Source organism: Solanum verrucosum, unplaced genomic scaffold, assembly GCF_900185275.1.
Source record: "Solanum verrucosum unplaced genomic scaffold, falcon-dt-bn FXZP01000144.1, whole genome shotgun sequence".
NCBI classification, from domain to species: domain Eukaryota; kingdom Viridiplantae; phylum Streptophyta; class Magnoliopsida; order Solanales; family Solanaceae; genus Solanum; species Solanum verrucosum.
In genome coordinates, this window is record NW_026020773.1 from 1,266,218 (window position 1) to 1,333,741 (window position 67,524).

At 35.4% G+C, this 67,524-nt stretch overlaps 3 protein-coding genes and 3 pseudogenes across 3 annotated transcripts; 4 read left to right on the top strand and 2 right to left on the bottom strand.

Moving 5' to 3' along the window:
• The first annotated feature begins 1,271 nt into the window (after positions 1–1,271).
• LOC125812976 (putative late blight resistance protein homolog R1A-3) lies at positions 1,272–5,354 on the top strand (annotated as a pseudogene).
• Positions 5,355–16,251: 10,897 nt separating this feature from the next.
• On the top strand, positions 16,252–20,414 carry LOC125812857 (putative late blight resistance protein homolog R1A-3). Its single transcript, XM_049492313.1, has 3 exons — positions 16,252–16,290; positions 16,940–17,013; positions 17,097–20,414. The coding sequence occupies exons 2-3, from the start codon at positions 16,972–16,974 to the stop codon at positions 20,412–20,414; spliced, it is 3,360 nt and encodes a 1,119-aa protein (XP_049348270.1). The 5' UTR covers positions 16,252–16,290; positions 16,940–16,971.
• A 1,023-nt stretch (positions 20,415–21,437) lies between these two features.
• LOC125812858 (protein TRANSPORT INHIBITOR RESPONSE 1-like) lies at positions 21,438–47,280 on the bottom strand (annotated as a pseudogene).
• On the top strand, positions 39,720–43,621 carry LOC125812975 (putative late blight resistance protein homolog R1A-3). Its single transcript, XM_049492457.1, has 2 exons — positions 39,720–39,761; positions 39,848–43,621. Exons 1-2 carry the CDS (start codon positions 39,720–39,722, stop codon positions 43,619–43,621), a joined length of 3,816 nt encoding a protein of 1,271 aa, XP_049348414.1.
• Positions 47,281–49,158: 1,878 nt separating the features above from the next.
• On the top strand, positions 49,159–53,383 carry LOC125812977 (putative late blight resistance protein homolog R1A-3; annotated as a pseudogene).
• Positions 53,384–54,371: 988 nt separating this feature from the next.
• Positions 54,372–59,281, bottom strand: LOC125812981 (protein TRANSPORT INHIBITOR RESPONSE 1-like). The gene is made up of 3 exons (XM_049492460.1): positions 58,681–59,281; positions 55,728–56,229; positions 54,372–55,231 (listed from the first exon to the last, which is right to left on the bottom strand). The coding sequence occupies exons 1-3, from the start codon at positions 59,166–59,168 to the stop codon at positions 54,407–54,409; spliced, it is 1,815 nt and encodes a 604-aa protein (XP_049348417.1). The 5' UTR covers positions 59,169–59,281; the 3' UTR covers positions 54,372–54,406.
• Between the last annotated feature and the right edge of the window lie 8,243 nt (positions 59,282–67,524).

Sequence of the window (67,524 nt, forward strand, 5' to 3'; positions counted from 1 at the left end):
AAAAAAATCATGACAATTCTCTATATTTTAGAAAAAGATATTCAGAAGCATATATTGGAACATTACATACTAATGTATATATTAAGCAAAAAAAAAATTAATGTATCAACAAAATTATTTTCCTCAAGTACTCGAGGTTATGGAATATACCCTCTTAGGATATAATGATTTACTTCATCAGAATAGTGGTACCTCATATTCCGCTAAACTTCAAACTCACTCAACGACAATAAATCACACAAAATTTTAAAATGCAAGAAGAAGAAGAGTAGAAGATTAAAAAAAATTGTGGTTGAAAAATGAGAGGAAGCTCCTCTATTTATATTCATCAAAGGTTAGTATGAACAAGTGTTTTTTGTGTCTTATCTGAAAAGTCATGACATTTTCGAAAAGTCTCAACCCTTTGGAAAAGTTACAACTTATCGGAAAAGTCACATCTCATGGAAAAAGTCACAACCTAAGTTAAGGATATTATAGTAATTTAACATTCTAGTTAGGAGTTCATGCTTTTAAGGTAATATAATATATATATATATATATATATATATATAAAATTAATGTAGTGAAAGAGAGAGCTGAGACAGAGAAAAATATAATATTCTAAGTCTTCAGCTATATTCACTATATAAAAGAGAGTAATTATATGTTGACGGAAGATGTTCTTTTTGTGGAGCTTTGGACTTTTCAACTAATCTGGAATTGTTTGAGTTGTACGACGTTGTTGGATTGTTGTATCTTGGAGGGCAGAGACGTATGCAGAGAAGGGTCACCGGGTTCACGTGAACCCATGCTCCCCTCTCAAGATCCTACATAGTAGTGTCAAATACAACAAAACGGAGGAAGTGATATAAAGTGAGCAGATTATTGAAAGTTTGATTAATTTTCTCATCTTTTTCCTTTGTGGCAGACAAGTGAGGAGGGCCCATTGTAATTGATTCATGCTTTTGCTTTCTTACTTTTTTGAAATAATACTATGCATCATATTTGGTCTTAATTATTCCATTGTTTATTTCCAGAATTTTGATCAAATAACAAAGCAAGCAGAGGATATATAGTTTCATCAACTAAAAAGGTTAGTCAACTCATCTAATAATTTGCTACTTCCATCTCTATTGAAGTAAAATTATGGAATTGGGCTAAATACTTACTCACACTAGCAGTTGTTTACAACAAATCAATAGATGCATGACCTTATCCAGTGCGGGTGAATTCTTACCTGATAAAGTTTTTATGTACTTTTTATGCATCAGGTCTTGAGAACTTGAAAGGAAAATTGGAATCATGGAAAAACGAAAAAATAATGAAGGAGAAATAGAGAAAGAAGAAGCAAACAACTCATTGGTATGTTATTTGATAGAGTAATTAAACTGTAAAGTATTATATTGTAGATATGTGGCTTTGAATATTTGATATGACATTTCATCTTTTGGCAGGTGTTATTTTCTGCTCTTCGCAAGGACATTGCCGATCTTCGGGATTTCCTAGAGTTATTAAAGAATGATGAAAATAAAAAAGCTCTTGATGTGGATCTGGCATTTATTTGTACATATGTCCAGCTTTCTTATTCCGGTTTGGAGCAGTTTGAAGATGTAATGACTGCCAAAGGACAGCAGGTTGAGAATCTGCTTCGATCAATTTTATATGATGTTGGCAACAACGGCCCGTGTAAATACAACATGCATCATGTCCTTGCTAGCCTCAGGGATAATATCGATCATTATATCAGCTCAGATCATCGTTCTACATCAAGCGCCACCATGACTGAGGAGCAGTTGAACTTCCTCCTCCTGAATCTCCATCATCTATCCAAGCATCGTGCTGAAAAGATGTTTCCTGGAGTGACTGAATATGAGGTTCTTCAGAATGTATGTGGCAATGTAAGAGATTTCCATGGGTTGATAGTGAATGGTTTCATTATGCATGAGATGGTTGAGAATGTCTTACCTCTGTTTCGTCTCATGGCTGAGAGAGTAGGATACTTCCTTTGGGAGGATCAGACTGATGAAGACTCTCAACTCTCCGAGCTAGATGAGGATGATCAAACTGATGAAGATTCTCAACTCGCCGAGCTAGATGAGGATGATCAAACTGATGAAGACTCTCAAATCTCCGATCTAGATGAGGATGATCAGACTGATGAAAATGCTCAACTCTCCGAGCTAGATGAGGATGATCAGACTAAAGAAAATGCTCAACTCTCCGAGCTAGATGAGGATGATCAAACTGATGAAGACTCTCGACTCTTCAAGCTAGCACATCTACTCTTGAAGATTGTTCCAACTGAACTGGAGGTTATGCACATATGTTATACAAATTTGAAAGCTTCAACTTCAGCAGAAGTTGGACGCTTCATTAAGAAGCTTCTGGAAACCTCTCCGGACATTCTCAGAGAATATTTGATTCATCTACAAGAGCATATGGTAACTGTTATTACCCCTAGCACTTCAGGGGCTCGAAACATTCATGTCATGATGGAATTCCTATTGATTATTCTTTCTGATATGCCCAAGGATTTTATTCATCATGACAAACTTTTTGATCTCTTGGCTCATGTTGGAGCACTTACCGGGGAGGTATCAACTCTTGTACGCGACTTGGAAGAGAAATTAAGGAATAAAGAGGGTACCGATGAGACAAACCGTGCAACTCTAGACTTGCTGGAAAATATTGAACTCCTCAAGAAAGACCTCAAACATGTTTATATGAAAGCCCCGGATTCATCTCAATGTTGCTTCCCCATGAGTGATGGACCGCTTTTCATGCATCTGTTACAGAGACACTTAAATGATTTATTAGATTCCAATGCTTATTCAATTGCTTTGATAAGGGAAGAAATTGAGCTGGTGAAGCAAGACCTAGAATTCATAAGTTCGTTCTTGGTGAATGTTGAACAAGAAATGTATAAAGATCTTTGGGCACGTGGTTTAGATGTGGCATATGAGGTAAAAGATGTCATTGATTCAATTATTGTTAGAGAAAATGGTCTCTTACATCTTATTTTCTCACTTCCCATTACCATAAAGAAGATGAAGCTTATCAAAGAAGAGGTCACTGATTTAAATGAGAAGATTCCCAAGAACAGAGGTCTCACTGTTGTGAAGTCTCCCAAGAAACCAGTTGAGAGAAAGTCATTGACAACTGATAAAATAATTGTAGGTTTTGAGGAGGAGACAAACTTGATACTTAGAAAGCTCACCAGTGGACCGGCAGATCTAGATGTCATTTCGATCACTGGTATGCCGGGTTCAGGTAAAACTACTTTGGCGTACAAAGTATACAATGATAAATCAGTTTCTAGCCATTTCGACCTTCGTGCATGGTGCATGGTCGACCAAGGATATGACGAGAAGAAGTTGTTCGATAAAATTTTCAATCAAGTTAGTGACACAGATTCAAAATTAAGTGAGAATATTGATGTTGCTGATAAGCTACGGAAACAACTGTATGGAAAGAGGTATCTTATTGTCTTAGATGATGTGTGGGATATTACTACATGGGATGAGTTAACATGACCTTTTCCAGAAGTTGAGAAAGGAAGTAGAATTATTTTGACAACTCGAAAAAAGGAAGTGGCTTTGCATGGGAAGCTCTACACTGCTCCTCTTAATCTTCGATTGCTAAGATCAGAAGAAAGTTGGGAGTTATTAGAGAAAAGGGCATTTGGAAACAAGAGTTGCCCTGATGAACTATTGGATGTTGGTAAAGAAATAGCCGAAAATTGTAAAGGGCTTCCTTTGGTGGCTGATCTGATTGCTGGAGTCATTGCTGGGAGGGAAAAGAAAAAGAGTGTGTGGCTTGAATTTCTAAATAATTTGCATTCCTTTATTTTGAAGAATGAAGTGGAAGTGATGAAAGTTATAGAAATAAGTTATGACCACTTACCTGATCACCTCAAGCCATGCTTGCTGTACTTTACTAGTTTGCCAAAGGACAGTGCAATGCCAATCTATGAGTTGAAAGCTATATGGGTTGCTGAAGGGTTTGTGGAAAAGACGGAAATGAAGAGTATGGAAGAAGTGGTGAAGATTTATTTGGATGATTTAATTTCCAGTAGCTTGGTAATTTATTTCAATGAGATAGGTGATGAACCGAGTTGCCAACTTCATGATCTTGTGCATGACTTTTGTTTGATAAAAGCAAGAAAGGAAAAGTTCTTTGATTTGATAAGTTCAAGTGCTCCATCAGATTTGTTGTCACGTCAAATTACCATTGATGATGATGAGGAGCACTTTGGGCTTAATTTTGTGCTGTTCAGTTCAACTAAGAAAAGGCATTCTGGTAAACACCTCTTTTCTTTGAGGATAAATGGAGACAAGCTGGACGATTGTCTCTCTGATACATTTCACCTAAGACACTTGAGGCTTCTTAGAGTGTTGTTCCTGGATATCAATGTGAAAGATTCTTTGCTGAATGAAATATGCATGTTGAATCATTTGAGGTTCTTAAGAATTGGGACACAAGTTAAATCTCTGCCTTTGTCTTTCTCAAACCTCTGGAATCTAGAAATCCTGTGGGTGGATAACGAAGAATCAACCTTGATACTATTACCGAGAATTTGGCATCTTGTAAAGTTGTGACTGCTGATCACGACTGCTTGTTCTTTCTTTGATATGGATGCAGATGAGCCAATACTGATAGCAGAGGACACAGAGTTAGAGAACTTGAGATATATACACAAACTCGTGCTTTTGTATTGAAAGATACAGAGGATATTTTCAAAAGGCTTCCCAATCTTCAAGTGCTTCAGATTGAACTCAAGGAATCATGGGATTATTCAACAGAGCAATACTGGTTCCCGAAATTGGATTGCCTAACTGAACTAGAAGACCTTACTGTAGGTTTTAAAAGTTCAAACACAGATGACAGTGGGTCCTCTGCAGCCATAAATCGGCCATGGGATTTTCACTTCCCTTCGAGTTTGAAAAAATTGAGGTTGGGTGACTTTCGTCTGACATCCGATTCACTATCAAAATTAGTGAGACTGCCCAACCTTGAAGAGTTGTCCCTTTATCGTACAATCATCCATGGGGAAGAATGGAACATGGGGGAGGAAGACACCTTTGAGAATCTCACATTATTGAAGTTGTATCAAGTGACTCTTTCCAAGTGGGAGGTTGGAGAGGAATCCTTTCCTGCACTTGAGAAATTAAAACTGGAGGGATATTGTAAGCTTGAGGAGATTCCGCCTAGTTTTGGGGATATTTGGTCACTCAAAATTATCAAACTTGTAAAGAGCCCTCAACTTGAAGATTCCTCTATGAAGATTAAGGAATATGCTGAAGATATGAGGGGAGGAGATGAGCTTCAAGTCGTTGGCCGGAAGAATATCCCGTTATTTGAGTAGCATTATATGTGAACAGGTTCTTCTCCATTCTTTTGCTGTTCTGATTCTTGTTAAAAGATGTGTACAATGTGTTTGATGAAAGACTCAACTGAACTGTCTGTTTGTGAATACTAAGTAGAAATATTTGAGAAATATATTTGAAGAGTTTAACAGTACTAAATTTTTCCAACAAAAGCGTCGACATAGAGCTTTCAAAATTCAAATCAACGTATCCATTTGCTAATTGAAATATTGCATAATATGATATAAATAACCTTTTATGTTTGTTAAAGAAAAGGTTGAATACATCAACCAGCCCAGCCCGTTCACATAATAAAGTGTTTCTATTACTAAACACTTTCGAGTCAAATGGCAAGCATTTATTTTAAAGAGAACATACTTTTAAGAAATACCATCAATTTAAAGTCAGACAAAAGGTTGGCCACCTCTGTACCATATGCAAGTTATCCTATACCTCAATTTTTTCAAGTTTCTTGTAAATCTTTTAAGAAATACCATCATCACAAACATGTGAAAACTCTCAGGTAATAAAGTTACCGAGAAATTCCAATGCAGCAAAGAGTTTGAATTGTGTTGCAGCATGGTGGAATTCACATGCACCAAGAATCAGCCATCGATAAACATTTGGAGTTGAAGGCTGCTGTATGTTATGATCAAGATGTTCAAATAGGTTCTTCTATACAACATTCTTCATCCTAGTTAATTCTTTTTGAATTTTGGATAGACTCTCATTTTAATCACTAATATTCTTCTAACCATGGCTTCTTTTCTGAAGGTGGCAACTTTAAGTCCATTAAGTATAGGATTGATGAGCTTTGGTAGAAAAACTCAAAAAAATAACTTAATGAGGTGAAGTTTGAGCAGTCACCAGATGGTGGTTCCAACTCTAAGGTGACAAGCACATACTATGCGGAGGGAGATTTCAAGATCAATGTAGAAAGTATAGTAGAAGCCTGATGCATATGGTTAGTGTTCTGAGAAATGCTATCTGTCCTTTGTTGTGCTGTTTCGGAAGTGTCAATAAGTATCATGTGTAAGTATGTTATTGCTCAGTGACTTTGACCAATAAATGATCAACCTTGAATGGTTGTCCCTTGAGAACACAATCATTCGGGGGGAGTAGGGGGGGAGGGGGGGAGAATGGAACATGGGGGAGGAAGGGACCTTTGAGAATATCAATTTTTTGGAGTTGGATGATGTGACACTTTTTCAAGTGGTAGGTTGGAGAGGAATCCTTTCCCGTGCTTGAGAACACCTCAACATTTTATTGCTGTTTCCCTCCTTGTTCTTTTATTCTGTTGCAGTGAACAAGTATTGCTATTATTCAACCCTCTGCTATGATGGAAAATAAAACAAAAGGTTCTGTATGAAAGTTATCTTATATCTGTGTTTATGTAAATCTCTCAAGAAATACCATCATCAAAAACATGTGAAAACTCTTCAGGCAATGAAGTTATCGAGACGTGGGAAATTCACGTGCAATGAGTTTGAATTGTGATGCATAATGCACGTGCATGAAGAATCACCATCGATAAGCATTTGGAGTTGAGAGGTTGCTCTATCTAATGATCAAGATGTTCAAATAGGTTTGGCCTTGTTTGGAACAGTAAGTGGTTTTAAAAATCCTCTGTGAATGTAGGATGTGCTATCTCAACTTTGTTGTAGGTTAAATCATGCATCCCTTGGTGCTAGATTTCCATTTAAATCGCGACTTTGTTTCTGCGGAAGTTATGTTGTTTCCAAGTTTTGGGTTCCGTTTATACATCTGGTCCACCATAGACTCACGTATTTGAATGCGACTGCAGGTGCTAGATTATATTGAAGATATCAGTCTTGAGGAGATGGCCAACTATTGTAAGGACCTTACCTTGAAGAGCATAATTAGGGAATTTCCTTATGTGCAAGAACTGAATGTATCCTTGACAGAGAGAGGACTTGTTGCTATCTCAGCTGGGTCCACTCGGTTCTATACTTCGGCTGCCAAATGACAAATGCTGCCTTGGTTGCTATTGCAAGGAACCGTCCTAACTTGATCCGATTTCGTTCAAGCCTCAAACTTCTGATTACCTAACCCCTGAAAAGCTCAATGCTGGTTTTGGGGCCATCGTCCATCACTGCAAGGGATTGCGGCCACTTTCCCTTTCTGGCTTCCTTATGGATCACATGTTTCATCACATGGGGGCCCATGCTAAAAAGCTAGAGATGCTCTCCATAGCTTTTGTGGGGAATGTGATCTAGGCCTCCACTCTGGTTTTGAAAGCCTTTGTAAGTTGGAGACCAGAGACTTCCCCTTCGGCAATGACAAGGCTCTGTTGGTCAATGCTGCAAGGCTGGAGACGATGCGATATCTTGGATGTCTTCTTGTTCAGTAAGTTATGGAGCATGTGAGCTGCAAGATGAGAGCGGTCATCTGGATATGAGGCTAGAAAGTTGCCCTGTCGAGAAACTCTACATATACAGGACAGTGGCAGGATGGAGGTTCGACATGCCTGATGTTGTTTGGACCGTGGACGGAGATTCATCAGAATCAACGTCATATAGAACAGGGAATTGCTCCATGGCCTCTGTATAGGAAAAACTGCAGGTATCAGTTCTACATTGATCTTCCTCCACACTTTTTTGCTCGTGCCCCTTGCGTAGTTTTAGCGTGCTGGTTCTAGTCGATGGAACATGGGAGCTAAAGGCTATTGGAGATGGCATTTGAAGCTCATACACCATCAATTTCTCCCTTGACCGAGGGATTAGTAGTACAAATACTATTATGTTTTGGATGGGTAATATTATGAGCATGTTCAATTTGCTCCTCTGATGAAAATGGTGTTGTCATGTACTCTTTTTGAAGACTAATTACATTATGCAATTGGAATTCAGTCTGTTGGAACTTTCTAGCAATAAACAAGCACAATATATTGAAATTTGAAAAAAAAGATGTATTTGGGAAAAAGTTGAAAAATGTTACTCCTGTAATATCCGGTAATTTGAAATATCTATGAAGAGGCTTAAAAATCGGAAATAGTCATTTTTGGAATAAAATTGAAAATCTGGAAATTTGGCTAAGTGTGGAAATCAGTGAGTTTTTGGCCAACTTTGAGCGGTCATAACTCCTAGCTCAGGATGGTTTAGGAGTAGTTCCACTATGTTTGGAAATTCCTTGGAACGATCTTTCCAACGCCACCGAGTTTGCTCAATTCCGAGTTCGTATGAGCGAGTTATGCCCTTGGAAAGTTGGGCAGTTGGCAGGGAATCCGTCCGGAAATTTTAAGGGCATTTTGGTCTTTTCCCTAGCCATTTCTTTTGGGATTATATTGTTGTGTTAGGCTGATATTTGGATCATTTGGTCCCATTTTAAAGAGTGAAAGCTAGGGCTTGAGAGAGGAAGAAGAGAAGAAGAGGAGAAGAAGAGGAGGAAGAGAAGATCAAGCAAGGAGTTTCCGTCAAGGATCCTCGTGGATATTGTCGGGGGTGATCCCTATCAAGGTATGTGAGTTCTTTGTGTGGGTTGATCCTTTCCCCCACACACCAAGCTCATTTTTATGATTTGAGAAAAGATTGGATTTGTTGTTGAAGTTGTTGGAGTTGTTGAAGTTGTTAGTTGTTGTTGTTGAAATTATTGTTGGTTGTGGGACATGATTGGGTTGTGTATTTGTGTTGTAATCTAGTGTATGTTGAGATATTGATGATCCTTAGTGTTTGGGGTTAAATCCATTGGAGTAAGGATGGTTTAGAGTTGAAGAAAAGGGGGAGAAAAGTCGAGTTTTCTGGGGAAGGGGCTGGCGCGTCGCACCTGCCAGCGCGCCCCAAAGGGGACTTTGAAGTCCAGCCCTTGCGGCGGCGCGCCTCTCAGAGCGCCAGCAGGTGCCTTCTGAGCTTCAAGGTCTGGCGCTCTGCGCCTTGCAGAGAGCCAAGGACGCCATGTTCCCTCATTCTTTCCATGCTTTCTCATGCATGTTCCTAGGTATTATGTCACACCCCGAGCCTACACCCTGGGCGGGACCGGCACTCGGAGACCATTGCTGGCCCCAAGTGAACCCTTGGCCTGGCTTTCTTAACTCAGCGGAAACCTAACTCAATGAAATAACTTCATGCAAAGCAAAATCATAAGACAACTTAACTGATACAAATCTGGCCATAAAGGCACCTCGGGTCTCAAATTAGAGTATTTACATATATACATAGATAAGAGACTCAAAACTAGCTGACTGACTGCCTGTCTATGAAGCCTCTAAAATACTGAGATGGATGTTGGGACAGACCCCGCAACATCCTAATAAAACAAAGAAAACTAAGAACACAAAATAATTGAGTCCTCCGGAATGCAAGGAGGCTCACCACTGACTTTGGAGTGCTCAGCTGGATCAACGACGTGCAGGATGCTGATCCGGGGTACCTGAATCTGCATCATCAAACGATGCAGGCCAACTGGCATCAGTACATGGAATGTACGAGTATGCGAGCTGGAAAACTAAGCAACAAAGGCTAGAATGAAATCTGGAAGAAACTGAATAGCTTACCTGGCTCAACTCCACCCAACCTGACTGACTTCTTTCAATATAAGGCAATTTAAAACAAGTGCGATATAAAGAAAGACTGTTTAAAACATGCTACAAACTCTGTGTGTATACAAGGATACAATAAGCCTGAAATGTATATAGAAATACAATGAACTGATGTATATAAAAATACAATAATTTCTATGTATAAAATACAATAACTGCTGTGGGAGTTTCTCTAACCGACAACCATCACATAAGAGCTATAGTGATGATACAGCGATCGACCTCACGCTGCCAGAGCATCTTATACCCGGCCAAAGGTATAAGACCTGAACTGCCTAATGGATCCACTAGTCTAATCTGGAAAGGATTCATCTAAAAAGTATGATCCCTTTCTACCCATGGTGGCTAACATGGTTCTATGGGGGCTGTGGGTTCTTTGAACGCTCCCCCAATTCGGTGCTCGATACTATTCCCAAAAATGTACTGGCTCTTATGTTTTTAAAACACATTTCTTCCTGCTGATATGAGATAATTACTCAAAAACTAGCCCGAAGGCTCTTTTGGAAATCTTAGTTTCCAACCTTGTTTAAATGTAAAAACATTTCTTTAAAACTTCTTTGGGAATACTTAGTTCCCTAATAACTCTGAGAAAAGAACTCAACTTTAAACTCTCTACTTGACTTGCAACTTTTGGCTTGAAACTCAATACTTAACTTGGAACTTGAGCCTTGAAATGAAGTTAAAACGTTCAATGAAAACTCTTGGAAGACCTTAAAGACTTGCTTTGACTTACTTACTTCTAAGCTTGACTTCACTTGACTTGGAAACTAACTTCACTTGAATTGGGAACTATCTTTCCTTGAAAACGGAATAATGAATTCAAGGTGTTCGATCACATGTTATGGAGGGATTCTTGAATGCTTAGACGTACTTTGGAGTGCCGGAACAACTATACAACATAGGTATAATACTTGAGAACATGCATGAGAAAGTGAGAAAAGAATGGGGAAAACTTGGCTGAGACTTCACATTTCTGGTGACACAGATGGCATCTACGGACCGTATATGGACTTACGGTCCGTCCTGCAGGTCCGTAGTTCACGTCAGAGATTTCCCCAGGATTTCATTTTTAAAAAAAAGATTAAGTGTTGACCTACGGTCTGGACTTACGGTCCGTAGATCAGGTTACGGACCGTAGGTCGTGCCCGTAGATCGATGCCCCAAAAAGCCCAACTTCTGTCCCAATTGACGGTTGACCAGTACGGACCGTCAATCGATCTACGGTCCGTAGGTCACGTCCGTCGATGGGAATCGAGAGCGAAAATTTCCTGAAAATTTCTGGTGAATCAACTTCAATAGGGTCATAACTCTTAGGATCATAATTCCATCAAACATACAATAGATTTCAACAAAATACACAACCCAATCATGTCTCACAACGAACAATAACTTCAACAACAAATTCCAATCTTTTCTCAAAGCATAGAATAAGCTTGGGGTGTATGGGGGGAAAGGATCAACCCACACAAAGAACTCACATACCTTGATAGGGATCACCCCCGACGAAAATCCACAAAGATCTTGTTAATCTCCTTTCTCCTCTTCCTCTCTTCTTCTTCTCTTCTTCTCTTCTTCACTCTCAAGAACCCTAGCTCTTTCTCTTTCAAAATGGGACAAAAAGATCCAAAATCAGCCTAACACACAATGTAAATCTCAAAAGAAAAAATAATTTGTGAAAAGACCAAAATGCCCTTAATTTCCGAACGGATTTCCCTTCCAAGTGCCCAACTTCTAAAGGGCATAACTCCCTCATACGAACTCGGAATCGAGCAAACTCGGTGGCGTTGAAAAGGTTATTCCACGAGCTTCGCAACCATAACTGGAACTACTCCTAAATCATCCTGAGCTAGAAGTTAAGACTACTCAAAGTTGGCCAAAAACTCACTTTTTCCCATACTTAACCAAATTTCCAGATTCTAAATTTTTCCAAAAAAGACTACTTTCCAATTTCAAGCTCCCTCAAGGCCACTTCAAATTGTCGGATGTTACATATTATACCTATGGTTCCTAGTTGTTTCTAACACTCTAAGGTACATTTAGACATCCCGAATTCATCCGTAAACATGTGATCATATACCTTAAATCCGTAATTCAATTCAAGGCAGGTTAGGATCGAAGTTAAGGTGAAGTTAGAGCCAAGTCAAGTAAAGTTAAGAAGTAAGTCCAAGCAAGTCTTTAAAGCTTTTCAAGAGTCGTTATTGAACGTTATAATGTTGTTTTAAGGTTCAAGTTGCAAGTCAAACAAAGAGTATAGATTTTCAAGTTGAGTAAGAGTCTCAAGTTTCAAGTCGAGCAAGAGTCTTGGGTTTCAAGTTAAGTCAAGAGTTTAAAGTTGAGTCCATTTTCTCAAAAGCTATTAGGGAACTAAGTATTCCCAAGGAAGTTTATAAATGTTTTTACATTTGAGTAAGGAAGGAACCATGTTTTCCAAAAGAGCCTTTGGGTTAAGTTTTGAGTATTATCTCAATTAAAGAAAGATGTCTTTAAAGCACTTATGAGCCAAAGTATTTTGGGAGTAGAATTGAGCGCCGAATTGGGGATGTGAGTTCACATTAACCCAACTCTCCATAAGAACCATGCGCCAACATGGGACTTGACGTATCATTCTTTTTAGATGATCATGTAAGATTAGGCTAGTGGATCCACTAAGCAAAAGTAAGGTCCTATATCATGGCAAGGTATAGGATGGTCCTTGAGCAACGTGAGGTAAAACGTTGTACCACCACTAGGGCTCATAGTGGTGGTTGTCGGTTAAAGAATCTCCCACTAAAGTTATACTACCTTTATATAAATAGAGTTGAGTTGTTATTGCTTCAATCATTAACGAACTAAGTTGTTTGCAATGTTTTAAAAGCTTTATATATCGCATGTGTCTTATTGCCTTATTTATATATATATATATATATATATATATATATATATTGAGTTCAGTTAAGTTATTCTTGAGTCGTACAGGGCCAAGGTAAGTGTTCTCCTGTATTTCCTTTCAAGCTTAAGTCGTGGTTTAGCTTTCCAGCTCGCATACTCGTACATTCCATGTACTGATGCCAGTTGGCCTGCATCTTATTATGATGCAGATATAGGTACCCCGGATCAGCATCCTGCACGTCGTTGATCCAACTGAGCACTCCAGAGTCAGTGGTGAGCCTCCTTGCATTCCGGAGGACTCAATTATTTTTGTGTACTTAGTTTTGTTCTATTAGAATGTTGCGGGGTCTGTCCCAACATCCATCTCAGTATATTAGAGGCTTCATAGACAATCAATCAGTTAGTTTTGAGTCTCTCCTCTATGTATATATGTAAATATCTATTTTGAGACTCGAGTTGCCCTTTTGGGCCAGATTTTTATCAGTTAAGTTGTTTTATGACTTTGCATGGCATTGAGTTATTCTGTTGAGTCAGGTTTCCGCTGAGTTAAGAAAGCCAGGCCAAGGGTTCGCTTGGGGCCAACAATGGTCTCCGGGTGCTGGTCCCGCCCAGGGTGTAGGCTCGGGGAGTGACAACTCCCTCCGTTTCAAAAAGAATGGCCTAGTTTGACTTGACACGGAGTTTAAGAAAATAAAGAAGACTTTTGAATCTTGTGGTCCTAAATTAAAGTTATGTTAAATGTACAAAATTGCCCTTTAATCTTGTGGCCTTAAACATGCCACGTGAAAAGTTAAAGTTAAAATGTTGCCAAAAAAGGAAAGGGACCATTCTTTTTGAAACAGACTTAAAAGGAAATAGGATCATTCTTTTTTAAACGGAGGGAGTATTTGAATATTGGAGTGATATTTGGAAATGAATATAACTTCAGGGTGTGTCTTGTTGGTCAATGAAGTGGTTGAGAAATAAGAACCATATGTTCAGATCTCAACAGAGAAATATTGATTTTTTGTGAGAGATTCCAAGTGAAAAACAAGTATTTGGAGTTTTCTGAATTTTGGAATATTCTAGTTAAATTTGGGCGGAGAATTGTAACAATTCATGTCCATATATGATGTCAGAATACAACTCCAAAAAATCAAGTGAAAATTACACTGTTCTTCATACATTACATATAAGTGTTATAATTCAGGCATATATTGAGATAAGCAAAATTCAGCCCCAAAAACAACTTTTTATAATATTCTGGAGAAAAAGTAAATCAAATTGATGATGGAAAAATTATCAAAGTCCTAACTGAACTATTTGTGATCCTTTTACTACATTATACTTGTATAAAAATTGGCTAGATTCCTTCCAACTCTGCTCCTAACTTTCAACTTTTGATGTATACAAGTAGACGCTTAAATTTGTATAAAATTAAACAAGTAGACACATACATGTCAATCCGCATCCTACGTGGCGTACTACATGATCCAAATTTAAGTGTCAACTTATGCATATCAAAAGTTGGAGGGCAAAAATATATCTACAATCTGTTCAACAAAAGTCTCAACTGAACTGTTTAGGGGTTGCTTTTTATTTTTTAACCCTCTCCGATGAACTCTCACCTTTTTTTAAGATTGAATGTAGAAGGTACTTACCATCTAAGTAACCACTCTTTAGTAGATGAACTCTCACCTTTGTTGTTGTTGTGTTTTCTAGTGAAAATTGCCAATGTCTATAATGTGTTTGATGAAAGTCACAAATGAACTTTTATAAAATTGCAACCATTTTTTTTTTCTTCTTTCATTTTCAACAATTGGCTCTGCTTGTATTAGATTACAATTTACAGGTCAAGACAAGAGACTGCAAATAACTGATTAAAAAAGACTATGAATTGTATTTTAATATATCATTCTTCATACCCATGAGCATCTAAAAGCATTCAGACAAAGCAGCAGAATTGTATATTATTAATAATCTTGGAATTGCCTTTACATTAAAAATATGTATAACTTTCCAAGATGTAGATCCAGCTTCTTTCTATTGTTGAGCTTTACACTTAGCAAAATCATTTTGCTCCCATACTCACCTTGTCACTCTTCAACATTATTTCTCAAACAACGTACGGATTCTAATATTGCTAAACTTCAGACTGTGATAAGGTAAGATCTATCTTCAAAGTCTCAAGTTTCTACCAGGGATTTCATTTTTCATTACGACTCTAAAGATATAACAGAAAATTTTTTCTCTTCTTTTGATCATGTTCTTATACAATTTTGCTGCAGAGAAACCAAATATACTGTTCAATATTCTGATTCTTGTAGTGGAAATGGATCTACACTCAATGTTATATAAAATGGCAACCACTTGTTTTTTTTTTTCAACAGATTCCATCCAGCTCTCAATTTTTGCGTTTGGTGATGTCGATGAATTCCATCCAACACTGAGCACTTTAGGTATTTGAAAGACCTGAGAAGTCGATGAATTATATTTTAATAATCTTGGAATTTCTAAATCTAGATCTAGCTATTTGATTCATCTTTCAACCTATTACTTCAACCTGTCCAACAAAAATATGTCAAAAAGTATGATTATGCTTAAAGTCTCTTAATAAGAGGTCTCGGGGTGTGGTGGGATGAATGAGAATTCGGACTTTAATTTGAGTTTGGTGATTGAATGCAATGGTTCTCCTAGCGGGTTGTGGCTTGCTAGGTGTTAGTCCTAGCTTTGGAATTTGGGTAGTGACATGATCCCCACCATAGTCGTTAGGTCAATAATATGCAACCGCGGTAGACACAAAAGATTTGGAGTGTTTAGAATCCTTCATTCTTAATCAGAGGTGCATTTGCCACTGTAGAATTCACATAATAAGATATGCAATGTTACTCCACCCTGTTAATTAAATCGTAGGACACCATCATCTAGATTCACAAGCTAACATTAATCTCCACAATTCTAAATGAGCTTGTAATATGAATATTAGGTATGTTATTCTAACCAAACGACATATTAATTTTATACATGAATAACTTTTTTATGATCCACCTACCAAACATCGTATTAATTATATACATGAATAAATTTTTTCTTATCCACCTACCAAACGTCGTATAAGTCATACCGACTCTAATACCTTGTTTTATACAACTACCAAATGACCATTAATTATAGCATATTGGATTTTGCTTCTAGCATGGTTGCCTCTTTATGTTTTTTGAAACATGCAATATAAGAGCCTTTACCTAAGAAATTATTAGAATATCCAACAAACAAAATAGTGTCAAATAAAATAAAACAGAGGAAGTGATATAAAGTGAGCAGAATATTGAAAGTTTGATTAATTTTCTTATCTTTTTCCTTTGTGGCAGACAAGTGAGTCCCCATTGTAATTCAATCATGCTTTTGCTTTCTTACTTTTTTGGAATAATACTATGCATCATATTTGGTCTTAATTATTCCTCTGTTTATTTCCAGAATTTTGAGCTCTATACATCTAATAACAAAGCAAGCAGAGGATATATAGTTTCATCAACTAAAAAGGTTAGTCAACTCATCTAATATTTGCTACTCTCATATCTATTGAAGTAAAATTATGGAAAAGTAAAAGTGATGTAAGAAAAATGAAAGAACTTTGGTAGGTTAGTTGGATCGCACAAAGAGAGAGGTAAACAAAATGCAGGAGAAAGAGAGAGGGCTAAATACTTACTCACACCACCGATTTACAACAAATCAATAGATGCACGACATTATCACTTAATTGTGGTTAGTTAATGTATACTTTCACGTCATTAAATTATTACTTACCCATGATAAGTTGTATTAGTTTGGTATTAATATCCAGTGCGGGTGAATTCTTACCGGGTGAGAGGGAGGGGGTTGGAGAGTGCGGAGTGAATAGAAGCAGATCTTTTAGATTTTTTCTAAGATGACGAAAGATTCCCTTCACTAATGAAAATATATTACTATACACTATTAGAGATAGAAAGGTTCGGTACCAATTGGTCTCGTTTCTGGATGAGCCCCATTTTTACAAGTCATTTTCTTCAATTCAAATCGCAAGTGTACCTTTATCATCTTCCACTAATTAAGTCCTCCTCTTAAGTTCGTGTGAAAATAGTGAAATTATTGATTATTCTTGTCATTTCATCTTCTTTCTCCTGATAAAGTTTTATGTACTTTTATGCATCAGGTCTTGAGAACTTGGAAAGGAAAAGTAGAATCATGGAAAAACGAAAAGATAATGAAGAAGCAAACAACTCATTGGTATGTTATTTGATAGAGTGAACTGTAAAGTGTTGAATTGTAGCTATGTGGCTTTAAAATTTTGATATGTATTATTTTGGCAGGTGTCATTTTCTGCTCTTCGCAAGGACGTTGCCAATGTTCTGGATTTCATGGAGAGATTAAAGAATGAAGAAGATCAAAAGGCTGTTGATGTGGATCTAATTGAAAGCCTGAAATTGAAGCTGACATTTATTTGTACATATGTCCAGCTTTCTTATTCCGATTTGGAGCAGTTTGAAGATATAATGACTAGAAAAAGACAAGAGGTTGAGAATCTGCTTCAACCAATTTTGGATGATGATGGCAAAGACATCGGGTGTTATACAAATTTGAAAGCTTCAACTTCAGTAGAAATTGGACTCTTCATTAAGCAGCTCCTGGAAACCTCTCCAGACATTCTTCGGGAATATCTTATTCATCTACAGGAGCACATGGTAACTGTTATTACCCCTAGCACTTTAGGGGCTCGAAACATTCATGTCATGATTGAGTTCCTATTAATTATTCTTTCTGATATGCCCAAGGGCTTTATTCATCATGACAAATTATTTGATCTATTGGCACTTGTTGGAGCACTTATCAAGGAAGTATCAACTCTTGTTCGCGACTTAGAAGAGAAATTAAGGAATAAGGAGAGTACCGATGAGACAAATCGTGCAACCCTGAAGTTGCTGGAAAATATTGATCTCCTCAAGGAAGATCTCAAACATGTTTATCTAAAAGTCCCGGATTCATCTCAATGTTGCTTCCCCATGAGTGATGGACCGCTCTTCATGCATCTACTACACATACATTTGAATGATTTACTGGATTCCAATGCTTATTCAATTGCTTTGATAAAGGAAGAAATTGAGTTGGTGAGACAAGACCTGGAATTCATAAGATCGTTCTTTGAGAATGTTGAGCAAGGATTGTATAAAGATCTCTGGGAACGTGTTCTAGATGTGGCTTATGAGGCAAAAGTTGTCATAGATTCAATTATTGTTCGAGATAATGGTCTCTTACATCTTATTTTCTCACTTCCCATTACCATAAAGAAGATGAAGCTTATCAAAGAAGAGGTCTCTGATTTACATGAGAACATTTCCAAGAACAGAGGTCTCATCGTTGTGAACTCTCCCAAGAAACCAGTTGAGAGCAAGTCATTGGCAACTGATAAAATAATTGTAGGTTTTGAGGAGGAGACAAACTTGATACTTAGAAAGCTCACCAGTGGACCGGCAGATCTAGATGTCATTTCGATCACTGGTATGCCGGGTTCAGGTAAAACTACTTTAGCGTACAAAGTATACAATGATAAATCCGTTTCTAGCCATTTCGACCTTCGTGCATGGTGCACGGTTGACCAAGGATATGACGAGAAGAAGTTGTTGGATAAAATTTTCAATCAAGTTAGTGACTCAGATTCAAAATTGAGTGAGAATATTGATGTTGCTGATAAACTACGGAAACAACTGTATGGAAAGAGGTATCTTATTGTCTTAGATGACGTGTGGGATACTACTACATGGGATGAGTTAACAAGACCTTTTCCAGAAGTTGTGAAAGGAAGTAGAATTATTTTGACAACTCGACAAAAGGAAGTGGCTTTGCATGGAAAGCTCTACACTGCTCCTCTTAACCTTCGATTGCTAAGATCAGAAGAAAGTTGGGAGTTATTAGAGAAAAGGGCATTTGGAAACGAGAGTTGCCCTGATGAACTATTGGATGTTGGTAAAGAAATAGCCGAAAATTGTAAAGGGCTTCCTTTGGTGGCTGATCTGATTGCTGGAGTCATTGCAGGTTTGGAAAAGAAAAAGACAGTGTGGCTTGAAGTTCGAAATAATTTGAGTTCCTTTATTTTGAACGGTGAAGTGGAAGTGATGAAGGTTATAGAATTAAGTTATGACCATTTGCCACATCACATCAAGCCATGCTTTCTTTACCTTGCAAGCTTTCCGAAGGACACTGCAATCTTAATCTTTGTGTTGAATGGTTTATGGCATGCTGAAGGACTTGTGGAACAGACAGAGATGAAGAGTGTGAAAGAAGTGATGAAGGTTTATTTGGATAACTTAATTTCCAGTAGCTTGGTATTTGCTTTCAATGAGATAGGTGATGACCCTTCTTACCAACTTCATGATCTTGTGCATGAATTTTGTTTGATAAAAGCAAGAGAGGAAAAGTTGTTTGACCATATAAGTTCAAGTACACCATCTTCTTCTTCAGATTTGATGCCACGTATAGTGGCCATTCATTATAACAGCGAGTTATTGGGGCTTAACAATTTTGTCCTGTTTGATTCAAATAAGAAAAGGCATTCTCGTAAACACCTCTATTCTTTGACCATAGATGGAGACAAGCTGGCCGATAGTGCTTCTGTTACATTTCATCTAAGACACTTGAGGCTTCTTAGAGCCTTGGAACTGCATACCTCTTTTATCACGGTGGAAGATTCTTTGCTGAAAGAAATATGCATGTTGAATCATTTGAGGTACTTAAGCATTGGGACACAAGTTAAATATCTGCCTTTGTCTTTCTCAAACCTCTGGAATCTTGAAATCCTGTTGGTGTTTAACGAAGGATCAACCTTGGTACTATTACCAAGAATTGGTGATCTTGTAAAGTTGCAAGGTCTGTCCGTGAGTGCTTGTTCTTTCTTTGATTTGGATGCAGATGAATCAATACTGATAGCAGAGGACACAAAGTTAGAGAACTTGAGAATATTAGGGAAACCCATGCTTTCCTATTCGAAAGATACAGAGGATATTTTCAAAAGGCTTCCCAATCTTCAAGTGCTTAAGTTTGATCTCAAGGAATCATGGGATTATTCAGCAGAGCAACATTGGTTCCCGAAATTGGATTTCCTAACTGAACTAGAAGAACTCAATGTGTATTTTGCAAGTTCAAACATAAATGACAGTGGGTCCCCTGCAGCCATAAATCGGCAATGGGATTTTCACTTCCCTTCGAATTTGAAAATATTGTTGTTGGATGAGTTTCCTCTGACATCCAATTCACTATCAACAATAGCGAGACTGCCCAACCTTGAAGAGTTGTTCCTTTATTATACAATCATATGGGGGGAAGAATGGAACATGGGGGAGGAAGACAACTTTGAGAATCTCAAATATTTGGAGTTGCATCAAGTGACTCTTGCCAGGTGGGAGGTTGGAGAGGAATCGTTTCCTGCACTTGAGAAATTGAAACTGGAGGGATGTCGTAAGCTTGAGGAGATTCCGCCTAGTTTTGGGGATATTTATTCATTGAAAATTATCACACTTGTAGACAGCCCTGAACTTGAAGATTCCGCTATAGAGATTAAGGAATATGCTGAAGATCTGAGGGGAGGGGATGAGCTTCAGATCCTTGGCCGGAATAATATCCCGTTATTTAAGTAGCATTATGGTTGAAAAGTAGATTGTACTTTGCTGGGTGATATTGTATATGATAAAGAAAAATCTGTTACAGTTGTTATGTAACATTTTTGTGGGATTTTAGAAATTGGTGCCTATTTCCTCCTGTTTCTAAGAAAAAGAAATTTAATTTAGAAAACATTTTTGTGGGATTTTACATTGATTTATGCTTTTGCTTTTCTAACAATAGCAGAGTTTTGTTACTTTCTGCCACTAGGTATCTCTTATTCTATGCTATGTATGTTTTCCATTCTCATTCTCTCTTTATTTTTTCTTTGTATTCACACACACAATTATTTTCTTGTAGACTGCTTATAAGCCGTCTGCGGAGACGAATCCAGGATTTGACGTTTACAAGTTTCTATGGCAACCTCACGTTAACATCAATAATAATTAGATTCACAATCACATATTTATGATTATTAAGCAGATAACTTAATACACATATGTATAGGATTTTGACAAAAGTTGAGGGAGTCACATGAATTCATAGATTACACTGCAGATTTGCCTTTGGCTGTCCAAACCTCCTTTGTGTCTAACTTGGTCTGAAGTCCCATCTTATGTGCTCAAAGCACGATCGTTCAACCTCAATCAAGGTACTGATTTAAAACGACGTTGATACTACTCTGTCACAAACCCAACGAACTTTCAAACAAAAGCTAGGCCGTGAAGTGAAGAGATTGTAGAGAACTTATAAGCACTCATGACTTCCTCTCCTCGAACATTCAAACAACTTAGGTTGAAATCCCACTCTGAACGAAAATAAGTGTTTGTTTATCAAACTGACTCGTAGTAGAACACTGAAATACCTTCTTCTAAACGTTCAACAAATGGGATTTCCAGCACTCAAAATGAATGAAAGGTTCACATTAATCTTCAAAGAGAATTACAACAATACATGACCAGACATACATTGACAGCACCATTTCAACAGAATAACAAGTCACTAGAGAAAGTAAAACTGATACATACACAGTTGAACATGCCTCCCTCCCACCCAAAAATACAATAGTTGTCCTTACTGATATAGCACAACAACAAGAGTTTAAACTCATTATTTGTAATTAATTGCTGCAAAGTCGCTCAACAAAGGGTCAAATCGATGGCACACGAGCTTCACTGCCACCATAACCAGCACTGCAACTACACAAGGCTCAAGCAAGTAAACGCGGGTGAAAGATTAACATAGAACCAATACCTGAAGTCTTCCTAAGAAGAAGCCAGAGAGCAATTCCTGTTGCTATATGGAGTCAATGCTGCATCTTCATCAATAATCCAAACAAAACCAGGAGTGTCAAACCTGCTTCCTGACACTGTCCTGTATATATAAAGTTTCTCAACAGGGCAACTTTCTGGTCTCGTATCTGGAGGATCCCTCTCGTCTATAACTTCAACATTAAGCCCTGGCAACTTCTGGGCTAACAGCTTACATGCTTCAAAACTTACTGACCAATTAGAAATCCAAAGGGATCGCATTGTCTCCAGCTTTGCAGCATTAACCAACAGAGCCTCATTGCCAAAGGGGCAGTCTCTATCCCCCGCAAAAGCTAAGGAAATCATGTCTAACTTGTTAGCATGGACCCTGATGTACTCAAACACGATATGTAAGGAGGCCAGAAAGGGAAAGTTGTTGTAATTCCTTGCAGTGTTGCACAATGGCCCCAAAACCAGCATCAAGTGGTTCAAGGGTCAAGTAAGCAGGAGTTTGAGGCTCGATAATACACAAACGAAATCGGATCATGTTAGGACGGTTCCTTGCAATAGTAAATTGATGTTTTATATGCTTGTAAGGGAATTGTTTGTAAGAGTAACTATTTGGTTAACATTGAAGGTGTTTGGATTTAAAAAAGAGGAAAGGGTCTAATATACCCCTCAACTTTGCGATTTAATGATAATATACCCTTGTTATAAAGTGGCTCACATAAAATACTCCTACTGTTACATAACTATATGAGCAACTTTTATAACGATAAGGATATATCTGAGTCGCTTTTATAACGAGAGGCATATTAGTTGTACTACTTGACAATCACCATCATCAATATGTCATAATCTATGGTCAATCTCATTGTTTTTAGTCATCACCACCACGTTAAATTTCATTATCATCCACTGTAATTATCAATCGCCACCATCAATTAATTTTCCAACTACGGGGTGTTTGGATGTAGTATTTGTTTAGTAGAGCTACTGCATATGACATGGTGTATATTTTGGGTTTTGGAGGAGATGGTGGAAGAAAGAACAAGTGGAAAAGAAGAATATCAATTGAAAAATCTTTTCATGACCCTCCATAATGAGTTGGGGGAACAGTACGTATAGACTCACCATGATCCATGACATATTTTTGTCATTTAGAGGTCATTTAACAGGAATTAGGTGATTTTATCAATTTTTAGCTTGTGTTATCCCATGAATATTTTAATAATGGCAGATGAGGTTAGTAAAACAACAAGCAACCAAAGCAATTTAGAGAGATCACTTTTTTTCCCACAGGATTTTTCTAGTAAGGTTTTAACTAGGCACATTATCTACTAATGGACATGTTAAGGTATGAGATCAATGATGTTAGCTACTTGAAGAAGACATGGTCATGCCGATAGGGGGAATCAATGCTAGCTACTTGAAGAGGACATGGTCATGCCGATAGAGGGAAAAAGTTGAACAAGTTTGTCATCATAAAAAAAGGGGGAAATGCTATTTTGTTGCTGATGTGAAGTTTTGATGATTTGGCAAACTTCGGGGATGATGAAAATAAGGGGACCAATCCAGTTACCTGAAGAGTCATGTTGATACGGGGAACTGGTGAAAGAGGGAAGAAGGTAAATAAGTTTGTTATCATCAAAAAGGGGGAAAATGTTATTTTGGAGCTGATGTTAAGTTTTGATGATTTAACAAACTTAGAGATCTAATAAGGAACCAGATCCTTGTTATTGGGACTGACGACAGGGGAAATGAATGAATAAACTCAGTGTGAGGAATATTTGTGTGTCATCATCAAAAAGGGGGAAAATGTTATATTCTAGGTGTTTTGATAATCCTCACAAATGCAGGTCCCTGGCAGAGTGCTCTCATCCAGATTCAAATGGGGTACAACTGTAAAGTTTTCATGTCAGGTGGTAGGTGAAAAATGCAGTGTACTGCACCAATAGGAAGAGCGGACGAGACTGTCTGTTTCAGTGGCTCACAAATGCAGGACCCAGTCCCTGGCAGAGTTCTCTTTTCCAGATTTATAATAGTGTACAACTGTAAAGTTGCCCTGCCAGTGGGTTGGTGAAGTTGTCAGCGTATTTCACCAATAGAAACAGACGAGGTTGTTTGTCCAATGGACAATAATTCTTTTTGGTCGATATAATCAAAATGACAAACAATAAAAAGATTCATTCATTCAAAAGAGAAAGAGAGTTAGCAAGTCTTCTCAAGAACTCACAAAGAACATTGCAAGGGACATGGTCCCTACAAGACTGCGTGTGTGAAAAGGACGACAAGACAGCTGTTAGAAAAGCTTCCACCTCTGATGTGGTTGGTGCACGTCCTTTTAGAGAAGCAGACTCTCAGCCAATGGGGCTATCTCAAAAAGTTTGTGTTCATTTGATATAGTCTCTTCTCACAAACCACAAACTCAAGATTTGGCAAACAATATTCTTAAGCTTACAAAGAGAAGGCCATCTTCAAGAAAGAACATTGCTCAACTCAACAAAGGGACCTGATAGAGTGAAGAAGAGTCTTTATTGTATTTTGAGCTTTGTGTCTTATGTGATTACATTGTAAATCTACTCCTAAGTTATAAAGTATAGTAGATCGGTTGCTTGTCTAAATATTTAGTTTGAGTCGTATTAACTAGAGTTAGTTAGTCGAATCATCTAAGTTTTGGTCAAGTCTTTTTACATCATTGTTTTGATGTTGTCTTGGGTAGAGTTACCTAAGAGTGTCAACTAGAGGTAGTTGATGTGTGGTGCAGTTGAGTTACTGCTTGTTTAGCTCTTATCTCGGAGATCAGAGTTGGTGGCTAGAGTTAGCCTTGTGGGGTTCTTAAAGTCTAGATCAACTAGAGTTAGTTGATTTAGTGTGCAATAGGAGTATTGCTTAGGCTTAGTAAGTAATAGGCGTATTACTTAGTGTTGAGTTTAAGAGTTTAATCTCATTGGTGGTTGTAATCTGTGTTTCACTTTTTCTTGAGAAGATTAGTGAAAACAGTTGAAAATCTTGTGTGACAGGTCATGGTTTTACTCCCTTGAGCAAGGAGGTTTCCACGTAAACACATTGTACCTGATTTACGTTGTGCCATTTATTTTCCGCACTTTTACTTCAGTTACTGTTCTTGCTGAGTCAAGGGACCTGATCCGTTGACTGATAGTGGACGCATACTGTAACACCCCGACTTTTAAAAACGTCTAAATTAACTCGTATCTTCGTGAAAAGACAAGGAGGGTGAGTAATAAATTAAAAATGATGTGTTATGTGATATTTTAATTGTTCAAGTGTGGTATCTCAAGTTTTGAAGTTAGGTAAGTGATAAAATAAAAGTTGGCGAAAGTTACCGTAAATTCCTTTTTAAAGATTTGTCTGAAATTTGAGTCAAATGTCTCGGACGTTTTCTCCCAATCTATTAATAGTTATGGTCCCCGCAAACTATGAAATCGAAGGTCTACGAGTCTAGTTTCCAACGCATCAAACCGTTCATTCATACGACTTCAAAATAGAGAGATATTTGTATTTTCGTGGGACTGCGCAAGCAGGCACGTGAGGTGGGGCCCTAAGTTGGTGGAATGTTACATATATCGTCTCCTTCGACTTTTTTCACCATTTTAAAGCTAAAAAACAGAGAAATTAGAGAAACCCATTTCTAGGATCAAGTGAAATATAGATTTTCTCGACTTAAGTCGTTGACGAAAGTTGTTCTACGCGTTGGGCTCATCATCGTGGTATAATTTGTTTTATCGATTGCGTAGCATATCACACTTTAGTGTTGGGACAGCAAGGGTTTGGATATATTTGAAGGTTTTGAAGCGTATTACGACCTTAAGATCAAGGTAAGACCCTTCTTTCATCGACTCTAGCTTTTATAAGCAACAAATAGCAAGTTGCAACGGAGATACATATATTTTATCGTATTGTCATGGTATCTTTTATTTTTGTGTGTTGATTATGGTCCTACCTTGTTGTAGTATCGAGGGAGTATTGAGTAAAAGTCATTAGGCCACGTGAATTTAGCGAAAAAGGTATGTTAAGGCTATTCTCTTCCTATGGCATGTTTCCTTAAAGCTTAGGAGCAATGTAATTGAGTTGTTATCGTGGTTATAGTTGTAGCCATTATTGTTGATTGTTGGCTGCTCGAGTGCATATAATTCTCTCTTATCGGGATTCTTATTCAGTAGTAGCATTCGTATGTTGGACACGACTTAGAGGCTATTTGTATAGGTTGCTTATAATTAAATTGCTCGCTTTTAGCTATTGGATTGTTATTGTTGCCTTTGGGCTATTGTGGTTAGCTGCAGGAATGTGATCTATGCCTAGAAGGGTTATGTTCTGCCTACATGGCTATATGGATGCCAAAAAGGGCTATGAGTTGCCTACGGGGCTATATTGATGCCTAGAAGGGCTATGAGTTGTCTACAGGGATATATATTGATGCCTAAGAAGGCTATGTGCTTCCTACAGGGCCATGTTGTTGCCTAAGAGGGCTATGAGTTGTCTATAAGCTATATTGATGCCTAAGAGGGCTATGTGACTGCCTGCGGGGCTAGGGGACTACCGATAGGGGTATACAGGCTGATTGGCACCTTTCGGGCTTATGGGGGCCTGAGTAGGTGGTCTTGTGTGCTGTTTGTACCTGCCGGGCTTATGGGGGCTTGGTCAGGTTGTGGTTTTATTATTTTTGATAGGTTTAGATTTAGGAGCAGGTCAGTACAGTTATCTTATCCTTGATTTATTTATCAGATTATTCCAGTATATCAGGATACCTCATCATAGTCTATTGCCTTTCATACTCTGTACATTATTTGTATTGACGCCCCATTGCCTTGGGGGCGTTGCATTCATGCATGCAGGTCCTGACAGATGACCGAGTAGACCTCCTCAGCAGCAGGATTGACTTTTATCCGGTTGGTCAGCCCCTTTCCTCCGGAGCTGCCAGAGTTGGGAGGTTTGTTACCTTTTGTTGTGTATATTCTCATGGGTAGGCTGGGGCCCTGTCCCACCAATCTTTACTACTCTTAGAGGCTTGCAGACTAGTGTGTGGGGTTTATAGCTACGTTATGGCCATGTTGGCCTATGTTGTTGGTTTGTTGAAGCTTGTGAGCTGTTTGATGTATTGTACTGATAATTTACCTGCTTTTAGTTTTGGTATAGATATCATGGTGGCCTCGACGGCCCAATCAGGACTTCTATGCTAGTTGATTATTTATTTATATGAATTCCTGGGAGTAGCTGTTTCCTTTATAGATCAGTTGACAGGGGCCTTGCCGGCCGAGGGCTTAATTTTAAGCCGAGATATACTTATTTGTTTTCTTGACTGTTTGTGGCTACCATGCGCTACTAGCAAATGGTTCAGCAGGGTCGGCTTGAGCCGGAGTTCTGGCATTAGGAGCCAGTTGCGCCCTTGAATCTGGGGCGTGACACATACATTCCAACAGGACATCCAGTGTTGTAGAATATCATACTAAATATATGTTGAGTTACTTTGCTTTGCCTGTGTCCCAATTATTGTAGGAAATATAGAAGGAGAATACTATCTTTAGAGAATGCTCAAGTTTTATATAGGATGCCACCATGACGGATGTTGTAAGCTTGAGGAGAGGAAACCTTTCCCCTGCTTGAGAAATTAAAATTGCAGGGATGTTGTAAGCTTGAGGAGAGGAATCCTTTCCCGTGCTTGAGAAATTAAAACTGTAGGGATGTTGTAAGCTTGAGGAGATTCCACCTAGTTTCGGGGATATTTATGCATTGAAAATTATCAAACTTGTAGAGAATCCTCAACTTGAAGATTCCGCTATGAAGATTAAGGAATATGCTGAAGATATGAGGGGAGGGGACGAGCTTCAGATCCAGCCGGAATAATATCCCGTTATTTAATAGCTTTTGAGCATTATGTGTGAAAAGTAGAAAGAAGAAACTTAGCAGAATAGACAGTAAGTTGTGCTTTGATGGGTAGATTGTATATGATTAAGTTACATATTTTGCGTGACTTTTTGGTGTTTCTTTTAGAAAACTTACAAGTTTTTAATACGTGTCATTTGTTGATTTGTCCGTTTGGCACGTCATCTGTGGTTGCAAGTCACACATGAAGTATGTCCACGAGACACACCGATGTCAAGTATAGATTTCTACTTGATCATACACAACTTTAAGGTAAACATTTATCTGATGTTGATGCCAAATTTAAGTTACTATCTAAAGTTGAAATTTTAAACATTAATCTTGTACACCAAAGCACTATTCCTATCACTGTTTTCTTTACTTTTGCCTTATAGACTTTTTTGGCAGAAAAAAGTTAGACAGATACATTTGATGCTTATTCTATGCTATGATGTTTTCCACTATTCTTATAGGCTTTTGCTTTTCTTACAATAGCAGCATTTTGTTACTTTCTGCCACTAGGTATTCTTATTCTATGCTATGCTGTTTTCCCTTGTCATTCTCTCTTTATTTTTTTTTCTTTGCATTCACACACACAATAATTTTCTTGTAGATTGCTTATAAGCCATCTGCACAGAGACAAATCTAGGATTTGATGTTTACAAGTTTCTATGTCGACGTCACATTAATATCAATAATAATTAGATTCACAATCACATATTTATAATTATTAAGTCTATACCTTAACACACATAGGTATAGGATTTTCACAAAAGTTAAGGGATTCACATGAATTCATAGATTACACTGTGGATTTGCCTATGGCTGTCCAAAGCTCCTTTGTGTCTAACTTGGTCTGAAGTCCCATCTTATGTGCTCAAAGCTCAATCAAGTTACTGATTTAAAACTACTCTGTCACAAACCCAACGAACTTTCATCATAAAAGCTAGGCCTTGAAGTGAAGAGGTTGTAGAGAGCTTATAAGCACTCATGACTTCCTCTACTTGGGCTAAACTCCCATTATGAACGAAAATAAGTGTTTGTATATCAAACTAACTCGTAGTAGTACACTGAAATACCTTCTTCTAAATGTTCAACAAATGGGATTTCCAGCACTCAAATGAATGAAAGGTTCACATTAATCTTCAAAGAGAATTACAGAAATACATGCTCCTGCCTGATTCTTGGAGTGCATATTTCTATCCATTTCTTGAGGAAAATGGATTTTACTACTCATGGACTTGCTGACATTGCTTCTAACTACTAGAATTTTTATGTGTTTATTTTTATTTCAACCAAGTTTTAAATAGAAACAGAGATACCAGTTGAAGCTTATGGGTTCGCAATCATAGCCCCTTTAATTGTAGATACACCAAAACTCATCAGATGTATGGAGTTGGAGGGAGAGTGGAGACACATTATTCGATAGGCATAATACATAAATATGCCCTTTAACTTGGTCGGATTTCACATTTACAACTATACCCTTTCCTTCTTTAACTTAGTAATTAAATTAAAACATTTCTTTAATTATGTAGAAGAAGAAAGAAGTCAAGTGGGAGTGATACGAGTAATATTGTCATTTTAACTTTTTATCCATGTATTAGCTATACATGTTTTAATTATTCCACCTTCTACTTCGCACATATACATGTATTAGTTATGTGAATTTCAAAATTGTCAACCAAACGACGTATTAATATTATACATGAATAACTTTTTTCTTATCCACCTACCAAACGTTGTATTAATTATATACATGAATAATTTTTTTCTTATCCACCTACCAAACGTCGTATAAGTCATACGGACTCTAATACATGGATAAGACTTGTTTTATACAGCTACCAAATGACCATTAATTTAGCATATTGGATTTTGTTTCTAGCATGGTTGCCTCTTTATGTTTTTTGAAACATGCAATATAAGAACCTTTAACTAAGAAATAAAGAAAATAGTATCAAATAAAATAAAACGGAGGAAGTGATATAAAGTGAGCAGAATTTTCTTGTCTTTTTCCTTTGTGGCAGACAAGTGAGTCCCCATTGTAATTCAATCATGCTTTTGCTTTCTTATTTTTTTGGAATAATACTATGCATCATATTTGGTCTTAATTATTCCTCTGTTTATTTCCAGAATTTTGAGCTCTATAGATCTAAAAACAAAGCAAGCAGAGGATATATAGTTTCATCAACTAAAAAGGTTAGTCAACTCATCTAATAATTTTCTACTCTCATCTCTATTGAAGTAAAATTATGGAAAAGTATAAATGATGTAAGCAAAATGAAAGAAATTTGGTAGGTTAGTTGGATCTATAAAGGGAAACAAAATGCAGGAGAAAGAGAGAGGACTAAATACTTACTCTTAGCGGCTGTTTACAACAAATCAATTAGATGCATGACCTTATCACTTAATTGTAGTTAGTTAATGTATATATTCACCTCATTAAATTATTACTTACCCATGATAAGTTGTATTAGTTTGGTATTTACATCCGGTAAGGGTGAATTCTTACCGGATGAGAGGGATGGGGTTGGAGAGAGCGGAGTGAATAGAAGCAGATCTTTTAGATTTTTTCTAAGATGATGAAAAATTCCCCTCACTAATGAAAATATATTACTAAAGCTATTAGAGATATAAAGGTTCGGTACCACTTGGTCTTGTTTATGGATGAATACCATTTTTTTTTGGGAAAATGCATAAGTACCCCCTTTATATGTAATATGCCCGAAATCTCAGAGACACACCTAACCTTTACTAAGGTCTTATTACCCCTCGAACTTATTTTATATGTAATATTCTACCATATCGATGAACTTCACTGCCACCATAACCAGCACTGCAACTACACAAGGCTCAAGCAAGTAAACACGGGTGAAAGATTAACATAGAACTTATACCTGAAGTCTTCCTAAGAAGAAGCCAGAGAGCAATTCCCGTTGCTATATGGAGTCAATGCTGCATCTTCATCAATAATCAAAACAAAACCAGGAGTGTCGAACCTCCTTCCTGAGCTTGCCAATGAGCTTGCCAAGATCAGGTATTTGAATGGTAGCATAGCTTAAATTCAAAGAGGTGAGTTTGGAGTGAACTGGATAAATAGTTGGAAAGTAGGCTGGCACAGCATCCCAAAACCCACTCAAGCCTTTGAGTTGATTACAGCCTGAAAAAGCTTGAGATACATTTACGAAAACTTCAGAAACATCAGCCCTCATGTCAGCAGAGTAGGATCCTGTACCAACTTCGAAGCATGACGAAGTAGCTTTGGAAGTTTCTCAATGGAAACAGCACGATTGAGCCGAAGAGTCCTCAAATGAGGCGAGCGAGCAACTAAACGCTCCAAAGCTGAGAAGCTGACCTCAGAAGCCAAACAAGCAATGTTAAGTGACACAAGCGATGTGCAGCTATCAGGAAAATGACTAAGCCAATGGCCACTCAGGTCTTCTACTTCACTTTCTCCCAGGTCCAGTTCTCTCAGGTTCCTGCAGCAAATCACGAGTTACATTGCTTCTATAGTTTCTATTCCCAGTGCTAAACAAGAATAGCAGCAAAAGAAGGTCCAAATATAAGAGGACTTGTCATAAATCCATAAGAAAGAGATAAAAATGCAACATTTATCTGATAACCGTGTTACAAGATGTTCAACCCTTTCAATAATTCAAATTCATTGAACTACTTATAATATTAAACCAGTAGTTTACACTTTCCGTGCACCATTGCTAATAAAGTGCACATATCAAAATAAAAGTTTAATTAGATTCAGTCTCTGCTTAGTTTCTAAAGGTGGACGAAATTGAGCCCTCTTACGTCCCTTTCGTTTGTTGTAGCCAAGTCATACAAGTATATGCTCTTGCTTCTTTGCCCAGTAAGCGGATCAAAGTACTAAGGCATTTCTTTGCTATGGCATTCTTGCTACTCTTTCCACCAACTACCGTGAAATACCATCCAATCAAGCAAAACAGAGGAATGAACTGAAAGACGTAACTAAGGACCCATTTGGCCATAAATATTAGGGTGTGTTTGGTATGAAGGAAAATGTTTTCCTGGAAAACAAGTTGATTTTTGACTTTTTTTCTCATGTTTGGTTGGTGAGTAAAAAATATTTTCTGGAAAAGATTTTTAGTGTTTGATTTATAAATAAATTTTTTTTTTTTTTGAGAAATATCTTTTATTTTTACTAGGGTAGAAAATAATTTTTGAAATTGAAAATATTTTTTAAAAATAAACTTAAATTTTTTTGGGGTGGGGTGGGGTGGGGGGTTGGGTTGAGGGTAGGGGTGAAAAAAAATTGAAATTTTGAAGTTGAAAATATTTTTTAAAAACAAACTTAAATTTTTTTTTGGGGGGTGGGGGCTGATAGGGGGTGGGTGGGGTGGGGGGCTGGAAGGGGGTGGGTGGGGTGGGGGGTCGAAGGTTGGGGTGAAAAAATAAAATTTTGAAGTTGAAAATATTTTTTAAAAACAAACTTAATTTTTTTTTTGGGTGTGTGTAGGGGGGGGGGGGTGCTGGTAGGGGGTGGGTGGGGTGGGTGGGTGGGGTGGGGGGGCTGGGTAGGGGTGAAAAAAATGAAATTTTGAAATTGAAAATATTTTTGATAAACAAACTTAAAATTATTTTTTGGGGGTGGTGGTGGTGTGGGGGCTGGTAGGAGGGTGGGTGGGGGGTCGAGGGTAGGGGTGAAAAAATGAAATTTTGAAATTGAAAATATTTTTTAAAAACAAACTTAAATTATTATTTTTTTTGGGGGGGGGGGGGGGGGGCTGGTAGGGATGGGGTGGGTGGGGGGGATGGGTAGGAGGTGCGTGAGGGTGGGTCAAGGTAGGATGAAAAAATGAAATTTTGAAATTGAAAATATTTTTAAAAAACAAACTTAAATTATTATTTTTGGGGTAGGGGTGGCGAGTAGGGGGTGGGTGGGTTGGGGGGGGATCGAGTGTAGGGGTGAAAAAATGAAATTTTGAAGTTGAAAATATTTTTTAAAAACAAACTCAATTTTTTTTTGGGGGGGCGGGGCAGACCGCGGAGGGGGCGTGGGTGTTCAAGGATCGGGATGAAAAAATAAAAAATTGAAGTTGAAAATATTTTTTAAAAACAATAAAAAAATTGATAGGGGGGGCGAGGGTAGTGGTGGGGGTAAAAAATAAAAAATTGAAATTAGAAATATCTTTTAAAAATAATTTTTAATATTTTTTTGGGAGGGGGTGGGGGTAGGGGTAGGGGTGAGGGTGGGTAAAAAAATTGAATTTAAAAACAAGCTTTAAATTTATTTATTTTTTGGGGGGTTGGTTGGAGGGTAGGGACAAAATAAATTGATTTTTTCAACAAAAAAGTAATTGTAGTTTGAAGTTGGAAGAGAGTTTTAGAAAATATTTTCCTTAAGTTTTGAAGGAAAGTCATTTACCTTAAATTTGAGGAAAATGAGTTGATTTGGAAAACATTTTCCAAAACATTTAACCCAACCAAACATGAGAAAATTGGAAAACATTTTCCTTCATACCAAACACACCCTTAGTATTTACTTTTTTTCCGGAATAATGTTTCACTTTATTTGAAAACCAGTGTTTGGCCATGAAAAGTTCAAAGCCGAATTGAAGTTGTAAATCAAATTTGGAAAACAACTTATAACATGTTTTTCAACTCACTTTCGAATGTTGGAATTATATTTTATTTTCAAATTTTACCCTAATTTTTTGGTTATAACAACCCCAACTTTTAAAGTTGCAAGTGAATCAATACTGATAGCAGAGGATACAAAGCTAGAGAACTTGAGAATGTTAGGGAAACTCATGCTTTCCTATTGGAAAGATAAAGAGGATATTTTCAAAAGGCTTCCCAATCTTCATCATCTTACATTTGAACTCAAGGAATCATGGGATTATTCAACAGAGCAATATTGGTTCCCGAAATTGGATTGCCTAACTGAACAAGAAAACCTCATTGTATGTTTTAAAAGTTCAAACACAAACGACGGGTGCTCTCCAGCCACAAACCGGCCATGGAATTTTCACTTCCCTTTGAATTTGAAAAAGTTGTTGTTGGATGAGTTTCCTCTGACATCCGATTCACTATCTACAATAGCGAGACTGCCCAACCTTGAAGAGTTGTCCCTCTATCGTACAATCATCCATGGGGAAGAATGGAACATGGGGGAGAAAGACACCTTTAAGAATCTCAAATATTTGGAGTTGCATCAAGTGACTCTTGCCAGGTGGGAGGTTGGAGAGGAATCGTTTCCTGCGCTTGAGAGATTAGAACTATGGAGATGTCATATGCTTGAGGAGATTCCGCCTAGTTTTGGGGATATTTATTCATTGAAAATTATCACACTTGTAGACAGCCCTCAACTTGAAGATTCCACTATCAAGATTAAGGAATATGCTGAAGATATGAGGGGAGGAGATGAACTTCAGATCCTTGGCCGGAATAATATCTCGTTATTTAAGTAGCATTATGGTTGAAAAGTAGATTGTACTTTGCTGGGTGATATTGTATATGATAAAGAAAACTCCCTTACAGTTAATTGTTATGAAACATTTTTGTGGGATTTTTGAAATTGGTGCCTATTTCCTCCTGTTTCTAAGAAAAAGAAATTTAATTTGAGTAACTACCTCTACCGCTACTGAAGGAATTAATCCAAATGTGCCACTGCTAGAATGTCTTGTACAGACTGAACATGGCTATTTTAATTTCCAACTGGTAGCATTAACAATATTAACTTAATGCAAGGTGATACCTTGGTAGCCAACACAAATAGAACTTAACTTATGGTAGCCACAGTAGGTGACAAACACGATGGCGATTTCAAATTCGAAAGGAAGAACAACTTGTGTTCAAAATGATGAAACTGTATTGATGTCTATTAATTTTTTTTAAATCATATCTTATGTTAGTAACAATATAATCATCTTATTTCAAATATAATGTGTTTGATCAAATGTTTAAAAATGCCTATATATAATGTGTTTCATTAAATGTTTAAAACCTGCCTACAATGTGTTTGATCGAAATATCAAATGAACTATATGTTTGTGAACATTAAGTAGAAATTGAGCAGATGATAGATATGATCACATTAAAAATGGCAACCATTTGTTGTTTTGTTTTTTCTTCTCTTTCCAATTACTTATTTTCCTTCGTACCAAACACATCATTCTGTTCGAGTTGTCTTAGAAATTAGAATCAAAACACTGTTTCATCATTTTGTTTGAATTTTCACAAAGCTTACAGAAAAAGTAAAAAAAAGACTTTTGAAACTTGTGATGATAAATATATCATAGTATTTGCGTAGAAATAAAAGTTTTTAATTAAGAAATTATATCATATATTTATATAAAAGAGAACTTTAGGCCCACCTACGTGGCGCCATCACTAGCTAGAATTTCCTTTTAAATTTATTTATTTCCAAAAATAGCCTTCCCCTTTCATGAAAAGATGTGATTTTTATAAAAAATTGTGACTTTTATGAAAAGTTGTGACTTTTAAATAAAATTGTGATTTTTATGAAAGGTTGTGACCTTTTCGAAGGGTTGTAACTTTTCCAAAGAATTGTGACATTTTCGATAAGGCACAATAAACATTTGTTCACACTACCCTTTGTTGTCTATAAATATAGGGATTTCCTCTCATTTTTAAACAACGAAAATTCTGAACTACTTCTTCTTCTTCTTCTACATAATTAAATATTCGTGTATTTTGCTTCTGTTGAGTGGCTCACTGACACTATTTGTTTTTGTATCAATATACTTGTGAATAGATTCTTTCCATCCTGAGAGGATCTATTTCTTTAAACTTCAGGTACTAGAGGGGAATAATTTCCTTAAGGAGACGTTGTACATTTAGTGGGCTCAATTTTTTCCTTTTTGTTTCATTCTATTGTTATAGATCCTGGTATATTTTTTGACAGTCATTAATTTATGCTTATGATATTAACTAGTCTTTTGGAAACGTACTATGTTGCATGTTTGTCCCTTATCAGTATTATAAAAGCTTCTAAACAAAAATTGAGTTATAAAATAGAAAATGCTATCAAGATTAATTTTATCACTTTCATTGTATTTATTAAAAAAGAAAATTCATAACAGTAGACCTGTGCTTTTGTCATTAAAGAAAAATAGGTGTAGCTAACTAAGATAATATAGTCTCTGGTACTATGAATACGTCAGTATCATATATGTGTGACTTATCCTTTATAATTTCGTGTTTAATGCTGTGTGTGTATGTCACATAGTAATTTGTAAAGAGATGCAGTGAAGGAAAACAAACTATAAATTTGGATGTACAATTAAAAATGGGAAAATGCATAAGTACCCCCCAGCCTATGCCCGAAATTCCGGAGACACACCTAACCTTTACTAAGGTCCTATTACCCCCCAAACTTAATTTATCTATACTATTCTACCCCTTTTCGGCTTACGTGGCACTATCCTTGAAAAAAATGTCAACATGCGTTGGGCCCACAAGACAGTGCCACGTAGGCCAAAAAAGGGTAGAATATTACATATAAAATAAGTTCGGGGGGTAATAGGAGCTTAGTAAATGTTAGGTGTGTCTCTGGGATTTCGGGTATAGGCTGGGGGGGTACTTATGCATTTTCCCATTAAAAATTACTAAAATTAAAATTACTCATACTATTAGAATAACTAAAATTGTAAGGGAAAAAAATACAAATATGAACACTTAATTTTATCAATTGAGAAATTCCTTTATAAACAGAGACATTTGAAATACTGAGCGCTTCTTAGCTATTTTGATTAAAACATATACGTATTTAATATAATAACATAAATAAAAAAATCAACATGTAAAAGAAGGAAGAATTAGAAAAGGATAAAATTATCGAAAATTGAAAAAAGTACTTCAAGTTACTTGGCTTCATGATACTTGATTCCTCCATTTTCAACTCCCAAAATATATAGACCTCATCATTTAAATCTCTACTTTCTCTTCTTATGTCTTCATTAATTAAATTACATAAATGATATATTAACACCATTTGTCTCTTCATTTTCTCTAATGCTTGCTTTTAAAAAAAAAAAAAAAGTAAATGTTCATTTGTTATTAAGAACACAAATGAAGAAAAAAAAAACGTTTCTGGTACATTGGGTAATTAATTTTTATTCTAAAATATTCTTTTTATATTTTGTACATTAAGCTGAAATGTGGAAAGGTTGTAATTAAAAAATAAAATAAGATAAATTCTCAAAGAAAATGAAAAGGCAACATGATCTAACTATTGAGAAGGTTAGCATTAAGTTAAGAAGATTAAAAGTTATACCAATTAAGTAGTAGACTAACATTAAAACGTTCAAATTATTATATTTTTATAGTAAATCGCACGTGTAGCCAAGTGTATCCATTTCTATAAATTTATAGTATATGACAATTGTGCTCCACATAAGTCCTTAGATATCTTATTATAATGTTTGACTTGTAAATGTTAAGTATTTATAGGATTTATGTTGCACTAAAAAATATAAATGATGGTGGATATAGGAAGATTTTTTACCAATTAGTGTTACACAGATAATTGTTAGAGTAAGACTGTTTGTTTGAAAATTAAAATAGTGATATAATTTTATTTGAATCTCATTATTCGCATGTTATTCTACCTCATTAAGTCATTATGTTTGTAACTTTTGTAACATATGGACTATTCATTTACCCAATTTATTATCGTATAATCTTCGAATTTCTCACCTGTAAATAGTGATGGTCTTACTTTGTTTTGACAACATGGGATATACAAGAAATAGAGTGAAAAAAGATGAGGAGTACTATATTGTGTTTATATTGAGATAAATTAATCTAGGTAAAAAGAGAGTTGAGACAAAGAAAAATATTCTAAGTCTTCAATTATATTCACTATATAAAAGAGAATAATTGAGTAATTTCCCTAGATAGTCACTCAAGTTTGAGAAATTACCTAGTAATATCACTTATGTTTGTTTTAGGACCTACAATATCACCCAACTTTACATATTTTCCTCAAAATATACTTGATACAAAAAAAAAAAAAATCTCTCTCCTATTGGGATGCCATGTCAATTTTCATTTTTCTTAAAAAAATTAACTTTTAAAAATAACTCATATGTTATATTCAGTAAAAAAAAAAAATATTCTTAATTATTTATCATTTTTAGTTTTTTACTTTAGCATGGTAAGAGATAGACATTTTTTTTTCTGTTATTACATTTAACATTAATTATTTTTCTAAATCATTTCTTAAATTATTCCTTCTTTAATTTCTTAAAGAATATGCAAAGTGCATAATTTTTATGGGATTTCATGTCATACTATTCTTGTTTTTTAATAATATTTTTTTAAAAAAAATTTAACTGGAAAATTTAGTTTCTACTCCTTCCATCCATCTTTACATTTTTACTTGTTCAATATTAATTTGACATATCTCTTAAGAAATAATAAAGATAACTTTACTATATCAATCTTTTAAAATAATAAATTTTATATTTTAAAAAATGCATTGACAAATGACCATAATTAATAATAAGAGTGAATTAGGAATTAAGTAATAAATTATCACTTGATTTTCTAAAGTAAACAAGTAACAAATGAATAATTATTTATAACGTAATGAATAAATAAAAATGGACAGAAAGAATAGTTACTAGAAAAAAACCCATAAAAAGAGTTAGTTGATATAATACTCTTGATTTTTTACGAGTACGTGAAAATTGTTCTCTAACATCACTTTTTTTCTTTTCTTTTGTTCACTTTTACTTGTTTTTAATGTTCACCTTGCGCATTTTATAAGAACTTAAAGAAGGAATGATTTAGAATAAATAATTAGTGTTAATCGTAATAACAAAAAATAAATATGAGTTGTTTAAAAATGTTCACTTTGCGTTGTGTAATTATTATTTTAACTGAGTATATCATTTGGGTTGATTTAAAAAGTTAAATTTTTTAATTATTAGTAAAAAAGGAATAATGTGACATAGGAGAGAAAAATATGTTTTTTTGTGTTAAGTATATTTTGAGGAAAATATGCAAAGTTGAGTGATATTGTAGTCCTAAAACAAACAAAAATGATATTATTAGGTAATTTCTCAAACATGGGTGACTATCTAGGAAAATTACTCGAGAATAATTTTATGTTGAAGAAAAATGTTTTTTTTTTTTGCGAAACTTTGAACTCTTCAATTAATCCAGAGTTGTTTGAGTTGTATGATGTTATTGGATTATTGTATTCTAGAGGGCAGGGGCGTATCGCATACGCAGAGGCGGTCACCAAATTCACGTAAATCCATGCTCCCCTCTCATGATCAATATATAGTAGTGTCAAATACAACAAAACAGAGGAAGTGATATAAAGGGAGCAGAATATTGGAAGTATGATTAATTTTCTTATCTTTTTCCTTTGTGGCAGACTAGTGAGGATGATTAATTTTCTTATCTTTTTCCTTTGTGGCAGACAAGTGAGGAGGCCCCACTGTAATTGATTCATGCTTTTGCTTTCTTGACTTTTTGGAATAATACTATGCATCATATTTGGTCTTAATTGTTCCTCTTTTATTTCCAGAATTTTGAGCTCTATAGATCTAATAACAAAGCAAGCAGAGGATATATAGTTTCATCAACTAAAAAGGTTAGTCAATTCATCTAATAGTTTGTTTCATATTTGCTACTCTCATCTCTACTGAAGTACAATTATGGAAAAGTAAAAATGATGTAAGGAAAATGAAAGAACTTTGGTAGGTTAGTTGGATCAATAAAGGGAAACAAAATGCAAGAGAAAGAGAGAGAGCTAAATACTTGCTCACACCACCAATTTACAACAAATCAATAGATACATGACATTATCACTTTAATTGTGGTTAGTTAATGTATACTTTCACCTCATTAAATTATTACTTACTCATGATAAGTTGTATTAGTTTGGTACTAATATCTGGTGCGGGCGAATTCTTACCGGGTGAGAGGGAGGGGGTTGGAGAGTGTGTAGTGAATAGAAGCAGATCTTTTCTAAGATGACAAAAGATTCCCCTCACTAATGAAAATATATTACCATACGCTATTAGAAATCGCAAGTGTACCTTTATCATCTTCCACTAATTAAGACCTCCTCTTAAGTTCGCTTGAAAATAGTGAAATTATTGATTATTCTTAACATTTCATCTTCTTTCTCCTGATAAAGTTTTATGTACTTTTTATGCATCAGGTCTTGAGAACTTGGAAAGGAAAAGTAGAATCATGGGAAAACGAAAAGATAATGAAGAAGCAAACAACTCATTGGTATGTTATTTGATAGAGTGAACTGTAAAGTATTGAATTGTAGATATCATGTGGCTTTAAAATTTTGGTATGTGTTATTTTTGCAGGTGTCATTTTCTGCTCTTCGCAAGGACGTTGCCAATATTCTGGAGAGATTAAAGAATGAAGAAGATCAAAAGGCTGTTGAAAGCCTGAAATTGAAGCTCACATTTATTTCTACATATGTCCAGCTTTCTTATTCCGATTTGGAGCAGTTTGAAGATATAATGACTAGAAAAACACAAGAGGTTGAGAATCTGCTTCAACCAATTTTGGATGATGATGGCAACAACGTTGGGTGTAAATATGTCCTTACTAGCCTCGCCAGTAATATGGATGACTGTATCAGCTCTCATCATCGTTCTTATAAATCAGATGCCACCATGATGGATGAGCAATTGGACTTCCTCCTCTTGAATCTCTATCATCTATCCAAGCATCGTGCTGAAAAGATGTTTCCTAGAGTGAGTCAATATGAGGTTCTTCAGAATGTATGTGGCAACATAAGAGATTTCCATTGGTTGATAGTGAATGGTTGCATTAAACATGAGATGGTTGAGAATGTCTTACCTCTGTTTCAATTGATGGCTGAGAGAGTAGGACACTTCCTTTGGAATGATAGAGACTCTCGACTCTCCGAGCTAGATGAGGATGATCAGGCTGATGAAGACTCTCAACTCTCCGAGCTAGATGAGGATGATCAGAATGATAGAGACTCTAGACTCTTCAAGCTAGCACATCTACTCTTGAAGATTGTTCCAACTGAACTGGAGGTTATGCACATATGTTATACAAATTTCAAAGCTTCAACTTCAGCAGAAATTGGACGCTTCATTAAGAAGCTCCTGGAAACCTCTCCAGACATTCTCAGAGAATATCTGATTCATCTACAAGAGCACATGATAACTGTTATTGGCCCTAGCACTTTAGGGGCTCGAAACATTCATGTCATGATTGAGTTCCTATTAATTATTCTTTTTGATATGCCCAAGGACTTTATTCATCATGACAAATTATTTGATCTTTTGGCATTTGTTGGAGCACTTATCAAAGAGGTATCAACTCTTGTTCGCGACTTAGAAGAGAAATTAAGGAATAAAGAGAGCACCGATGAGACAAATCGTGCAACCCTAGACTTGCTGGAAAATATTGAATTCCTCAAGGAAGATCTCAAACATGTTTATCTGAAAGTCCCGGATTCATCTCAATGTTGCTTCCCCATGAGTGATGGACCGCTCTTCATGCATCTACTACACATACATTTGAATGATTTGCTGGATTCCAATGCTTATTCAATTGCTTTGATAAAGGAAGAAATTGAGTTGGTGAGACAAGACCTGGAATTCATAAGATCGTTCTTTGTGAATGTTGAGCAGGGATTGTATAAAGATCTCTGGGAACGTGTTCTAGATGTGGCTTATGAGGCAAAAGATGTCATAGATTCAATTATTGTTCGAGATAATGGTCTCTTACATCTTATTTTCTCACTACCCATTACCATAAAGAAGATCAAGCTTATCAAAGAAGAGGTCACTGATTTACATGAGAACATTTCCAAGAACAGAGGACTCATCGTTGTGAACTCTCCCAAGAAACCAGTTGAGAGCAAGTCATTGACAACTGATAAAATAATTGTAGGTTTTGAGGAGGAGACAAACCTGATACTTAGAGAGCTCACCAGAGGACCGGCAGAACTAGATGTCATTTCGATCACTGGTATGCCGGGTTCAGGTAAAACTACTTTGGCATTCAAAGTATACAATGATAAATCAATTTCTTTTCATTTCGACCTTCGCGCATGGTGCACAGTCGACCAAGAATATGACGAAAAGAATTTGTTGAATAAGATTTTTAATCAAGTTAATGGCTTGGATTCAAACTTGATTGAGAATATTGATGTTGCTGATAAGCTACGGAAACAACTGTTAGGAAAGAGGTATCTTATTGTCTTAGATGATGTGTGGGATACTACTACGTGGGATGAGTTAACAAGACCTTTTCCTAATGGTATGAAAGGAAGTAGAATTATTTTGACTACTCGAGAAAAGGAAGTGGCTTTGCATGGAAAGCGCTACACTGATCCTCTTGAGCTTCGATTGCTAAGATCAGAAGAAACTTGGGAGTTATTAGAGAAAAGGGCATTTGGAAACGAGAGTTGCCCTGATGAACTATTGGATGTTGGTAAAGAAATAGCCAAAAATTGTAAAGGGCTTCCTTTGGTGGCTGATCTGATTGCTGGAGTCATTGCTGGGAGGGAAAAGAAAAAGACAGTGTGGCTTGAAGTTCAAAATAATTTGAGTTCCTTTATTTTGAACAGTGAAGTGGAAGTGATGAAGGTTATAGAATTAAGTTATGACCATTTGCCACATCACATCAAGCCATGCTTTCTTTACCTTGCAAGGTTTCCGAAGGACACTGCAATAACAATATATACATTGAATGGTTTATGGCTTGCTGAAGGATTTGTGGAACAGACAGAGATGAAGAGTGTGGAAGAAGTGATAAAGGTTTATGTGGATAACTTAATTTCCAGTAGCTTGGTAATTGCTTTCAATGAGATAGGTGATTACCCAACTTTCCAACTTCATGATCTTGTGCATGAATTTTGTTTGATAAAAGCAAGAGAGGAAAAGTTGTTTGACGAGATAAGTTCAAGTACACCATCTTCTTCTTCAGATTTGATGCCACGTATAGTGACCATTCATTATAACAGCAAGTTATTGGGGCTTAACAATTTGTTTGATTCAAATAAGAAAAGGCATTCTGGTAAACACCTGTATTCTTTGAGCATAGATGTAGATCACAAGCTGGCCGACAGTGTTTCTGATACATTTCATCTAAGACATTTGAGGCTTCTTAGAACCTTGGAACTGCATACCTCTTTGATCACGGTGAAAGATTCTTTGCTGAATGAAATATGCATGTTGAATCATTTGAGGTACTTAAGAATTGGGACACAAGTTAAATATCTGCCTTTGTCTTTCTCAAACCTCTGGAATCTAGAAACTCTGGTAGTTCAAAACAACGGAACAACCTTGATACTATTACCGAGAATTTGGGATCTTGTAAAGTTGCAAATGCTGATTGTGAGTGAGTGTTCTTTCTTTGATATGGATGCAGATGAATCAATATTGATAGCAGAGGACACAAAGTTAGAGAAGTTGAAAATATTAGTGGGACTCATTCTTTCCTATTCGAAAGATACAGAGGATATTTTCAAAAGGTTTCCCAATCTTCAATTGCTTGAGTTTGATCTCAAGGAATCATGGGATTATTCAACAGAGCAATACTGGTTCCCAAAATTGGATTGCCTAACTGAACTAGAAAACCTCATTGTAGGTTTTAAAAGTTCAAACACAAACGACAGTGGGTCCTCTGCAGCCATAAATCGGCCATGGAATTTTTACTTCCCTTTGAATCTGAAAAAACTGCGTCTGTTTGACTTTCCTCTGACATCCAATTCACTATCAACAATTGCGAGACTGCCCAACCTTGAAGACTTGTACCTTGGTACAATCATCCATGGGGAAGAATGGAACATGGAGGAGGAAGACACCTTTGAGAATCTCAAATATTTGAAGTTGCATGAAATGACACTTTCCAAGTGGGAGGTTGGAGAGGAATCCTTCCCCTCCCTTGAGAAATTAAAACTGCAGGGATGTCATGAGCTTGAGGAGATTCCACCTAGTTTCGGGGATATTAGTTCATTGAAAATTATCAAACTTGTAGAGAACACTCAACTTGAAGATTCTGCTATGAAGATTAAGGAATATGCTGAAGATATGAGGGGAGGAGACGAGCTTCAAGTCGTTGGCCGGAAGAATATCCTGTTATTTAAGTAGCATTATATGTGAACAGGTTCTTCTCCATTCTTTTGCTGTTCTAATTCCTGTGTTTTATGAAAGTCTCAACTGAAACTAAATAGAAATATCATTGTTATAAACAAGTTTGACTATATTTGAGAAATATATTTGAGTAGTGGAAGATGATAAATTCTAGCCTTTGACAATGTATTTGGTCAACATACCTGTCATTTTTTTATTTAATTAAGAAACTTAAAGGGCATTTTCATAATCCAACTTTAGAGTTAGGATCTTCCTATTTTTAATATAATATGATAGATCTTGAAACAAAAAAATATTCTAAAGTTACTTTCACAATTATGGAGGTAATTTCAAAGTGTTTAAATAGAGAAATGCGGAGGGAATAAAAAAATAACTACAATCTACAGGTATATAAAATCTTTCATTTCATTTCTTGTAATTTTCTCTTACTTTTTTCACTTTTAAAGTGAGGCATGTGATGTATCATAGAAATATAATGCGAATGGAGTTCGACCAATTCTATAAATTTATATAATCAAATTATATTGCTTTTTTTCTATGTTGTAGTAACAGTTATACATAAAGTTAAAAAGAACAAATTTTAAGAGACTCACAATTTTTTTCAATCCATAATTACTTTTGTTAATACAAAATTGTTTAAATTAACATACTATCAAATATGTTGCTAGTGTAATTGAAAAACATAAGTATTGGTTATTGTAAGAATATTGTTGACCCTTTTTTTGTAAATGTATAAAATGATATGGAAAATTAATTGAGCAACTTCTTATAATATATTCCCACTATTCATATAAAATAACGGTAGTTTCAAAGAATAATTTGTTTTAACTTCTTAATTTTCTCTTTGAATGATGCATATGACGGGATAAAATCATAAGTACATGTTTTGTCTATATATCAATCTCTTGTTTGTAAACATTATAAGAAGAAAAAGAATTCACTTGAAATTATCATAAGTAGGAACAATTAAAAAAGGGAAAATGCATAAGTACCCCCCCAGCCTATGCCCGAAATCCCAGAGACACACCTAACCTTTACTAAGGTCCTATTACCTACCCGAACTTAATTTATCTATAATATTCTACCCCTTTTCTGCCTACGTGGCACTATCTTGAAAAAAATGTCAACATGCACTGGGCCCACAAAGATAGTGCCACGTAGGCTAAAAAGGGGTAGAATATTACATATAAAATAAGTTCGGGGGGGTAATAGGACCTTAGTAAAGGTTAGGTGTGTCTCTGGGATTTCAAGTATAGGCTGGAGGGGTACTTATGCATTTTCCCATTAAAAAATCACAGTTATGAAGATAAATTTAAAAAATACGTGGCAGTGGAGTCCTAATGGCGCTTACGTGGCATGCAATGTGGCATCCACATGGCATCAACATGGCATTTAACAACTTCCGTTAATAAGAAGGGTACTTTTGACCCAATAGTACGACGGGAAGGGTAGTTTTAAGCCGGAATATAGTTTAAGGGTAAATATGAGCTATTTCGGATAGTTTAGGGGTAATTAATTTAAATAAAAATAAAAATATATTTAATAATATTATAACATATTTTTTGCGGTTATGAATTTGAAAAGACATAGAAATAATAGAGATTATTAAAAATAAGTGTCAGGAAGATGATAATGTGTGAGTTAAAGGCACAAGATTAATGAATATTATTAGAATATAAGTTGTGAAAATGAAAAGGTGTAGTTATGAAGTTGATTTCTATAATAAGATAATTTTTAAAAAATAAAAAATACTTTAAAGTAGATTTTTGTGCTATTTATTAAATGAAAATAATAATTTTTTAAAATGATTTTAAGAAAATAAATTATTAATAGTAAAGGTGTATTTTTGTAATCCAACTTTTGACTTAGATTCTTCTCAGTTTTGGTAATATATGATATGATATATGATAGAAATGTGGCTTTGGTCTTTCGGCAGGTGTCATTTTCTGCTTTTCGCAAGGACGTTGTCAATGTTGTGGATATCATGGAGAGGTTAAAGAATGAAGAAAATCAAATAGCTCTTGACGTGGATCTAATTAGAGATCTGATATTTGCGCTGGCATTAATTTGTGCAAACGTCTTGCTTTCTTATTCCGATTTGGAGCAGTTTGAAGATGTAATGACTTCGATAAGAGAACAGGTTAAAGATCTGTTTCAATCAATTTTAGTTAAGGTTGACAGCAAATACAACATGCCTCAAGTCATTGGTAGCCTCCTGGATAATATCGATGATTGTATCAGCTCATGTCCTCATTCTACATCCATGACTGAGGAGGAGTTGGACTTCCTCCTCCTGAATCTCCATCATATATCCAAGTTTCTTGCTGAGAAGAAGTTTCCATTAGTGACTCAGTATGAGATTCTTCAGAATGTGTGTGGCAACGTAAGAGATTTCCATGGGTTGATAGTGAATGGTTGCATTGAGCACGAGAGTGTTGACTATGTCGTCTTACCTCAATTTCAACTCATGGCTGAGAGAGTAGGAATCTTTCTTTGGGAGTGTCATACACAGTCTGAGCTAGATGAGGATGATCAGACTGATAAACACTCTCACGTCATCATGTTAGAACATCTACTCTCGAAGATTGTTCCAATTGAATTGGAGCTTATGCACATATGTTACACAAATTTGAAATCTTCAACTTCAGCAGAAGTTGGACGCTTCATTAAACAGATTCTGGAAACATTTCCAGACATTCTTAGAGAATATCTGATTCATCTACAAGAGCACATGGTAACTGTAATCAACCCAAGCATTTCAGGAGCTTGAAACATTCACGTCATGATGGACTTCCTGTTGATTATTCTTACTGACATGCCTACCGACTTGATTCATCATGACACATTTTTTGATCTCTTGGCACATGTTGGAGCACTTACCAGGGAGGTATCAAATCTTGTTTGGGACTTAGAAGAGAAAGCAATGAAGAAAGAGAGTACCACTGAAACAAATCGTACAACACTAGACTTGCTAAAAGATATTGAACTCCTCAAGGAAGATCTCAAATATGTTTATTTGAAAGTCCCGGATTCATCTCAATGTTGCTTCCCCATGAGTGATGGACCTCTCTTCATGCATCTGCTAAAGAGACACTTAAATGATTTGCTGGATTCTAATGCTTATTCAATTGCTTTGATAAAGGAAGAAATTGGGCAGGTGAAACAAGACCTAGAATTCATAAGATCTTTTTTCGTGAATTTTGAGGAAGAGTTGTATAAAGATCTATGGGCACGTGTTTTAACTGTGGCATATGAGGCAAAAGATGTCATTGATTCAATTATTGATTCAAAAGTTGTATAAAGATGAATAGTAACTAAGACGTTATTTGTCATTTGGCAGCAGAAGTATAAAGCTGACTGAAACTTACAGCAGCCCACTGAGACAGGTACAAGGCCTTGCTCTGCCAAGGATACATTTGGTCCCCGAGCAAATGGATTAGAAGAAAATACCCTAAGCTCTTGAAGTTTCTTACGCAATTTCCTCAAGACTGCTATCTTCAATGTAATCTAGTACCTGCAATTACATCTACTCCAAGTGCCTTGAAGCGTAAGCTGGATAACCAACTAATCAAAGGAACTCGAAGAGTTTCAAAAGAGTCTACTAGAGTATTAAGAAGCAAGAGTCCCTGTATTTCTTCATCAAACTTTACACTCATTCCGGATAGCTGGTCAAGGACACCCTGAAAACATTTATATGATCTGAAATAGGATTGGTCTCTCTATATATCTGATATCCATCAATTGTTTCAGCAGGAACAACTTGTTATTGCTAGTCTTCGAAGCATAATATGTCTCAAGCTTATCCCATTAGCTTCTAGCATGTGTCTCATTCACAATGTGTTTTCTAACATTATCTTCAATCCATTGTTTGATATAGCCACAAACCTGCAGATGCAAATTTTCAATCCTCATCATTCATAGACTCGGGTTTAATTTATTAGAAGCAAACACAAGTAGATGTATTTTCTTAACAAATAGAAGACCATTCATCTTGCCTTTCCACATATGATAATTACTACCATTCAAACACATCATCTTTCTCATATTTGACTCCATCATACAAATAGGCAATCAACAAAGTATCAAACAATGAGCAACACAACTATAAGATAGCACCAAAAATTAGAGAAGTAAAAGGAGTAAAATCAACATAAATTATTATATATTGGCATGAACCTGCAGGATTGAGAGATGAAAGAATTTCAGAATTTGCATTGAGTAGTTGTATGGGCTTGATACACCCACCATACAACTCATCAGATGTATGGAGTTGGAGGAATAGTGGAGAGTGGAGACAGATTATTCAATAGGCATAATACATAAGTATGCCCTTTAACTTGGTCGGATTTCACATTTATATGCCCTCCAACTTTGGGTGTGCACAAGTAGACATTTAAGGTTGTATAAAGTTAAGCAAAAAAACACACACGTCCTACGTGATTACATGACAATTTGTGTCCTACGTGGTGTCCATTATGCCACATAAGACTCAACACATAAATTGTATCTTATCGTATGAAGGGTTTCTCGTTGTTGTCATCCCACATGCATGCAAGTACACATGGTCAAATAAGTACTTCCTCTTTTGCATTTTGTTTGTTATTGTTTGAGTTTTCACAAAGCTTAATTTAGAAGAAAAATAAAAGTACTTTTGAAACTTATGATCATAAACGTTTCAAGTATTTGTGTGGATATAAAACTTTTAACTAAAAAATTATAAGAATGTTAATATTTTTTGGACAGGGAAATAAGAAAACATTGTCAAATAAAAAGGATGAAGTGAGCAGAATATTGAAAACTTGATTAATTTTCTTATCTTTTGCCTTTGTGGCAGACAAGTGTGGCCCCATTCTAATTGATTCATGCTTTTGGAATAATACTATGCACCATTTTTGGTCTTAATTATTCCTCTGTTTATTTCCAGAATTTTGAGCTGTATTGATCAAATAACAAAGCAAGCAGAGGATATAAAGTTTCATCAACTAAAAAGGTTAGTCAACTCATCTAATAATTTGCTACTCTCATCTCTATTGAAGTATAGTTATGGAAAAGTAAAAGTGATGTAAGAAAAATGAAAGAAATTTGGTAGTTAGTTGGATATCACAAAGAAAGAGAGAGAGCTAAATACTTGCTCACACCACCGATTTACAACAAATCAATAGATGCATGACATTATCACTTTAATTGTGGTTAGTTAATGTATACTTTCACCTCATTAAATTATTACTTACTCATGATAAGTTGTATTAGTTTGGTACTAATATCCGGTGTGGGCGAATTCTTACCGGGTGAGAGGGAGGGGGTTAGAGAGTGCGGAGTGAATAGAAGCAAATCTTTTCTAAGATGACAAAAGATTCCCCTCTATAATGAAAATATATTACCATACGCTATTAGACAAAAGACCTCCTCTTAAGTTCGCGTGAAAATAGTGAAATTATTGATTATTCTTAACATTTCATCTTCTTTCTCCTGATAAAGTTTTATGTACTTTTTATGCATCAGGTCTTGAGAACTTGGAAAGGAAAAGTAGAATCATGGGAAAACGAAAAGATAATGAAGAAGCAAACAACTCATTGGTATGTTATTTGATAGAGTGAACTGTAAAGTATTGAATTGTAGATATCATGTGGCTTTAAAATTTTGGTATGTGTTATTTTGGCAGGTGTCATTTTCTGCTCTTCGCAAGGACGTTGCCAATGTTCTGGAGAGATTAACGAATGAAGAAGATCAAAAGGCTGTTGATGTGGATCTAATTGAAAGCTTGAAATTGAAGCTGACATTTATTTGTACATATGTCCAGCTTTCTTATTCCGATTTGGAGCAGTTTGAAGATATAATGACTAGAAAAAGACAAGAGGTTGAGAATCTGCTTCAACCAATTTTGGATGATGATGGCAAAGACGTCGGGTGTAAATATGTCTTTACTAGCCTCGCCAGTAATATGGATGACTGTATCAGCTTGTATCATCGTTCTAAATCAGATGCCACCATGATGGATGAGCAATTGGACTTCCTCCTCTTAAATCTCTATCATCTATCGAGGCATCGTGCTGAAAAGATGTTTCCTGGAGTGACTCAATATGAGGTTCTTCAGAATGTATGTGGCAACATAAGAGATTTCCATGGGTTGATAGTGAATGGTTGCATTAAACATGAGATGGTTGAGAATGTCTTATCTCTGTTTCAACTGATGGCTGAGAGAGTGGGACACTTCCTTTGGGATGATCAGAATGATGAAAATGCTCAACTCTACAAGCGAGATGAGAATGATAGAGACTCTCAACTCTTCAAGCTAGCACATCTACTCTTGAAGATTGTTCCAACTGAACTGGAGGTTATGAACATAGGTTATACAAATTTGAAAGGTTCAACTTCAGCAGAAATTGGACGCTTCATAAAGCAGCTCCTGGAAACCTCTCCGGACATTCTTCGGGAATATCTTATTCATCTACAAGAGCACATGATAACTGTTATTACCCCTAGCACTTTAGGGGCTCGAAACATTCATGTTATGATTGAGTTCCTATTAATTATTCTTTTTGATATGCCCAAGGACTTTATTCATCATGACAAATTATTTGATCTTTTGGCATTTGTTGGAGCACTTATCAAAGAGGTATCAACTCTTGTTCGCGACTTAGAAGAGAAATTAAGGAATAAAGAGAGTACCGATGAGACAAATCGTGCAACCCTAGACTTGCTGGAAAATATTGAATTCCTCAAGGAAGATCTCAAACATGTTTATCTGAAAGTCCCGGATTCATCTCAATGTTGCTTCCCCATGAGTGATGGACAGTTCTTCATGAATCTACTAAACATACGTTTGAATGATTTGCTAGATTCCAATGCTTATTCAATTGCTTTGATAAAGGAAGAAATTGAGTTGGTGAGACAAGACCTAGAATTCATAAGATCGTTCTTTGTGAATGTTGAGCAAGGATTGTATAAAGATCTCTGGGCACGTGTTCTAGATGTGGCTTATGAGGCAAAAGATGTCATAGATTCAATTATTGTTCGAGATAATGGTCTCTTACATCTTATTTTCTCACTTCCCACTACCATAAAGAAGATGAAGCTTATCAAAGAAGAGGTCTCTGATTTACATGAGAACATTTCCAAGAACAGAGGTCTCATCTTTGTGAACTCTCCCAAGAAACCAGTTGAGAGCAAGTCATTGACAACTGATAAAATAATTGTAGGTTTTGAGGAGGAGACAAACCTGATACTTAGAGAGCTCACCAGAGGACCGGCAGATCTAGATGTCATTTCGATCACTGGTATGCCGGGTTCAGGTAAAACTACTTTGGCATTCAAAGTATACAATGATAAATCAATTTCTTGTCATTTCGACCTTCGCGCATGGTGCACAGTCGACCAAGAATATGACGAAAAGAATTTGTTGAATAAATTTTTTAATCAAGTTAATGGCTCGGATTCAAATTTGATTGAGAATATTGATGTTGCTGATAAGCTACGGAAACAACTGTTAGGAAAGAGGTATCTTATTGTCTTAGATGATGTGTGGGATACTACTACGTGGGATGAGTTAACAAGACCTTTTCCTAATGGTATGAAAGGAAGTAGAATTATTTTGACTACTTGAGAAAAGGAAGTGGCTTTGTATGGAAAGCACTACACTGATCCTCTTGAGCTTCGATTGCTAAGATCAGAAGAAAGTTGGGAGTTATTAGAGAAAAGGGCATTTGGAAACGAGAGTTGCCCTGATGAACTATTGGATGTTGGTAAAGAAATAGCCGAAAATTGTAAAGGGCTTCCTTTGGTGGCTGATCTGATTGCTGGAGTTGTAGAAAGGAAGGAAAAGAAAAAAACTGTGTGGCTTGAAGTTCGAAATAATTTGAGTTCCTTTATTTTGAACAGTGAAGTGGAAGTGATGAAGGTTATAGAATTAAGTTATGACCATTTGCCACATCACATCAAGCCATGCTTTCTTTACCTTGCAAGTTATCCGAAGGACACTGCAATAGCAATATATACATTGAATAGTTTATGGCTTGCTGAAGGACTTGTGGAACAGACAGAGATGAAGAGTGTGGAGACAGACAGAGATAACTTAATTTCCAGTAGCTTGGTAATTGCTTTCAATGAGATAGGTGATATCCCGACTTGCCAACTTCATGATCTTGTGCATGAATTTTGTTTGATAAAAGCAAGAGAGGAAAAGTTGTTTGACCAGATAAGTTCAAGTACACCATCTTCTTGTTCAGATTTGATGCCACGTCAAATTACCATTCAGTATAACAGCGAGTTATTGGGGCTTAACAATTTTGTCCTGTTTGATTCAAACAAGAAAAGGCATTCTGGTAAACACCTCTATTCTTTGACCATATATGGAGACGAGCAGTTAGCCGATAGTGTTGCTGATACATTTCACCTAAGACACTTGAGGCTTCTTAGAGGGTTGTACCTGGATTCCGATTTTATCAATGTGAAAGATTCTTTGCTGAATGAAATATGCATGTTGAATCATTTGAGGTACTTATACATTAGGACAGAAGTTGAATCTCTGCCTTTATCTTTCTCAAACCTCTGGAATCTAGAAACTCTATTCGTTGAAAACGACGGAACAATCTTGATACTATTACCGAGAATTTGGGATCTTGTAAAGTTGCGAATGCTGGCCATGAATGCTTGCTCTTTCTTTGATATGGATGCAGATGAATCAATATTGATAGCAGAGGACACAAAGTTAGAGAAGTTGAAAATATTAGGGGGACTCATTCTTTCCTATTCGAAAGATACAGAGGATATTTTCAAAAGGTTTCCCAATCTTCAAGAGCTTTCCTTTGAACTCAAGGAATCATGGGATTATTTGATTTGCACCGGGTGTCCGAGTCTCTTTGAGCCCCGACTAATCCCGGGGTGCACAGGCCCTCGGCAAGGAATTTCCCGCAAGTGCACCACGGTTAATTCAGGTTTTACCCAGTCCGATGGCCCTCAGAAATTGTTTGCACCTAGTGGGTTTCGAACTTGAGACCTTGAAAGGGAGCAAACCCCAAGGCTCAAGTCAATTGCCAGCAGGCCAACCCCTGAGGGTTAGGAATCATGGGATTATTCAACAGAGCAATACTGGTTCCCGAAATTGGATTGCCTAACTGAACTAGAAAACCTCATTGTATGTTTTAAAAGTTCAAACACAAACGACAGTGGGTCCTCTGCAGCCATAAATCGGCCATGGAATTTTTACTTCCCTTTGAATCTAAAAAAATTGCGTCTGCTTGACTTTCCTCTGACATCCAATTCACTATCAACAATAGCGAGACTGCCCTACCTTGAAGAGTTGTACCTTAAACATACAATCATCCATGGGGAAGAATGGAACATGGGGGAGAAAGACACCTTTGAGAATCTCAAATATTTGAAGTTGCATGAAATGACACTTTCCAAGTGGGAGGTTGGAGAGGAATCCTTTCCCTCCCTTGAGAAATTAGAACTGCAGGGATGTCAAGAGCTTGAGGAGATTCCACCTAGTTTCAGGGATATTAGTTCATTGAAAATTATCAAACTTGTAGAGAGCCCTCAACTTGAAGATTCTGCTCTCAAGATTAAGGAATATGCTGAAGATATGTGGGGAGGAGACGAGCTTCAAGTCGTTGGCCGGAAGAATATCCTGTTATTTAAGTAGCTTTTGAGCATTATGGTTGAAAAGTAGATTGTATTTAGAAAACTAATAAGTTTTTAACAAAAATTATAATTTTAAACATTAATCTTGTACACCAAAATACTATTCTTATCACTGCTTTCTTTACTATTTTGGCAGATAGATTCATTGATTTATGCTTTTGCTTTTCTTACAATAGCAGAATTTTCTTACTTTTCTGCCACTAGGTATCTCTTTATTTTTTACTTTGCATTCACACACAATAATTTTCTTGCTTATAAGCCGTCTGCGGAGGATTTGACGTTTACAAGTTTCTATGGCAACCTCACGTTAACATCAATAATAATTAGATTCGCAATCACATATTTATAATTATTAAGTCGATAACTTAATACACATATGTATAGGATTTTGACAAAAGTTGAGGGATTCACATGAATTCATAGATTACGCTGTGGATTTGCCTATGGCTGTCCAAACCTCCTTTGTGTCAAACTTGGTCTGAAGTCCCATCTTATGTGCTCAAAGCACAATCGTTCAACCTCGATCAAGGTACTGATTTAAAACATTGATACTACTGTCAAAAACCCAACGAACTTTCATCACAAAAGCTAGCCCGTGAAGTGAAGAGGTTATAGAGAGCTTATAAGCACTCATGACTTCCTCTCCTCGGAACATTCAACCAAATTAGGCTGAAATCCCACTCTGAACGAAAATAAGTGTTTGTTTATCAAACTGACTCGTACTAGAACACTGAAATACCTTCTACTAAACGTTCAACAAATGGGATTTCCAGCACTCAAATGAATGAAAGGTTCACATTAAACTTCAAAGAGAATTACAACAATACATGACCACAAGTACATTGACAGCACCATTTAACAGAAGAACGAGTCACTAGAGAAAGTTAAACCGATACATAATGATACAAAATAGGATACACAGTTGAACACCCCCCCCCCTCCAACCCAAAAATACAATAGTTGTCCTTGCTGATATAGCACAACAAGAAGAGTTCAAACTCATTATTAATTAATTGCTGCGAAGTCGATCAACAAAAGGTCAAATCACTTCACTGCCACCATAACCAGCACTGCAACTACAAGGCTCAAGCAAGTAAACGCGGGTGAAAGATTAACATAGAACTTATACCTGAAGTCTTCCTAAGAAGCCAGAGAGCAATTCCCGTTGCTATATGGAGTCAATGCTGCATCTTCATCAATAATCCAAACAAAACCAGGAGTATCGAACCTCCTTCCTGACACTGTCCTGTATATATAAAGTTTCTCAACAGGGCAGCTTTCTAGTCTCGTATCCGGATGACCCCTCTCGTCTATAACTTCAACATTAAGCCCTGGCAACTTCTGGGCTAGCAGCTTACATGCTTCAAAACTTACTGAACAATTAGACATCCAAAGGGATCGCATTGTCTCCAGCTTTGCAGCATTAGCCAACAGAGCCTCATCGCCAAAGGGGCAGTCTCTAATCTCCAACTTACGAAGGCGCTCACAACCAGAGAGAACATAGTGGAGGCCTAGATCGCTATCCCCCGCAAAAGCTAAGGAAAGCATCTCTAACTTCTTAGCATGGACCCCAATGTACTCAAACACACTATCTGTAAGAAGGCCAGAAAGAGAAAGTCGCCGCAATTCCTTGCAGTGTTGCACAATGGCCCCAAAACCAGTATCAAGTGGTTCAAGGGTTAAGTAATCAGGAGTTCGAGGCTCGATAATACACAAACGAAATCGGATCATGTTAGGACGATTCCTTGCAATACTAACTAAGGCGTCATTTGTCATTTGGCGGCAGAAGTATAAAACTGACTGAAGCTTAGGGCAGCCCATTGAGACAGCTACAAGGCCTTGCTCTGTCAAGGATACATTCGGTCCTGGAGCAAATGGATCAGAAGGAAACACCCTAAGCTCTTGAAGTTCCTTACAAGTGTTGGCAATCTCCTCAAGACCGCAATCTTCAATGTAATCTAGCACCTGCAATCACATCCATTCCAAGTGCCTTAAGCGTAAGCTGGATAACCAATTATGCAACAGAGCCCATGGACAAGAAGAGCTTAAAAACTAATGGAAGCGTCTAACTCGGAAAGTAAACATGAATTGTCAGTGTGTAGGATTCGTGCAACACTAAGCTTCAACGTTAAGTTATTCTTCATATGGCAGACCAGCAAATTATTCAATGAGTTTACTCGACATTAATTGTTTAGCTATGTTATCTCAGTATAAACTGAAGTTTATTGCGCTGTTTATTTATCCCTGGCAGTTATCAGAATCAGCAAGACAATTAATAAGTTAGGATTATTGTTATTCTCTTGGAAACTTCTGTGTTTACAACTAACAATCAATTTATCTATTTTATCACAAACACATTCATATATCCCTTCTCAAAAAAAAAAAACAGTTTATGTATTGAGCCATGACTATTGAAAACACGCAATAAGTATACAAAAGTAAAACACAAGCTAGAACCTACCCACAACCGCTGCAAATTGAGACAGTTGCCAATGAGCTTGCCAAGATCAGGTATTTGAATGGTAGCATAGCTTAAATTCAAAGAGGTGAGTTTGGAGTGGACTGGATAAATAGTTGGAAAGTAGGCTGGCACAGCATCCCAAAACCCACTCAAGCCTTTGAGTTGATTACAGCCTGAAAAAGCTTGAGATACATTTACGAAAACTTCAGAAACATCAGCCTGCATGTCAGCAGAGTAGGATCCTGTACCAAATTCAACCAACTTCGAAGCATGACAAAGTAGCTTTGGAAGTTTCTCAATGGAAACGGCACGATTGAGCCGAAGAGTCCTCAAATGAGGAGAGCGAGCAACTAGACGCTCCAAAGCTGAGAAGCTGACCTCAGAAGCCAAACAAGCAATGTTAAGTGACACAAGCGATGTGCAGCTATCAGGAAAATGACTAAGCCAGTGGCCACTCAGGTCTTCTACTTCACTTTCTCCCAGGTCCAGTTCTCTCAGGTTCCTGCAGCAAATCACGAGTTACATTGCTTCTATAGTTTTTATTCCCAGCGCTAAACAAGAATAGCAGCAAAAGAAGGTCCAAATATAAGAGGACTTCTAAAGGTGGACGAAATTGTGCCCTCTTACGTCCCTTTCGTTTGTTGTAGCCAAATTATACAAGTATATGCTCTTGCATCTTTGCCCAGTAAGTGGATCAAAGTAATAAGGCATTTCTTCGCTATGGTATTCTTGTTACTCTTTCCACCAACTACCGTGAAATACCATCCAATCAAGCAAAACAGAGGAATGAACTGAAAGACATAACTAAGGACCCATTTGGCCATAAACATTATTTACTTTTTTCCGGAATAATGTTTCACTTTATTTGAAAACCAGTGTTTGGTCATGAAAAGTTCAAAGCCGACTTGAAGTTGTAAATCAAATTTGGAAAACAACTTATAACATGTTTTCCAACTCGCTTTCGAATGTTGGAATTATATTTTATTTTCAAATTTTACCCTAATTTTTTTGTAATAACAACCCCAACTTTAATATCAGCGACCAACCAGAGACAGAGATTAACAATGTTGCTTCATCTTGTAGGTCAGCTGATCGGGAAACGCATGCTCGACGAGAAGAGATTGTTCACACAATGTGGGAGGAATATCTCAAGGGCTAAAGTACTCAGACGAGAATGCTTCACAAAACCTACTGCTTCCTCAAGCCCTCAATTACAAACAAGAAACATTCAACCCCCAGATGCAAAGATTAGAACTTTTCTCACCAGTAAGACTAAAGTACTCAGACAACAATGCTCCACAAAACCCACTGCTTCCCCAATGCCTCAATTACAAACAAGAACAGTTTCTCAGATGCATAGATTAAAACTTATCCTAACCAGTAAGGGCTGAAGTACTCGGACAACAATGTTCCACAAAACCTACTATTCCGTCAAATCAGTTAATCCCAGATTAGAAATAATTTAATGAAGTCACCGGTAAGGGCTAAAGTACTTAGACAACAGTGCTCAACAAAACCTTCTAGTATTTCCTCGAAACAGTTACCCCACAGATGCAAAGATTTGAACTCTTTTTCACCAGTAAAGACTAAAGAACTCAAGCAACAATCTCTACAAAACCTACCATTTCCTCAACCCCTCAATTACAAGCAAATACAGTTATTAACCCCAGATGCAAAGATTAAAACTTTCCTCAAACCCTCAGTTACAAACAAGTACAGTTAACCCCAGACGCAAAGATTTAAACTTCTTTTCACCATTAACAACTAAAGTACTCAGACATCAATGCTCTACAAAAAAACATATCATTTCCTCAACCCCACACTACCAAACAAATACAGTCAACCCCAGATGCAAAGAATAAAACTTTCCTCACCCCTCAGTTTCAAAAAAGTACAGCTAACCCCAAATGCAAAGATTAAAGATTTTTTCACCATTACCAGAAAAGGGTAATCTACAAAGAAAAACACAGCTAAAAAGTGCTAGATAAACCTGCAGTTAGCAGAAATGGCAACAAGTCCATCAGTAGTAAGTCCTTCACAAGACTGTAAAACCAAGACTTCGAATAAATGACTTTGAGATCAGCTCCAATGACTCATGACAAAAAAACCATTCTCTTAAGACAAAATTCCTCAGCCCCTCAATTACAAACAAATACTTAACCCCAGATGCAAAGATTAAAACTTTCATCAACCCCTCAATTGCAAACAAGTACAGTAAACCCCAGATGCAAAGATTAAGACTTTTTCCACCAATAAGGACTAAAGTACTCAGACAACAATGTTCTACAAAACATACCATTTCCTCAACCCCGCAATTACAAACGAGTACAGCTAACCCCAGATGCAAAGATTAAGACTTCTTTTCACCATTAACGACTAAAGTACTCAGACAACAATGCTCTAAAAAAAAACATGCCATTTCCTCAACCACCCTCAATTACAAACAAATACAGTCAACCCCAAATGCAAAGATTAAAACTTTCCTCAACCCCTCAGTTACAAACAAGAACAGCTAACCCCAGATGCAAAGAGTAAGACTTTTTTTCACCATTAACAAATAAAGTACTCAGACAACAATACTCTACAAAACACACCATTTCTTCAACCCCTCAATACCAAACAAATACAGTTAACCCCAGATACAAAGATTAAAACTTTCCTCAACCCCTCAGTTACAAACAAGTATAGTTAACCCCAGATGCAAAGGTTAAGACTTCTTTTCACCATTAACGACTAGAGTACTCAGACAACAATGCTCTAAAAAACATACCATTTCCTCAACCACCCTTACAAACAAATACAGTAAACCCCAGATGCAAAGATTAAAACTTTCCTCAACCCCTCAGCTTCAAACAAGCACAGTTAACCCCAGATGCAAAGATTAAGACTTTTTTCACCATTACTCAGAAAAGGGTAATCTACCCAAGAAAACAGCTAAAAATGCTAGATAAACCTGCAGTTAGCAGCAATGGCAGCAAGTCCATCGGTAGTAAATCCTTCACAAGACTGTAAAACCAAGACTCTGAAATTCTTAAACGACTTCGAAATCAGCTCCAATGACTCATCACAAACAACCATTCTCTTAAGCCTAATTTCCTCAAGAAATGGATAAGCTTTCGCCATTGAAACAGCCCACGGATAGAAATATGCACCCCAACCTTCAGGTACAAGATCGAAATCAGCAAAATGTGGCTTCCCTTTAATCGTTACAGATCTGAGATCTGGGAAACGTCTAATCAAGATTGAAGGGCTAACAGCATAACAGTTCCCAATAAACACACGTTTCCTACAACACCTCTCAGCTTCATACCAAGATTTACAAACCAAGGATATTGAGTTCCTGTCCTTATCTGAAGTTATGTCGGAGAAGATGTGTTCAAGAACTTCTAAGGGAAGTGAGTTCACCATTACAGTACGGAAATGGGGTGCTAAAGTTGACATTTTTTTTCAAGAATTTCAAGAATCTTTAAATCTTGAGTAATGAAAGTTCAGATCTGTGGAGACTAGAGAGGGAGTGTGTGGGAGCTGAAGAAGAGGCGATGGGGGTGGGTGGGTTGAATTGGGGTTAGGTGGGTTTGAAGACTTGTGAGACAGGGGGGTGGGTTCTACTGCAGAGAAGATAAGGTTATACTCTGCTGTAATTGGAAAGCAGTGTTGGAGGGTGGGGGGTAAGAAGGGGGTGGGGTGAGGTTGAACTTTAACCATGGATTTAGATGAGTGAAGGAAAAGAGTGGAACACGAGTGGATTCAAAATTTAAATTTTATGTGTTTTTACGATAAATATCTATTGATATAGATTATGACAATAATAACATATTTATTGTATTTTTATAAATGAAATATAAGATAGAAATGTTTTAGTTTTAATAGTGCTCGGTTCAAAAAAAAAAACTATGTTGTCAAAAGCAAGATAAAAAGAAAAATAACAAAGAGTAAAATAGTCAATTTTGTATGTATTAGCTAGTTATACTATATCAATGTAATTTATCATGATTAAAAGATTACAATGAATATATACATTAATTAATTTATTATATTCAAATACATATTATACATTTAGTATTAGAGGTAAATAATCGATTATAAATAAGTATTTAGTATGCTTTAACCATGATTTTAAATTAATATTAGAATAATATAAGTAGAAATTGATTCACATTTTAAAATTTATGTATTTCGACTATTACTCGAATGGTATAATATATAATAATAACATATTCAATATAATTTCATAAATTAAATATAAAAATAATATATACGTAATTTTTATTTTAAATTTATACTTATTAAATTGACGTGAATTTATAATCGATCCACTAGGAGGTGAGGGTAGGGAGGGAAAGAGGGGTGGTGGGTAATAAAGTTGTGATTTTGATTTGTTGGATGGAATCTAAAGAGAGGAAAGGAGATGATTGGAGACTTGTGAGGAAGGGAAAGGGAGTGAGAATGACTAATGCAAAAAGGAAATATAATGTTAAAATATTAAGACATTTTAATGTTTGTTATTATATGTTTTGTTTATATTATAGAAAAAAAGACAAAATATACTGTCAAACTATCGTAAATAGTATGTAGATATCCTTTATCATACTTTTGGGATATTGATGCCTCTGTCATTCAAAAACTAGAGCATATACCCTTTATATTAACAAATATACACATCATAATCTTATCCACCGAGCCGATATTTATTAAATATTGGATCGACAGATTAGATTGTGTCACGCGTCTCTATTTAGTCTTCTGTTAGAATGAAGGACATATATGCTCTAGTTTTTGGACGGGGAAAGGCATCAGTGTCCCAAAAGTATGACAGAGGGTATATGCATATCATTTACGTCAATTCGAAGGTATATTTATTTCTTTTTCCTATATTATATTATATTATATTATATTTATGTGTCTTGTTTTCTTATTTAGTATACTCTATATTTGATATATTATAAATACATTTAATTTAAGGTCATATGATTAAAAAAAAGAGTTTTATACAATTAGAATTACCAATTAGTTAAAATCATAAAGCAAGTGTTGGATAATTTGTTTGATAGCTGATTGGAACTATGCTGATATTAATAATGAGAATTTTGTTACGAGGGGATTCATGTATTATTTTATGCTGGATTTAGTTATTTTACTTTATATCTTATGTAAAATAATACATAGATTCTTTCTTAACTTATATTATTATACATCTATTAGTTATGTGAATTTCTAAATTGTAAACCAAACACTCTATTAATTTTATACATTAACTATCAAATACAGTATTACTTATGTGAAATTTAATACTTATATAACTACTCACTTCTAAGCCAACTACCGAACGACTACTAAATGAAGAAAAACAAAAAGAGGTGGAAATGTGTGGGGTTAAAATATAACCATGGTTAAGATGAGTCAAGTGTTTGGGTTACTTTTTTATGGGGACAATCATGTCATTGTACATGAATGGACACGTGTCCAATGAATGGAACGAGACGAAAAGTGAGAGATTTTGGCTTTTGAAATTTAAGGAATCTAATGATTTAAAAGTAATCAATTGCACATTATAATTTGAAATGATTTAAGATGAACATAATTAAAATATTAATTTGTGTTTAAATTATTATTACTATTACTTGTCTAGAGGGTTAATTTAAGAGGAACTTTCATATATAGCCACTAAAAAATAGCCCAATTACTTTCCATAACTATAATTTGATAATTACAATTCGTAGCTACATGTTATGTGGAGGAGAGAGGCGAGCGAGACTGGGAGAGAGAGGAGAGAGGTGAGAGAGAGGGGGCAAAGAGTGGGAGAAAAGTGAATTGTATATGTATATAGGTTAGATAATCGTATATTATACATATGTATTTGTATATATGGCAAGCGAGATTGAGAGAGGGAGGAGAGAGGCGAGCGAGATTGGGAGAGGGAGGAGAGAGGCGAGCAAAAGAGGGCAGAGAGTGGGAGAGAGGTGAATTGTATATGTATATAGGTTAGATAATTGTATATTATACATATGCATTTGTATATATGGCAAGCGAGATTGGGAGAGGAGAGAGGCGAGCGAGATTGGGAGAGGGAGGAGAGAGGCGAGCGAGAGAGGGCAGAGAGTGGGAGAGAGATGAATTGTATATGTATATAGGTTAGATAATTGTATATCATACATATGTTGTATATTCTGGCGAATTATATATATACAAGCGTGGCTAATTATACAAACTCGAAGTCAGTCCGCGTAATTAATGTATAATATTAGTTGTGAGTGGTAATTATAGCAAACTATAGCTATGATGAGTAATTAAATAGTATAAGTTTGCTTAACCGAGTAATTTTCCCTTAATTGAATCAAATTTAAAAATTAAAATTAAAATTAAAATATTTTAAAATTATACAAAAGTACTATAAATTGTGAATCTTCTCATACAATGATGAAAATATTATTTACAATTCACATAATTTGAATCTCATTAAATATAACCTATATTAATATTACAAGAGAATTACATTATTATTATTTTAGGTTATTGATTAACCCCTTTTTGTATACAATTGCGTGAATTTATATTTCTAAAAATTTCTTATAATATTGAAACTTGTGACATTGTTAATGCATACATTATATATAATTAACCCATAATAATAATAATTTTTTAAAAAATAAAAGTCATATGTAGAAGTTTTGAAACATAAAACAACATATATTCCTCTTGAAAAAGTGAAGAAACTTATTCGAATATTACGGATAAAGCTAGTTAGATGATTGGTTATAAAATCAAAAATTTCAATAATTCTAGTAAGAATTTTTTTTAATATATATAAAATATTTTTTCATAACTTAATTTATTTAAATGATTTTAAATTCGTTATGACTATAACTAAAAAATACAAAAGATTTTATTGTATTAATTAACATGATTGAGATTTTATATTCGTTTTTTAAAGAGACATTTTGGAATATAGTAAAAAGTAGTTAAAATTTGTTAAATGTTGAAAAAAATATTTTTTTAAGATACTTTTCAAAAAATTGGTCTTGTTTTCAAACCAAATCATTTGATTTAATTATTATTCTTGTAAAAAAAAAAAACTAAAAGTGAAGATGAAAGCAATAGTTCAAATCAATTCACACATTGTGGGGTTGTAGCATTAGTGAATGGTCGTTTTCTATTTATTTATATTTTTTTCTCTTTACCAAATGTATTTAAAGTGTAATTATTGTATGTGATGAAAATGGTGTAAGGAGAATCTCATGATTCCTAACTAATGCACGGCTAGATATACCTTTTTTTTCTTTCGTTGATTTCTTACTCGATGTTCAATAAACGTATTAAAATTTAATTAATTCTTATTTGTGTTTGTAGATTTTATAACTGGAAGTAAAGTGTTTTCTAATAAAGATGATTTTATATATTAAGGTTCGAACTTGAATTTTTTTATTAAGAATAAATAAATATTTAGCATTCTACACGTCTCCACTATTGGGAGCAAAGCTAAGTTACCGTATCAAAAAAATATTATTTTCTCATTGTATTTTTTATGAGAAATGTTCAATAGTTATTTTCATCAATATTTTTACTGAATCAATGAGAATAGAAAAAATAGTAATGTTTTCATATGAAAAAAGTAAGAAGTTTTTCATTAATTTAGTGAAAATATATTTTTTATCATGCATTGATCAGTTCACTGAATAATTATGTTTTGTAGCATAATTTTTCATTGATTTGTAGTGGAAAAAACTTTTGTTTCTAGCAGTATTGGGGAATAATTGGCCATGGTGAATCCGAGAAGAGGTTAAGGTAAGCTGAAGAAGTATTGGGACATGAAGGTCTATAATTATGAAAGAATATTAATAGATGGTCAAGCATTGTCAAATTTTCTTATCAATGTTGTTGTTAGTACTTTCCTACTATTTTAATCTTCAGTTATAATTCCATCGCATATTATTTTCTTGATTTCGATAATCATATTATTTATTGTTGTTACGATTATTTTTCTCCATCGTATTTAGAATGATTTCTTCATTACTATATTATATTTATTTTACATACTTGATGTTTATTTTATTTTACGTCAGCTGAGGATCTTTATTCTTTATGAAATCATTTGTCAACCTTTATTTTCAAAGATAAAGTTAAGATCGTTCCTATGGAAATTAACTTTCAATATTAATATAATATACTATTTTTGGACCAAAATAGTGGTATAATTTTTCCCACACTTCACGTAGGAAAACAAGAGAAAATGACCAAAATAGTCCTTAATATATGAATAATGCTTTATTTTGGTCCTTAATGTATTTTACTTGATTGAAATGATCTTTTATGTATAATAAAAATTTCATTTTGTTTCTTAATATATTTTACTTAATTGAAATAGTCTATATAACAAAAGGTGTTCATTTTGGTCTTTTACCCTGAATCTAACTGATTTATCAACAAAAAAAAAGATGTTAAATTCAACAATGACCCTACATAGCTAACAAAATTCACCATTATTGCATTCTTTGTTAACTTCAGAGAAAGAACTCCATAAAAAAATCTAAGACCATTTTCTCTCTTTCTCTAACAAAATTTACTATTTCCCCCTAAAATACTAATCCACTAACCTAAAACCCATTTATGTTTTAAGCAAGAGAAAATATTATTTTTTATTAGAGAAAGTAGAGATAACGATATTAGATTTCATTGAGTTTTTCTTTGGAGTTAACAAAGAAGACAATAACGTGTGAATTTTGTTAGTCACATAGGGTCCATAGTTAAATTTAAACACTCCTTTTTGTATAAAATCTGGTAAAGGACCAAAATGAACATCTCTTTTTATACATCGAAGACCATTTCAATCAAGTAAATATACTCCCTCCGTTTAAAAAAGAGTGACCTAGTTTGACTAGGCACGAAGCTTTAGAAAATAAAGAAGACTTCTGAATCGTGTGGTCCTAAATTAAAGTTATGTCAAATGTACTAAATTGCCCTTCAATCTTGTGGCTTTAAACATGCCACGTGGAAAATTGAAATTAGAATGTTACCAGAAAAGGAAATAGGCCATTATTTTTGTAACAGACTAAAAAGGAAAGGAATATATATTTAACCTATTGACAAAATATATATATATATATATATTTTTTGTTAGGTCAGCAACTATTAAAATCAATTAAATTTTTTAATGATGATGAAATTATTATTTTAATAGATTCTGATTCATTGAATAAAATTAAAATATAGAATATGTATGTATTTCGTTAAAAATAATGAATTTGAATAAAAATTTATTTTAAATTTTAACCTTAAATAACTTTATCAGAATAATTTTGAAAAACGGGGACAAATATATATATATATATATATTATGAATAGAAAAGTAAAAAGTTCCTAGAAAAAAGGAAGCATGAATGAAATCTTAATCCAAAAGTTCCTTGAAAAACAAAAAATGAAAGAAAAAGACTTAAATGATCTAGAAACAAATCTAGAAAAAAATTCTGAAGAAATTAATTCTGAATCAAAAGAAGCAGAAGAACATAATAATGAATGAACTAGATGAGCTAGTCTATTCAATGGAAGATTTAAATCTTTCAGAAGAATTAAAAGTATTCATGAATAAAGGGGAAACAGGAGGACCCCAAGGAAAATTTGAAGCATCTACTTCAATGAAACAAGAATGGCAAGAGCCAGAAATAGACAATAGAAATTTTGCAAACAAAGCAAAAAAGGAAAATGATTTTTCAAGACATTTTCATAATAATGATAAATCAAGATTTATGCCCAATAGACTTCCGACAGGAGATATCGGAGCACAATTTATCGATTTAGAATGTAAAAGAGATCCAGAAGATAGTCTAGATCTATGGTCTCAAAATATGCTCCTATACTTCCTATTAGGAAAGGAAATTATACAGATGAAGAAAAATATATCATCATGATAAATACTTTTATTGGAAAAGTAAACGACTGGTTTTCAGGATTAACTGAAGATACAGAAAAAATAATCAAGAATGATACCTTAGAAGGGTTAAAAAACTCTGTACAAGAAGGTATAGCAAATTTAAAACAATATATAGCTAATGAATTCTTTGATGGACAAGGAAATATAAAAGAAAATAAAGAAGCTATAAGAACTATTGCTAAAGAACAATTAGAAAAATTACAAATTTGTAAAATGAGTTATATTCAAGAATACACTTGTGAATTCGAAGAATATTATTATAAAATATTTGATAGTGGTAAGGAAATGATACCTTATCTAGAAAAATACTATCAAAAACTACCAGGTTTTTGGGCAAAATACTTCAGAGAAGAATACGAAAAAGAAAATAAAAAAGGAGATACCCTAGGACAGAGAATAAGTTTCCTAAAAAACAGACTTGGTCAACTTTGTATGTCTCATAACATCCAAAGAAAAGCTAAAAGAATAAATACACAAATTTATTGCAATGACACAAAGGCATCTACTCAATGGGGATGTGATGATGATAATAGAACATATAAAAAAAGAAAACAACTTAAGAAGGGTTTGAAAAAAAAGGAAAAACTTCTCAAAACAGAAGTATGTACCTAGAAAAAAATATTATAAAAGGAAAAGAGAATTTTCAAAAACAAAACCTGCAGATAAATGCAAATGTTATAATTGTGGCGAAGAAGGCCATAAGAGTTACGAATGTAACAAAAAACGAGTCAAAATCTCCAAGATAGATAGAATAGAAATTGATTCAGATCTCGAATCAATAAAATCGATAGAAAGTGATGATTTCTTCGATGAAATCTATGAAGAGTATTCACCTAGCTCAGAAGAATCTGACTAAATGAATAGAGAAATACAAGAAAGAGATGATTCTGTTCAAATTCTTGAAACAGAAGAAGATCATCGAGGATATGCTTTAAAAGCAACCTTTGATGGAGAAACATTCAGAAAAATCCAAGGATTAAAACTAAATCTTAAAGTAGAAGACAACCTACTAAGCAGAATGCAAAGAATGTTTGCAAGAGATAAAATTTCTTATCATAAATATCAAGAAATAGAAAAAGTAATAGAAATTACACAAACCACAGGAAAACATAAATTAAACCTGTTAACAAAACCTATGATAGATCAAATTATTAGGAAAATTCCTGAAAGAAAAAGAAAGAAAATGAATTATGTTCATTTAGGAGGAATCCAAATACTGGTCAAATCGACTTTTAAAGAAGAAATCAACTGTCCAATAGTAATAAACTTATCGGATGAAAGATTCATAAACGCAAGAGAAGGAAATCTTGGTATAGTAGAGGGAAACCTAGCCTATACAAAACTCCTATTTACATATTATCCAAAGTATTGTATATCACTCAAAGATGCTGATTTTAATGACGCATTGAGTTTGCATTTCCAGATCAAAAGAAATGATCTATTTAAACCAGGTAATCATATTATGAGTATATATTACCAAGCATTATACACAGTTACAAATTCAAACTATGGTAAGGTGTATAAAAATAAAGGAATGATCGAAATAGATCAAGAATGTGTAGGAATTGCAAGAATAGTTGAAGCAGAAATTCAACAAGCCCATATTCCAGACGAATATGAAATTCGATTTGGAAAAACACAAGAAATTGGAAGTACTAGTAACCCTAGGCTTTCGATAGAATATGGAAGAAATTCTATTAGAAAAAGTATATCTAACAGATATCATAAAAAAATAGAAACTCCAAATATAACAAAAATAAAAGGAAGAATGTTCAATGGAATAGAATGGAAATATCAAGAAATCTTGATACAAACAGGAGCAACTGCTAACCACGTAAAAGGAATCCTAATAGATGGAATACCTGTTTACGA

Bases quoted from the DNA above. Each gene is read 5' to 3' on its own strand.
- LOC125812857 (XM_049492313.1), top strand. From the start codon at position 16,972: ATGGAAAAACGAAAAGATAATGAAGAAGCAAACAACTCATTG. The intron at 17,014-17,096 runs GTATGTTATTTG...TTATTTTGGCAG, and splicing joins AAGAAGCAAACAACTCATTG to GTGTCATTTTCTGCTCTTCG.
- LOC125812975 (XM_049492457.1), top strand. From the start codon at position 39,720: ATGGGAAAACGAAAAGATAATGAAGAAGCAAACAACTCATTG. The intron at 39,762-39,847 runs GTATGTTATTTG...TTATTTTTGCAG, and splicing joins AAGAAGCAAACAACTCATTG to GTGTCATTTTCTGCTCTTCG.
- LOC125812981 (XM_049492460.1), bottom strand. From the start codon at position 59,168: ATGTCAACTTTAGCACCCCATTTCCGTACTGTAATGGTGAACTCACTT. The intron at 56,230-58,680 runs GTTTATCTAGCA...GATTTGCTGCAG, and splicing joins GCCATTGCTGCTAACTGCAG to GAACCTGAGAGAACTGGACC. The intron at 55,232-55,727 runs GTAGGTTCTAGC...ATGTGATTGCAG, and splicing joins TCAATTTGCAGCGGTTGTGG to GTGCTAGATTACATTGAAGA.